This window comes from Penicillium canescens (genome assembly GCF_028828765.1).
Source record: "Penicillium canescens strain IBT 15451 chromosome Unknown utg000010l_segment0_segment0, whole genome shotgun sequence".
NCBI classification, from domain to species: Eukaryota; Fungi; Ascomycota; class Eurotiomycetes; order Eurotiales; family Aspergillaceae; genus Penicillium; species Penicillium canescens.
In genome coordinates, this window is record NW_026703972.1 from 4493020 (window position 1) to 4564714 (window position 71695).

At 49.4% G+C, this 71695-nt stretch overlaps 7 protein-coding genes across 7 annotated transcripts; 3 read left to right on the forward strand and 4 right to left on the reverse strand.

Annotated features, from left to right (window-relative positions):
• Positions 1–1795: 1795 nt before the first annotated feature.
• Positions 1796–2339, forward strand: N7446_012679 (uncharacterized protein; the record flags this gene model as incomplete). Its single annotated transcript, XM_058521421.1, has 2 exons — positions 1796–1967; positions 2020–2339. 2 exons carry the CDS (start codon positions 1796–1798, stop codon positions 2337–2339), a joined length of 492 nt encoding a protein of 163 aa, XP_058366787.1.
• Positions 2340–5596: 3257 nt separating this feature from the next.
• On the forward strand, positions 5597–6436 carry N7446_012680 (uncharacterized protein; the record flags this gene model as incomplete). The annotated part of the gene is made up of 1 exon (XM_058521422.1): positions 5597–6436. The coding sequence occupies one exon, from the start codon at positions 5597–5599 to the stop codon at positions 6434–6436; it is 840 nt and encodes a 279-aa protein (XP_058366788.1).
• Positions 6437–8655: 2219 nt separating this feature from the next.
• Positions 8656–9740, reverse strand: N7446_012681 (uncharacterized protein; the record flags this gene model as incomplete). The annotated part of the gene is made up of 2 exons (XM_058521423.1): positions 8656–8673; positions 8745–9740. 2 exons carry the CDS (start codon positions 9738–9740, stop codon positions 8656–8658), a joined length of 1014 nt encoding a protein of 337 aa, XP_058366789.1.
• Positions 9741–19912: 10172 nt separating this feature from the next.
• Positions 19913–20830, reverse strand: N7446_012682 (uncharacterized protein; the record flags this gene model as incomplete). Its single annotated transcript, XM_058521424.1, has 1 exon — positions 19913–20830. One exon carries the CDS (start codon positions 20828–20830, stop codon positions 19913–19915), a length of 918 nt encoding a protein of 305 aa, XP_058366790.1.
• Positions 20831–30124: 9294 nt separating this feature from the next.
• N7446_012683 (zinc finger protein) lies at positions 30125–31081 on the reverse strand (the record flags this gene model as incomplete). Its single annotated transcript, XM_058521425.1, has 4 exons — positions 30125–30566; positions 30637–30716; positions 30768–30959; positions 31028–31081. Coding segments are annotated over 4 exons (768 nt in total), but the record flags the coding sequence as incomplete, so codon positions are not given.
• Positions 31082–48806: 17725 nt separating this feature from the next.
• Positions 48807–50246, forward strand: N7446_012684 (uncharacterized protein; the record flags this gene model as incomplete). Its single annotated transcript, XM_058521426.1, has 3 exons — positions 48807–49368; positions 49425–49518; positions 49571–50246. The coding sequence occupies 3 exons, from the start codon at positions 48807–48809 to the stop codon at positions 50244–50246; spliced, it is 1332 nt and encodes a 443-aa protein (XP_058366792.1).
• Positions 50247–62076: 11830 nt separating this feature from the next.
• On the reverse strand, positions 62077–62973 carry N7446_012685 (uncharacterized protein; the record flags this gene model as incomplete). The annotated part of the gene is made up of 2 exons (XM_058521427.1): positions 62077–62719; positions 62771–62973. The coding sequence occupies 2 exons, from the start codon at positions 62971–62973 to the stop codon at positions 62077–62079; spliced, it is 846 nt and encodes a 281-aa protein (XP_058366793.1).
• Between the last annotated feature and the right edge of the window lie 8722 nt (positions 62974–71695).

Consider the following 71695-nt stretch of genomic DNA (forward strand, 5'->3'; position numbering starts at 1 on the left):
GTAAGAAAAAGGGATAAGAATGCATAGACTCCTTTAGTAACGAAGAATCACAGCCTTCAGAAACACAACAGGCAGACTATGGACGAAACCTAAGTTGGGAAGGTGCTGGAAGATTCCCCCGTAGACACAACACTCAGAGAAGCCCAAGCTTTTGCAAAATCCAGGCCCGTTTGGCACCTTTCATGGTTGCCCCATTCTTTTTGAGATATGCTTTGGTAAATGGGAGGCCTTTGCAATCAGGACGCCCGGCGTGTTCCAGCCACGACAATGGTGTCCCGTACATATCGTCGAGAGCATTGACTTGGGCTCCATTTTCCACCAGAATTCTCGTTGCGTTGTAAGAGCCATACTCAGCAGCCCAGGAAAGAGGGGTACGTTTGTTTTGATCGCGATCGTCAATTGGCGCACCAATATCCAGAAGTCGTAAAAGAAGCTCAGTACAGTCCCCCATAGCGGCGTAATGAATCAGAGACCTCTTGAAAGGGCCCCTTGGGTTGCATATGCCCCGGGATTGGACCGACCTCTGAGTTGCTTCGAGGAAAGCCATGATGTTCTCGTCCAGCGCATTCATCTGGATATTTTTGAGGCGCTTGAATTCACCATCCATGGTTGTGGTGGATTAAGAGGACATGGTCTTTAGACACTTCGAAAAAGCCAAAGGTCAGGGTTGCGAGAGCCCGTGACCAAGCTGGGGGATCATAGGCTATATAGTAATGGTGGGAGAGGATGTCCCATGTCTCCCAAAGTATAAAATATGAATATGCTTTCTGCTATCCATGTGCTTTTCGGCGGGTTCTATTTCATTTTAGTGATGCAGGATGCTACTTGGAAGCACAGGAGTAAAGTTCAAGGGCATTCTGTTGTATCAGTATGTGTTTCATGGCCTCGACAAAGTGCGGCTGCCGGCCGCAACATACAGTATGCAGCGGACTGTTGGGTTGAAGAGACGAAAAGGCTAACAAAAAGCCAGAGGCAACTCACCCGCACCGTGTTGTAGTGCCTCAGAAACATGAATTGGATCGTTCAACACAGCGTGTTGTGGGGACCAAGGCTGGGCCTACTTCCGGAACAAGACCGCCCACCACACACGCGGCCTGATACGCCTCGTAATTGGATACATGGGTCCTCGGTTATGAATAGCATAGCTCTATCAGAATGGACAAAGACCAAGGTCGAAATCTATGGTTGTGCATTTCGCGCCCCGCGTTATCGTAGACGTGGCACATCACTTCGAAAATGGCCTGCTACGCCACAAGTGTCCAAGTGCATATCCAGTCCTCACTTCTTCGGCCACGACGACACGCCATAAAGCTGTAACAAGCCATTTTCCTTCGGCCGGGTTGTGAGGTGTAATCTGATGAGATGTTGAAAGGAAGTACCTCAGAACTCCGGAGCTCATCAGTTCTGAAAAGGTCGCCCGCATGTTCTAGCCCTAGATACGTCAAGGGTTATTGGGCAAGCATCAAGTTGTCTTAGCTGGCCTAAACTGATCTAACCGATTCCTGACCGCATAGTGAGCCTCAATAACCGACCATACTTGCCAAAGTGTTAATCTCCTATGCACCTCAACTTTGGTCAGCCGACTGACATTTTTAATTCAATATGTGCCCCCTACAGGCTATCTGAAGGCTCTCAGAAATCTCGGTAATTCTATAAAAGCCTCTGTCATCCTTCCTCGTTTTGCTCGACTACACACAACGCCAAATCAATCGGTTAAGAAATACAGGACACGAGACGCAACACACAAAATATTTTCGAATTTTAAGCTCCTATAATTCCTCGGAAAACAAGGAAAATGCGTTTCTCCATCATCATGATCCTCGCTAGTGCCTATGCAAGCGGATCTCTCGCCGGCACCCTTGAGATCATTGATATTGATGGTCAATGCGCGATATGGTCCTATGACAACCATGGCTGCACGGGATCTTCGGAATTCTTTAGCAAACTTGACGGAGATGACTGTGCAAGTAAGCAAATACCGGGGATGGAAATCAGAAAAAGGTACTAACAAAGTTGTAGATTTGCGCGTCAAGACCGGCACCCCTCAAGGTTACCCTGTGAGTGGCGTGGGGGCTTGTGGCACGAAAAAAAATTCGTCAGTTGCATGGATTGAGGTGGAACATACTGGCCTGGTCAGCTTCTTCAATTACCAAGGCGACAAGTCGGCATGTACATTGGACAACGGACTCAAGCATGGCAGCCGATGTATTGCTACTGACACGATATCCTCCACCAAGGCGTCCTCCGCTTTGACGACACCGAGGTCTTCGTCATCAATCTCGGAGTCATCGTCGACTACCTCCCAGACCGCACCTTCTTCTGATTGTTTCGCGGATTGAGGAAACGTGAAGAACAAGTGGCAAAGTGACATCACTCTCGGGATGTACCAAGCATACCCTTCACTACTTTGTAGGTGCATGGAATTTTTGGCTTCCTGTTACTTATGTTTTCAGTGTCTGATGTAATTTCCTTTCTGAACATTATATGTACTGAGGGTAAATTAGACGGAGATGTGGACAGCAATGCATTGAGTTAAACTGGATGGGTGTTCTGATAGATTTATGCTGATTCATAGGTTGTGATTGTTGTGATTCGATTCTGCATTTTGTTCTTTAGGTTCAGTTGGGAGAGTAGTAATAGCTTGTACTCTGGCTATGCTTTGCTTTCCAATTTGGGCGCTTTTCTTGAAGACTTCCATCGATATGATAGTATTCGAGACGTTGTCCCAATCTGAGGAAAAGTAAATAAGGAAACTCCCATATTCGGAAGACTGGGCCATGGTGATTGAATACGCCCTTTGATGTTGCAGGTTAGTTTGTGCGTTATATTGTCGTCCCAGGGATTGAACATACATATAATATGACGCTTCTTGAGTTTTCTGACGGTCTTCGAGCTCGACGACAAACAGCTCGCCAATCACGGGAGCACGGGTAATGCAAATACCAATGACAGGCTCAAGAGGTATCTTGTTACCTTGAGAATCTGCCAGAATCAGTTCCGAATTCGCATGGTTTGCTTGGAGCGATTGCCTGCTTGTCCTAGCGCATTGTTTAGTCTTTCAATTTCCTTTCTTATCACTTGGACCGAGGAATCACATACAACAGATCGCCCTGTTGGGAGTAAGAAGCTATGTCGATGGAGAAACCGTGCCTGAGATTTGCAAGTTGGGGTTGGGTTGTATGCAACTCCCTGCAGTGGTATTCGACCTCTAGCACCCGCACGTAAAGTGGGTTTACGAGTGCAGCCTTGCTACTAACATCGACGGGCGTGGCGTAAGTTCTTGCTCCGGTATTTTTCCGGAAGCCAACATATCCCGGACACCGCTACGGAACGTGCTATGACTCGTGGATTGCTGATTCCGCAGTGCAAATATTTTTATCGGCAGGGACTCTCGCAGGCGGTCTTTGGGCCGATTGGTCGGTTTTGGGGCCCTAACAAGGAGTCATCAGCAAGCTGGTAACGATCTCTCTGTTCTGGACCGTACTCAAGATCCCTTGGGATTTGTTAGATTGAGATTTCCCAATTGCGAATAATCGGTCGACTATTGTGAAACAATTTTGTTGTATAAAGCTCCCCGCTAACTTTGTCGAGTATTCTCGCAAGGTCCTGGTGGTCGTAGTTTCTCATAACGCATGCTAGGACTTCGGATTTCTCTGGACATACATTAGCATTAACGTAGTTCACCAGTGAGCTGCGCACCACTAGTGAGCTGCGCAGTCCAGAACACATAGTAAATGCGATAAATTACAACTTAATATCTCAACAACCCTAGTCTACAGGAATCTTTCCTTGAGCCTAAATACTCTCTATGTAGTGTCTAGCAATTTACCTGAGCTTAAGGAGTTTCTCTGTCATAATTATCAAAATATATTAATATCGAGCTTTTGCGTTCGTAATTTTCGGTAAATTTGGAAATGATAATCACCTAGCCTTTCGATGTCCTTGAAATTGATATACAGTACTAATAAGTCTTATCGATTGTTATCGGTAGGTAACTAGATAGAACAAGTGTGCGGTTGTTAAGATATAAATGTAACATATATCGCATTTACTATGTGTTCCGGACTGCGCAGCTCACTAGTGGTGCGCAGCTCACTGGTGAATTACGTTAGTGTTAAAAATAGTGCATGACGTAAGACTGACCGGATTCTTGCATACCTGGGGCGTCTTTGAAGCCCCATTCAACGCTAGTGGGCCACCACCTAGGTTCCTCTTCCAGTCTCGATTTCACAGCAGCCAAAACCTCGTCATTAATAAAATTCCAATCAACGGCGCTTGGCCACCAATGTGGTTTGTTTTCCAATCTCAGTTTCGCAGTCGCCAGAAGTGGTTGTAGAGCACTTCTCTATCGTTAGGGCAGAGTGCTTGGAACTCTCCATAATATTGGTCGGCGTAAGTTGGAACCGAAAAGTCGACCTTTGCGTCCATTGTGTTATTCATGGATGGGTAAAGTTTGAACGTCCAAATAGTAGGAGGGCAAGGGATTGTTTTAAACACAAGAGCAACAGATCAATCGTAGGGAAAAGTCACTGCCCTGACCTAGCTGCCGAGCGAGCTTGGAGGGCATGAAAGCTGGACCATTCCTATTTGGAGAGCCGCTAGGGGCCTGAATCCCTGTTTGGGTTTCGCAGGCATAAGCAACCTATAATCAAATTGAAGGCTTCCGACTGCAATGCGGTGAATCCAACTTTTCTTGGTTTGGTTTATCGCACTTGGCTGCTAGTAATGGAGCCGTTTACCGGATTGAGAATTTTCCCCCTGCATCCTTCAACTCCTTCCTTACGAAGACTCCGGGTCCACGTATCATGGAGCCGATAATTCCATGAATTTTGATCTCAAATGCCTACTGTCAAGGCTGACTACGTTGTTTGAATCGCACCCACATGGCGCCTTGTTCACATTCCTCGTAATTATATTGAAGACTAACGCCTGGCGGGGCCCCTCACAAAAAGCGTGGCAGCTCCTAGGATCAGTTCGGCCGATTCCAACATAAATTACATTAATTGTGTCGTAAATGGAACAGGAGTGGCAGCTTCAGAACTAGATTGCAAGCAGGTCTCGCCAACCCATGGGTGTTGGAAGCCTTGGAAGGGCGGCGCCATCCTGGCCGATAGGCTGTAGCCCTCCTGAGCCAGGAAGTGTCGGTGTTCTATGTGTACGTCTAGCCCGAAACCTCGAAATTGTCTTAACCAATACACGTCCGGCAATTGTTTACTAGCCCCACCGCCAAGGCCTTAGCGCGACTCACTCGCGTCACGTCCAATGGAATAGCTCTTACGGGGCCAAAGAACAACATCAAGCGTGTATTGGTCAAGGCAACTACAAGATTGCGGGCTAGACGCCGTAATATAAGTAGCACGTACGCTCCTTTGTATATCCTATCAAAATTTCCTGCATATCATCTATCAACTGAAAGAACTGATGTTCATATCGGCTTGGCGCATGCGAACATCCCTCAAAAGCTACACCGCATGCTCTCTGCAAGCCGGCCACAATTGCCCCACCGCATCCAGACATGAAGCCAAAGGCATGGGTATACAGATTTCCAATACCCCAAAGATATCGTAACGTCATCGGGTCTATCTTCGAGTTGGTTATGACGGAGAGCGAGTATTACGAGCTAGCCGACCCCTTGTTGAGTGGACTCACCGCCACGGAAATCTCTTTAATAGCGCACCTGCTCGGAGTCACAGAACAATTCCTCTACGCCAGCAGATATCTGAATCCGCTCAGGGAGCAGGACCCTTTCATGGTCTACTTTGAGCCACTGATCAAGAAGGGACTGCAAGTCTTAATTCTTGGTAGCGATATTCTGGATTTAATGGAGAGAATCCAACGTCCGGCGACGTACTGGGGCAGTCGAATTGCGGAGGTAGAGACCAATGGCGGACTCATACATACGCCTGAAATTTGGATCGTGGCAATACGCCCCAACCAGCCCACGTACGAAGCGCCAACAGAGCTCGCGGCATCTGAAGAGCCATTTGACGCCTTAGTCCAGCCTGTGGAGAGCAAATACATGTACAGAGACCCCGATACGAGCATGCCGGTGATGTGGTTAAAGGGTACGGGCGTATACTTGAGACATCGACATCCTCAAATGGAGACTCAACGGTCGAAATACATGTGTACCGTGGAATCTTCCTCTTTTGCGATCGATTGGGATGATCTTTACCAAGACATACGGCCCGGCTCTACCCTACCCTACATCGACGCTTCAGGAGAACCCCACACGATCAAATTTTCAGAGCATGATACGGCGATGGAATTCAAGTCGGATACCCATAATGAAGATCGCTCGGTTGTTTTGTGGAAGAGAATGTACGGTCCGGAGGCGAACGCGGTATTCAATGGCAGGGTGCTAGACAGAAATGGGAGGAATATTTTGGGAGAGGTTGAGTTTGCTTTCAAGTTCCCTTTTCAGAGTAACATATAACTGGGGATGACATTGTAAGTTACAATCGAAAGTCAGGCATCGAATCCACTAAAGCCGAACTGCTTAAGTCAGTTCCTATGAATATGGTATTCAAGGTTGGAGAGTATCGTCATCATCAAAAAAGAGTGGTTATCATCCTCTCAAGGCAGAAGGTGGCACTGAGGAGCCTAATTGTGGAAAGAGTAGGATGGGAAGCATGTATTTATGAATTTCTTCACCCACGACGTCACGTCCGGGTCAAATGTTCTTCCACGAGGTGCACTAATATGGTATATGCAGCGACCAATCCAACCCCAGAATACCTGATGCAAGTTTTCAAAAAGGCAGCAGACCCTGGGAGCTCAGGGTGATTCCAGGAGCTGGGTTACTCCCAAGACATCGGACACATTTTCCGGGGCTGTCGAACAACGACTTGCTCTGTGTAAACATCGATCAAACTTGGTGTTCGTAAAGACTTCAAAACGGTGACTATGGAAATACCATAGCCCCAGCAAATCGTACGTAGCTTGTAAGGCTATCCACCATCACTATCACGAAACCGGTCACGCTCCTATTGACGATTCGATCAGTGCTAGGAGCTCATCTCTTGACCCTGGGAGTTATCTTACTCCCAGGGGCTCCTGAAACATATCTGGGAGCAAAGAAGCAGCTTCTAGGGGCCACGTAGCCCCCAGGAAACCCGATGTAGCTTCTGGGGTCTGGTATCCCCACCTCCGGGAATCAAAACCACGTTCCTGTTGACGATTTGTTTGATTCCTGGGGCTATAATTTGGCCCTCTAGGAGTGACTGAATGACGCAGAATTGTGCGCAGGTTTGGTGAAGGTGTTTTGTGAGGGCTTTCGGTGATCTCGGAAGGCAAGAGAGTGACTCTAGGGCCCTAAAGTAAGCTCCCAGGGGCTCCACAGCTCCCAGATCTGGTCAATGTATTCCCAGAGCCAGTTTCGTATTCAGTCAGGAACGTAAAGTGTAGATCCCAGGGCTAGATCTCATTTTCCTAGAAACTAAGAATAGCCCCAGGAGCTAAATTGAGGTTCCTAAGGGATAAACAGCTCCTAGAAATGCTTTTGAGGTTCCCAGGGCCAACATATTGGTTCCCAGAGTTAGTTAACAGGCACGAGAGTTTGTCAATCTCTTGCCTGTGGCTTTTCTGCCAACAATCTCCGCCTTCACGCGACACGGCTCCACTGAGATGAATCCTCTGTTTCTTTGGTCACCGCCGTTAGGTATCATGAAAACAGAACTTTTATCTACCACTACAGTTTCGAGCTCAGACATTTTCGGAATCACCGAAGCAGTCAATAGCTACTGGCTATGGTGTATTGGTGTCCAGCACTTACGAGATGAAACGGTCGCGTTGTCCTTCTGAGTTTAACCATCGGTATTTCATTTCTTGCTAATTTGCTTCAAATTTGTATATCACGGCTATAACGGCTGTAACCTGTGATCATCTACGCTGAGTGGAATTGAGTCGTGCCGATCGGCGAAGCGGTGCAGCGGTGGAAGGTTGTCGCGGTAGATGAGTTCCTGCTAGTCTGGCTGAGCGACGGGGCCCACCAGTGGGAGATGGATCGCTTGCCGTGTGGACGGAATATGTCTCGGCATCCGACGAGGGGATTCGTAAGGGGCGAATGATGGCATCTAGGGCTCCTTCGTTTCGGCTGCGGTCATCAGTATCTTGGTCGTCTCAGAAATAAGGTCATCCACACTTACCACACACAGCATGACGTGCCAAACCCTGTATCTCGCTTTTCCAACCATTCTTCGGCGCACGACAGATGACAGAGCGATGTGCACTGACCGCAGTGCAAGATCACGCTCTCGTCCGCATGGTCTTCATCCTCGGTCTGGCAGAACACACAGTAGATGCTGTCGACGTGGATGCTGTCGACCGCTTGGCTCAGCCTGAGACTCTGCAGCGTCAAGTCTTGCACACCCGCCCGGATATTAGTTGCCGATGAGAGGATGGCTGGTCGGGTCGGCGAAACGCGCCATGGAACATTGTTCGTCCGCAGCGTTGCAGAAGTCACAAATGGATAGAATGGCTGCACTGGCTCGGGGTTGGTTGACAGGGGCACCGGTGGTGGTGATGACCGGGTGCTGTCTGATGCAGGGCGTCGCCTGGAGGCTGACGATGTCTCGACGGGGTTGGCTTCAGCTGTGGGTGCGAGGTCGCTTCCTAGGGTTGCTAAACTTCTTGTCTAGTGGTCCGGCACGTTTATCAATAGAATCCTCGACCCTTTGCAGGTAGATTACGAAATCGTAATAATGGATGAATTCCAGGTAGGTCTTGTCAGCCTCGTCGCGGACCCTATTCGACAGATGCTCAAAGAGATGGCGCATGCGATCACGCTCAGAGAAATCATTGTCGAAATGCGGCTCCCATTGCTGCAACCAGTTGGAAAAATCAGTCACGGACTGGGATGGGCGCTGGTAGCTACTTATGTAGCGCGCTTTGGCCACTTTCGGACAGACTCCATTCTGGAGCTGGTGAATAAGGAAAGTGCAAAATCCACCAAATGTAACTTGTTCACTGGGCCTTTCGCGTATCTGTCGCTTCCACTTATCTTCCAAATTAAGGGCAACGTGCTTTAGGGCCCGGGTGACTTTGCGCTCGTCGGTATTGTACCAATCTAGATATCTGTTGAAATGACACTCCAGTCTCATAGCGTAGTTCTTGAATTCCCCGAGGGCTCGACCATGGTAGACTGGCACGTTTGGGACTGGAGGAGCTTGGGAAGGTGACGAGGCCGATCTAGTAGCTGCTGCAAGTTCCCGTAATCGTTCCAAATTCGGGTCTGCGGCGCCATTTGAGTCTGTATTTTCGTTTTTAACAAGTGATAGGTTCAGCTGGGGCGCACGGAAAGAGGGGCTGACAGCTTGCTCAGATGGTGCAGGGAGAGTATTGTTTGGAGCTTGGATAATACCAGCCTTGCTGTCCCCGTTTTGCATCGGTGCTGCAAGCCCCCTGTATTGTGCATTGATCGAGTCCTTCGCAACAGGGTCGATAGTGGGCGAGTAATCTTTGCTGGTGGTAGCCGCGAGCCGGTTCCAAGCCACCTCAAGCGCTATCTGCTCATCAGCAACTTGTTGTTGGATCTCAAGGAGCCGTCGCTGCCGCTTCAAATTTGCGAGCTGCGCCTGGGCCTCTCTGATCTCCGTGTCGAGCTCATCCGTGGGCTGGGACTGCGTAGGGTTAGGCTCGAGCATTTCGGTCAGCCGCGACCCATGCTCTCGGATTGGCGGATTAGCCTCGGCGGAGGAGTCGGATTTTTTGAGCTCTTTCCCTTCCAGTAACATCACCATACTGCGAGGGATTGGTATGGTTTGGGGGTTTTCTTATTTTTATTCTCTCTTCTCGTTGGCTGTGGCTTGATTCATAATGATCACGTGGTGATAAGATACACCAAAAATGGATCACGTGGTATTGTTTCGTTGGTAACTCGGCCTGCTAAGTAACAGTTAACAGTGTCGGGTATATGTAGTCCGAGATCCAAAAGATGAGCCAAGGTTGCAAAATCATGCACAACAACCTTCAGATCGTAAAACGGTCCAATTGACTATAATCGGTTAATATTTTCAGTGGGCTGTTGGCAGTTTTGTCTCCATTGGATAATAGTAATAGTGATCAACGCGTTAGTCGGGGAGTTGATCAAGCCTCACGGCGTTGAGGTTTAGATCCCAAGTATTCATGTCCATGACCTTTGCAGACTTGAGCAAATTTGGCCAGCCACCAACGGTCGTTGTAAGCCCGTGTGACCGTGGTAAAAGGGTGGGTACAATTTAGAATTATTATACCAACCCAAAAAAAAAAAAAAAAAAAAAAATTAATGATCGTTGCGAGTTCAACATATTTAGTTCATGTACGGCTAAATCAACAATGTCCGCGGGTCAGCACACGCGACCGTGACCTAATGCTCCCACTCCAGTCTAGACGGACAGACGCACAGCTCACACAGCCAACTGTAAAGCGAGGCTGGGAAGACCAGTCCATGTCTCCTAGTGAAGAAATTGAAGGCGCTCTTTGACGATTCAACGTTGGGTCATTAACAGATGAGATGGTCAAACATGAATCATCGAAGATTGAATAGCTCCCAGTGTCTCAATATAGAAGACCGTGGAGGATTTGATCGTTAGCCAACGTTTCCTTAACCGATTCAGCATCACTTTTTCTCAACATAACCCCAACTCGTCTCTCTCTGTGGGCATATAAAATGGCATCAAGAATGTCGCTGCAAAAGTCGCGGTAAAAACGAAGGCATGGGTTGCAACAGGCCTCACATAGGATAGGCATCGTGTCCTTCAACGTTTGCTACCTAGCAGAGCACGTACGCAACAGGGGCCGAGAAGCCTATAAATACGTCCTCTACCCCCAGCAATTTGTTCTACAATTCTATCACTTGGCTACCCAAAGTCGAGCAGGCCTTGTGTCTTGAGGCACTCGATAAGTTCACCCCCTTCGACCCAGTACTGATTTTTCCACTGTACTGACATCTTTAGATACATCGTGGACCGGCAAGCTAGAAAGTGCCTGTGAGAGAGAGACGTGATTCCCACCAGGTCCACTATGCCACCCATGCCAGCCGATCAAAGAACAAGATTTGGGTTAGCTGGTCAAAGTGTCTATGCGAACATCTCTCTCCACCATAGCAGCCGACTCACTGTCTCGCCCTGGACCTCCCCCGATGCAAAAGAGCGACTTTTCATAAAGGTATGTAAATTTCAGCACGATACTGTCCAAATTCAACTGACTTCAAAGATGATGCGAAACAACCAGATCCATGCATTCCGTCCAATATACACCAGCGCAAAGCCACGGAGCCCTTTCCCGTGTCTTCTTCCAGAACATGTGAGTCATGCATTGTCTCGCCGATCAACAAGCTAATGATGGACAGGAAACCGTTGACAGTGCACCAGAGTGAGTCCGAACCAGCACCTCGTCAGTGCTCCGCGCAAAGCCACGGCTTACACACCATTTCTGGTCCTGCCGCTTCAAACCATGCAGCATGTCCTATGTGGAATATTGTAAACCAAGGGCGCGGGCCAACAACAGCACGCATAAGCTCCAGACGTTGGTTATCCACGATGAGGTGAGTGGAATTATCGCGCCTCCTGCTGCGCCGGGTCCGATTATTTGTGCCAAGTCTGTGTCTCAAACACAAAACACCACTGACATCTCCATGCCGTTGTAGGAGCAGCCCATCGCCAGCATGTTGTGCCAAGCAACCTATTCCCGCCGAGTCAGATAAGACCTAGGGCACTACGGCGCGCTCCATCGTGTCTTCCGCCCCTCTCCTTACCGCCTTCACGCACCAAACGGCGGAGCCTCAACCTCTTGGCATCTACACGAAGTAGTCTCCTAGTACGACTGTACAATTCCTTGTCATAGGTGAGTTCGTCGCGCGCCTTTGCCGTCTAGGAAACTTGCCCGGTGCATCCAGCGCGGCTTCTCGAAGCGACAGCCGGAGAGTGCAACGAACATGAATACAACATGGCGTGAATGGTGACCGCATTGCTGAAGAGAATTGGAAGTGATCTAGTTGGTAAGCTGGTATGATCACGATCCTAATTGATCATCGGTCTCAAGCGTACTCTCGGCGGATTCTTCATGAACAACGTAAAGCACATTACCTCGTCCAGCTGGATCAAAACTTGCTGACTCCTGACTCGGATCCCCCAACAGGAAGACACCCTCAGATTCCCACCACTCGAATGCGAAGCGAGCAAATCTCTTATCTGCTCAAGCTCCCCTACACAATACGATCGCATGCTGTCTATAGCTTCCACATGACTACTGGTGGCATCGATGAGTCGCTGGTGGGTACCAAATCGGCTACCTCGACCCTTTCTCCCAGTCGATTTTGTGCATCAGATCATGCGTTGATATGCCTACCTCGCGCAAGACCCGAAATCTAAGGAGCGCATACCACTCTCTATCTCTCGGCATTGAACACTCACAGGGGATAGCCTTCTCGTGGCTTGGGATCCGGGTGCTGAATGGGTGACTATCGTTGTCTTCGGATGGTGTCTAGCGTCTTTAAAGCCTGGATCTCTGAAAGATGCCGAGAGGTTCCGGTGTTTCTGTCTTGCTTCATAGCGGACGAACCGTACCTTCGCAGAGGGCCAGGTTGTTATTCCAAGTCTGCATGCAAGGAGAATGTGAGGCAACAGCCCCGTCATTTCTAGCCGAATAAGTTGACATGACCATCCCAGCTTCAAATCGAGCGGACAAGACCGAGGACAGCTAAATCAATGAGAGAGCCCACGACCCAAGAATCACCGTCCGGTACAATCCCACTTGATTCCGACCCGCGTTGCTGAGCAAAAAAGGATCAGCAAGGAACCTGTGTTACAGTCCTAGGTATCCAGATCGACTCTATTGCAGTGGAAGCTCGTCTGCCGCCAGAAAAGTTGTGCCGCGCCACATTGGACGCCGCAGCTGCCCTGAACGCAGCGAGTCTCTCCGTCAAGCAAGCAGAGCGCCTCACAGGCTTATTAGCCTTTTGTTCAAGAGTTGTCCGACTTGGAAGAACAAGATTACAGTCTCTATACACCTTCCAAGCCGCTTTCCCACATGGGAGTAGTGCGCCCCGCCGTATCCCTTACGAGGTACGTGACGATTTGGAATGGTGGAGGGACTCCTTGCTCTTCAACGGCGTACTCCTAATTGACCCCTGCCGCCGCCCCATCACGCATCTCTACACAGATGCCTCTAGTATAGGCCAGGGGCTCTTCTTCTTCTCATCCCAGTCTACATTAGACTGCTGGCTGGCCCATTGTCACCAGCTTCATCCAAGCAATGCTGCCACATTGGCCCTTGCTGAAGACGCACATGCGCACATCAATACCAACGAAGTAGACGCTATTCTACAAGGCTTCCTACTCTTCAGCCACCATTGGCTCCATCATACTCGTTATCCACACGGATAGCTCCACAGCGCACACGGGACTCAAGAAAGGCTTTCTTCATGGTCCGCCTAACGCACCTCTGAAGAGCCTGCTTATCCTAGCGGCGGCGAGAGACATCCACGTCGTGCCACACTGGCTCCCCTCCGGGGAAAATACATTAGCAGACGCGCTCTCACGTAACAATCTTGAAGACATTGCTAACATTTGTCCCCATTGGCAGGACCTCTCGGTATTGAACCGCCCGCGTGGTTCTCTTCACGAGCTCCTCAGCTCAATGCCGGCCACCTAAAACTGCTCTGGAACGGACTCAGCGCCAACACCCGTTCCGTTTACCTCTCCGTTCAGCGCAGCTACGAAAAGCACTGCGCGCTACAAAATTTCTCCGCATGGCCAGTGTCAAGACATTCATTAACCTCATGGCTAAGCTCACGACTCCTTGGTAACGCCAGCCAAAAGGCTGTCAAGCCTGACACCGCACTCGCCGACCTAGCCGCTCTCCGAGCCTACCATATCGATAATTTCCTTGACGATAAACTCTTCGATAACAAGCATTTTCGACGTCTCATAGACGGTGCGAGAAGACTCAACCCCATCACAAAAGTACGGGTCAGAAAACCTATTTCGCGTGACACTATTACGAAACTATCCGCGGGCCTCGCCGCACTCCCGTCACGGCCCTTGGAGATGTCTGCGAACCTTCTAGACGACTTGAACTTCGCAACCGCGTGCCGGGTAGCATTTGCTGGATTCCTCCGCCTCGGCGAATTCACCTACAAGACTGAAGACCTTAGCACACATTCTATCTTCTCAGCCACAAAGTTAACTCGCTCCGACGTCAGATTCTCGTCCTCGTTAGACCACGCACAACTCACACTCAAGCGCAGTAAGACGGACCGCCGCCACGAAGGGGTGCAAATTGTTCTTGCAAAGACGGGAGACGGCGCTTGCCCTGTTGATGCCCTTCAGAAGCTGCTACTTCTCGATCCTAGAGGGCCCGACGCCCCATTGTTCTCCTTCCACAGAAGACCATTCAGTCGCAACAACTTCCTCTCGACCTTATCTACTAAGCTAAGAGCGCTTGGACTACGGACAGAGGGCTACTCGGGTCACAGTTTTCGGAAGGGCGCAGCTCAGCATGCGCACGATAGTGGGATACTCGACGACCAGATTCAGATGCTAGGGAGATGGGCCTCAGAGTCTTTCAGGGTGTATTTTACGGCGAACGCGTCAGTTTTGTACAAGCTCAATCACCAGTTCCAGACAGGCTCGCCGGCCCCGCTGTCTCTGCTGCTTCCACCACCGTCCCCTCCACCATCCTAGTTTGGCCGGGTCATTTGGGCCCTATCTGACGCTACGGTCTACGACCGCAGCGACAGGTGACCCGGTATGGCCATAGTACACTCTTCTTGCTCCTCTTGACTGCGTGAGGTCACCAATAAAGTGCTATTATTAACTTAGTCTAAAAAATAACTAATAAAGACACGTGACAAATAACAGAGTCACATAATATTTCCCTGACACGGCCCGTGTTTTGTCATTTTCAGAATAACTATCATTTACGCACTCCTAGGTTACTCTCGTCCAGTAAGAATCACTAGGCCGGTTAGTATGCGAATTATAGGGTCACTTAAAAAAACTTACACAGCAAAACTAACCGCAGAAAGAGTAAGCCAAGAGCATCCAAGTACACGAAATAATATTGAAATAAGGGGAGAAACGTACCATCCCCTGAGAGCAATCACGGGAATAATCAGCGCAGCAGCATTCACCAGACGCGCATGCATCATCAGATGAGCAAGATTCCTAGATCACCGATACCCAGACTACGTCAGCTAACTCCTCGAAGAAGATAACACTACTTCGTGAAGTACACCGAACGACCACTCACACCGATAGATTTAGTACCAGGACCAGGAGTGGCAGATTGGGCTGCAAAGGCACTGTGAAACAATCACTAGATCAGCATAACATCGCATACGTACTTAGAGACATCAGATGACTTACAACAGAAGCAGACCGAAAACCGCAGTAACGAGCTTCATATTGAACGATGCGATTAGGGAAGATTATTTTGATTGCTGAGTTCAGTACGCAGATCGGATTACTTATAAATGTTAGTGTGGTACTTATATCTCTTGAAAGCGGTGAGAACTACCATAAAGCTTAACCTAATATAGTATTAGTTAAATGGCATGAGCTTTTAAAACCGGCAGAAAATTATCTAATAGCTGAGTGGGTCTAAGGAGGGTGTCCAAACTTATGGCCAGTCACTGTATGTACTAAAATCTTGGCGTGAGGGAAAAATAAGGAGTTTGAATGTTGGTGTGCTGTATTCCACTAGTTAAAAAAGAGGGAAAGAGTGGGCTTTTGTAAACTAATAGTGGCAGCTGGCTTCGCGTAGAAGGTCTACTACCTCGGCCTTAGACCCACTTTTCTATTACTGCGTGGCAGAAACTTCTCAGTTCAATTCAATTAATAGCTAGTATGCCACCCTCCATACTTAATAAGACCAGCTACCCCGTGAAGCCATGCCTTCTGATAGATGTTTAAATATTTCAATATCTAGGCCTTCCCATGCTTCCTGTGCAGCTTTTAGCGATAGTTCAAACTTCCTAATTCAGTAGGCGGTATGGGAGACGGTCAGGTCAAAAGTGAATCCCGAAGTACCAGCGGTCAAATACTTTTGTTACACCACTGTACATTAGCCAAATCAAACAATCTAAGTTTGCTCCTTTTTTTATCTTTGGCTTTGCTTTTTCCCTGTGAGACCGTGTCAGCATGTTATTATTCGTCCTTGGATATATGAAAGGCCCCCTCACCACATGAGCGATCACATCTACCCATCTTTGACTCTACATGATTGGATGAAGAGGCACCACTTATTTGCTCCTGGGAGCCAGTCAGATGTTTATCTTATCTTCCCAAAGATTGGGGGTATTACTGGCGGCAACAACATAATTTTGAGATGGTCATTGAGGAAGTTCAGTAATTTTAGAAGAGTGAAAAGTGCGCATCGATGGCCTTGTGATAGGTTCGCGAAAGAAACTTTGCAGGAGCTTTGCATTTTTTCGGGGAGTCAAGTGAATAATACCACGAATCGGCCTGTTGGCGCTAGAGAGATGCTGCTGTACGATAAATATTCCTGAGTTTATAGAGACTCCAAAAAAAAGTCAAAATAGCTTTCTTCGAAGTCGCTGTTTTAAACCGCGAAAGGGGCGCTCCACCGATGGACGCACAGTGTAAAGTCGGTAGAAATACTAGCTAGCTGGTTGCACCCTTTCGGTAGCTGATACCACGTGTACGTCCTTTAGGTTAAAGTCCGACTTCACATTCCTGTTCATCTCTGTCCTTTCGATGCAGCTAATTGTAAAATACCAGAAACACTGCTTCCGTCCTTGGGGAAGTTACCGCCCTTCTCGGACGATGGAAACTCCTAGAAGGAGATCGTATGGTTTGGTACAAACAGGAATCGCGGCTGCACAGGTTCTTCCAGAGTCGCGATTCTGAACCGCCAACACGGTGTGCGACCAATGGACACACAGTATTTACCTCGAATCGCCAAATTCAATCGGTGGTTTCGTACCGTATCAAAGCTCCTTTCCCCTGTGCTTCTCGTTGGTATATACAATAGTTTCAACTCCACTCTTGGTGGTGCATACGAAGTTGAGGCATAGTCCCAGAAAAAAATTATTTCCGTGAAGACTACCAGGTTCGTTATGCGTGGACTAATAAGCAAGCAGCGAGGATAGCCACAAGACCTGTGGACGAGAACAAGCATCATTATTCGTTTTCGTTTGTAATCTCTATTCCTAACGTCACCGTCGCTGACGCCTTTCCCTTCCTTGTCTATGGTTTTTGGAATGAGACCAGGTCTGTAACTCCCGATATATATCCTAATATAGAGGTGACTACGCCAGAGCTTTGAAATCCGAAGGCCTGAGGCAATGGAGGATCATCACGGAGGGTTGATATCGAAGCGGTAGATATTTAGGTATAAAATGATGCTGTCACAACTTCTGTATCGGCCTCGGGCCCTCCGTACTTCATCCATGGAAGAAAAATTGACATCTACCGCCCATCTGCATCGCGTGGATCCTTCCTGAGTGTAGGGGCTGAAGCAGAACTTACATTCAACTTGACCACACCAGAAACTGAGTACAAAAAGCTTAAGAGAAAGAGGGAGGCAAACACTGGTAGAAAATACGGGCAAGCAGCAAGGCAGGAGAGCAACAGTGGCAAAGCCGCCATAATCAGCAAGGTCCACTCTGTTTTGATGAGAGTTGCCGATGTTAAGCCTGACAGATTAAGAACGCAACCATATCACTAGGAACAGTTCGCAAGGTAGGGTCCTTGAGGAATACATCCATTTCCCCTGGTTTTGCAAGGATGGGTCTAATTTGTTAGTTAGTATTCTATCTCTCTCCTCTGTGTGTTCAAGACGCTGCCATAGGGTGTTCAAGGTGGATCTCTCTGGGAAAGCGACGCGAGGATGCTGAGATGGAACTGTACCGAAACACAGGCGAAATCTCCACGATCACCGTTATTTCCAACGCAAGTTCCATAATCTCCGCCTGTAGGCAATTCACAATTCTATGAAGTATTCAATGCTTAGCTGGGGATTCTCTTGTAATGGTTGCGGCAATAAATCAGATAGAGTGGCATACAAACCAGCCGAAAGCGACAGATATAATTGAAAAGAAGGTAATAGAAGTAGACAACCTCATCGCGGATATCGAACGAATGAAGGAAACAAGAACGGCTCTGTCGTAGAGAAAAGGGATCTGTCACGGCAAGCTGATACTCTATGGTATTGGATGCAAGAATGGGGTCTACCAAGTGAAATCAATCCAAAAAGACAAGATGAGTTGAATTAAAGAAAAGAGAAAAGAGTGGATGATGCGAAGATATGCTAGGGTTGTCTGGCTTACAGGAGTAGGGAAAAAGGGGTTGAGAGTCCCGGTTCTCGGAGCGTCGAAAATCCTCTAATACAAACAAGGAAATCACGACGCCATTCCGGGTGTATTTTACTATCCCACTTTCCTCGACAGGATCTTAAAATTGGAATAACATCAGATTTCAGAGAAGTATCATCCGTGTCTATGTGGCTCTTCGCAATTACAGCAGACTGTACCACCGACGTCGCTTTTCCATTAAGTGGTACCCATATTCCCACGGCAGCTCGGGATCACCTATGTCATAGGTATCAGACGGTAGCGCTTGAAGATGAACTAGTTCCCAACGCCATCGGACCTCCAATTGGCGAGATATTTTAAGGAAACCTTTTTGCCAAGAAAGAGCTGTTCCAACCTTGGACTTCCCCATTTGGAGGGATTTTTGCCCTCTAAAATCCGGCTTCACATAAAACTCTACAACTTAAACTAGGCTTACCAACGTCGGTAGTCGTTTCCTTGTAATATTACAGAGCGAAATTTTGACACGCAGCTCCATTCGGCAGTGCCAATACGTCAAATTTGATATTGTTTCTAAGCACGTTGACTTAGTACCATAGTGCTTGAACAGAACCTGCTTGAGAGGGCATTCTAATTACAAGATAGGAGCAGGCTTAAAGGGGTTGGGGCGGGGATTACTCCGTATAGTCTGTATAATAAATGTTAAATTGATTGACTCTTAATACTGGAATAGAGTTTCCTTCCACCCCTCTAGTCTCGTTCGACAGGAGTCACGCATTTCCGTCCTTGAATGGTGCCAGTGGTCACCCGACTCCTATAGGGCGGATAGGACGAATCCTATGGTCCAAGGCGTTAAGAATCCGTAAATTCGGTCTCCATCCACGGCCGCGCCCCGAGTAAATATTTCGCATAGTCGGCTACATCTAATTCTCGATGCAAAACAAGCATAATGTACCGTACCAAATGCGGAAGGGATCAATCCTCGCGGGTCTAGGCGCTGCTCCACGCGAATCCATAGAGAAGATCCATTCAATAAGCGAATCCTCTTCTAATTGGGTCAATCTATGATTATTAGCGCGTATATCAACCCGTGAAGTCATCCCCTCCGTGCGCTGTGTCAATGTTGAATAGGATATATCGATATATCATATAGCTTTGCAGCCGCGCGAATCGATTGAACTCTGCCCTTTTCAAGACTTTTAAGGGCTAATAAGACCGTACCCTGTTGTTCAACTGAATTCTGAGATGATCGAGAACGTTTTGGTGGCTTGGTGGGCAGTTGATTAGAGGGGGTATACAGAGAAACGCGATTTTTGGTGTGGTGACCCACCCACTCACTTGTGGATTACCTTACTCCGCCCCTAAGTTATATGGACTCTGATTCGATTAAGGGATCAGAAATCTGTGATCGCTATCACTTTTCGGCGGCATCTCGTAAGCCGAAAAAAGCTTTCCACAAGTAAGATTAGTCGGGCGCTACCATATTAGCCAATAAAATTGCACCATTTCTCCAAACAGTCCTCCAATATGGTATAGTACAGTTTTATTGTAGGTACTCGAGGTCAAATACTTTTATTACACCACTGTAGATTTAAAATACAGCCAGTAAAGTGAATTCCCAACGCTCCAACCTGCATCAACCCGCTATTGGACAACTTCCTATCTCCGCCCCCACCAGGGCGGACTCGTCATAAACCAAGACCGAAAGGGCGCTAGAAGTCTGGATCGCTGAGCTTCTTTGCGCTCCCGCTCGGTTTGTTGCATGTCCATCCACACAGTAGGGGTGATAATTCGCGGTGGTGGTTGTGGATAGTTGGGGTTGGGGTTGTGAGGGATTTGGAAACCTGATCCGTATCTGTTGTGGTCGGGCTCGAATTTTGATGGGGCTAGTTCTGGCCATCGGAGAGGTGGCTCTCTAGTAGTTGCTGACTGAGGCGTTTGCATGTACATGTCCTGATGCATAGATGTACATGATACTGGGTATGCGACAGAATTCGGTCTGGGTCTGGGTTGTGACCCTGTAATATTCATTCTATGATCAGAAAGGTCATGCGGCAAATCCAATCCAGATCTGTCGTTGCTGTGCGTCGAGTTTGCACGCGGCTGCTGGTGCACTTCTGAAACCTCTTCCATTCTCATGTTCAAGTCGAATTTTCGGTTCACTGTTGGTTTCCCTGACATTGTGAAGTCGCGACAGAAGGCAGCGTAGGACTCTTGAAGGCGCATTTCTCTTGCTGCTTCCACATCTACACTATGGATTTCCTCCTCGATGTCTTCGTGGATAGGCTCGTAGACCATTGGCTCGTGTGATTGATCTGGTAGGTATGAGCCAGGCGAGCCCAGCGCGCCCACATGTGTTGCTTCGTTGAGATCCTTAAGGTTCTTTTCGCTGAGTTGATGTTCCTGTACCCCGGCCCTGAGGATTGATTGCGATATCCTCTTAAAAACGCGCCTCGTCAGCTGCGTCACTGTGTTTCTTCGACGGAGTGGACGTGGCGATTGCTCCGAGTCTTGTGTAGAGAAAGTAGTGCTCGAGGTGAATGAAGCATTGTCGTTTACGATTATAACGTCTGGCATGTTGAACAATATATTCCGATTTCACGGTAGATTGTTGCGACTGAGAACGATGGAGAGGGAAATCAAGTAGGGTTGCCGGGGAATAAATAATACCCCAGCCATCCGAGAAGTGCTACTCAGTCTGAGCTGAAAGAAGTGAAGTTGAAACAACTGCAATCTACAAATACAACGAGCAAGAGATAGCGGTGAATACCCTGGTACTTTGCGCAGTACTCTAGGATACATTGGATGGCACATACCTGCAACAAGGAGATAATGATCTGGATGATCAAACGGCTGGGAGATTCTTTGTTCAACCGACAAGTTTGCACAGGACTTCAAACTATGGCTTGGATCTGCAGGGTCGGGCAGATCTACAATTTGTATAAAACCCCAGGGGCGCTCGGAGTTCCATATATGATTGACAAAGCAAAGAACATGTGCCCTGCCTAGGCTATCACAGGAACGTTCGCGCTTTGCCTTTTTGTATAATCGGGGGGTACCGTGGGTACCGCTACAGCAAGCCACCATGTGAGGCGCTCCTCGAGGTACGTCAGAGGCACTTGAGGTCGAGTGGGCGCGGTTTTGCGATAGGCTTGGGTAGGTTCCGGGGGGAGTCAGAGAGGCGTAGAAAGGCCCATCTATGCTCACAATAATCATGTAAACTGCCTGGTAGCTTTTGTCTCATTTAGTTCTCATACATCTCTGCTGTGTTATTGACTCCCGAGACAAGGACAAAGGGGCAGTGAGACATTCTAGTCACACCCTGCCATCGTTCACCGTGGCGCTGCTTAACAGCCACTAGTCTCAGACATTATTACGGCCAATAATCCAGTAAGCATAAGGAAATTTTGCGGTATTATAGCGAACTCCCAATCTATCCCGAATGAAACTGGAGTTGTAGGCCCTATAGTTGAAGCATCATCCTCTTATGGTCTCTCAGGACCATACGAAGAAGAATCTCCTGGAAGAAAACAACACATCACCGACGGAATCCTACAGTCCGAAACCTGCAAGATATCGGAGAGAAACACAACAGAGCATGAGAGGGTGTTACATCACAGATGACTCATGAGGATTCGCGAAGGCCTCAGGAGTTAAGACTATTAGAAGAGACAGGACCGAGGATTTCGAATGTGGTTATTCTGAACTGCGAACTTGAAATTATGCTTGCCGTCTGCGAAAGTACGGCTCAAGCAAGGCGAAACATCGGCTCCTCGGGCTCGAGAGACGCAGACGCCATCTGAGGACAACGATGGTCACCAACTGGACGCCGGGGATCCGAGCCGCAAGCAAGCTATCCTATGAGGTTGTTCGAATGCCGAGAGGCAGACACTGCTATACGCTCCATTGGGTCTTCCATCAGGTAGGCATACCAGCGCATGATCTGATGAACAAAATCCACTGCGAGAAGGTCGAGGTTGCGATCATCGATGCCATCGGTATTCATGTGGAAGAAACAGAGCATGCGATGGTGTTGGTGCAGGGGAGGTTGAGCAGCCCAGACATTTGCTCGCTTCGCATACGAGTGTGAGAATCTGAGAGTGTCTTTCCTGTGGTGAGATCCGAGTCAGCAAGTGTTGATCCAGTTGGACGAGGTGTTGTGCTTTACGTTGTTCATGGAGAATTCCCCGAGTGTACGGTTGAGACAGATGATCAATTAGGATCGTCATCATACCAGCTTACCAACTAGTTCACTGCCAATTCTGTTCTGCAATGCAGTCGCCAATATGCCATGTTGTATCCAGGCTCGTCGCACTCTCCGGCTGTCGCTTCGAGAAGTTGCGCTGGATGCACCGGGCAAGTTCACAGGACGGCAAAGGCGCGTGACGAGCCCACTTGTGACAAGAAATTGCAGAGTCCCCTATTGGGAGACTGCTCCGTGTAGAGGCACTCTGTTGTTGAGGATGTGAAGGCGGTGAGGTGGAGGGGGTAAGACGCGATGGGAGCGCGTCGGCCCCTTGGTCTTATCTGACTCGGCGGGAATAGGTTACTCGCCACAGCACTTTTCGAGGTTGGTGATGGGCTGCTCCTACAACAGCATGAAGATGTCAGTGGGGTTCGTGTCTGGGGCACAGACTTGGCGCAAAATCAAAACCGGCGCAGCAGGATGCGCGATATTCCACTCACCTCATCGTGCACAACGAACGCCTGGGGCTTATGCGTCCTGTCGTTGACCCACAGCCCTGGTTTGCGGAATTTCAGGACATGCTGCATGATTTGAAGTGACAGGGCCAGAAATGGTGTGTAAGCCATGACTGCGTGGAGCACTGACGGAGTGCTGGTTCGGGCTCACTTTGGCGCGCTGTCAACGGTTTCCTGTCCATCATTAGCTTTTCGGTCGGCGAAACAATAAGTGACTTACATGTTCTGAAAGAAGACACCGGAAAGGGTTCCGTGGCTTTGCGCGTGCATTGGACGGATGGATCTTTGTTTCGCATCGTCTTTGAAGTCAGTCTAGTCTCGGATAGGGTCGCGCTGAGACAGACTTACCTCGACCGCTCTTTTGCATCGATATATTCAGGAGCGGACAGTGGTCGGTTGCTATGGTGGACAGATGTTCGCATAGATACTTTGACCAGCTAACCCCGATCTGCTTCCCGACCGGCTGGCATGGGTGGCATAGTGGACCTGGTGGGAATCTCATTCTCACAAGCACTTTCTAGCTTGTCAGTCCACAACGTAATTACAGTATAGATGTCAGTACATTGGAAATCCAGTAGGTGAAAGGGAAGAACTTATCAGGTGCCTCGAACCGAAGGCCTGCTCGACTTTGCGCAGCAAGTGACAGTGTTGTAGAACAAATTGCTGGGGGGAGAGGGCGAATTTATAGGTTTCTCGGCTCCCATCGCGTACGTGCTCTATTGTAGAGCAAACGTTCAAGGACACGACGCTATCCTAAGTGAGGTCTGTTGCAATTCATGCCTTCGTTCTACCGCAACTATTTGCAGCCGAATTTTTGGTGTCATGTTAGATGCCCACCGAGAAAAAAAATGCTATAGTCTTGTTGAGAATGAGTCAAAGTGAGTCGGTTAAGAAACGTTGGCTCACCGTTGAATCTACGGTCTTAATATTGAGGCAATGGAAGCTGTTCTTTGATTTTACCAACGGCACTCACATTTTCATCTAAGGAACATGGAAATCTTCTGGCCTCGCTTGAGTGTTGGTTGTCTGAGCTGTGTGTGGTTCTGTCCGTCTAGGCTGCAGAAAGCGTCAGACCACGGTCGTGCGCGGGCGCGGGTACGTACTCGACCCGTCAACCCGTTGAAGCTTGGCCGTCCTTGTTGACGAGAGTCAACTTTTGAACTTGTGATCATGGTTGAGATGGATACCTTGTTTTTTCGATTTTCTTTTTCAATCCTCTAAGTTTTACTCTATTTACTTTTGGAATTTCTGAGCTCTCAAACGAATGTGGAAAATGCGTTGTGATTGAATATATATCTCCTGGACCGTTCATCACCAGTAAGCCACTAATATGAGGCACATTCACCAATCATCAACACCACGAGACTGATCACCAGCACCATCATTGAACAGACTGCAAACAGAGTGCTGAGATTTAAAAGCTGACTACGCTGGTTAACTTTCCTGGTGAAAATGAGACCGAGTACCTGGCCACCGATGTCCTCTAGTCTATAAAAGCCTCCAAGAATTAGTGGACATGCTATTGCCCAGATACTCGTTCCCCTGAGATCAAGATGGATGCCCCTAACAGCACGCCAGACCAGGAAAAAGAAGGAGGACAACAGCCCAGTGCATTGCAAATCGTTTTTGAAAAAGAGAATTCGCAGGAGGCTTCTGATCATGTCCCTCCACTGGTAAGTAAAGCGGCTCAGCTTCCAATGCTCTTGCTGACCATCGCAGCTCTCTTTCGCCACAGGAAGCAGAAACAAGACATACCTTGGCGACCGAGCCATTCCAACCTATTCTGAAGGTACTAGCAGACCTCGAACGCAACGATCCCAAGTCCGCCTTTCCCGCGGCTCGACTTGTCGGGCTGTATCGACGCCTATGGGAGTCGTGCGTGTCCAAACACATCGATGGCCAGAACCTAGAGCAGAGCAATCGGATCTTGAAGGAGGCTAGCAGTCACCTGACTAAAGAGAGGGACGGACTTCAGCTTCGCCACGACAAGCAGCTGTCTCGGCTGCGCTTTTTTGACCAGGCACTGGAATCATCTCGGGGTCGATTGACTAGGATCCTCGATGACTGGGATCACCCTTGCAGACTCAACCTGGCAGGGCTGCCAGGCATAGGAAGAGAAGGTTGAAGGGTTCTATATTCTTGATTGTCCTAAGTCTTTTACCATGTGGAGAGTATCCAATGATGTACAGTATCCAACGATGTTGCAATGAAGAGTTACCGCAGGAAAAGAAGCTTATATCTTTTCGAGAACTCATATTACAGCTTTTGTGGAATGTGTCTGCGAATAATCTCGCATGTTCTGGTGTCGCTTTTATTACCCTAATATATTATAAACGAAAAACTACGGATCCAGTGACAATGTGGCCAGTGTAGCTAGCGGAGAAAGTGTCGATTAACTCGGCCGTCCCGCAAATCATCACGACAGCTACCGGAAGTAGATGTCGCCAGCTCGTACAGACCACCAAACCTTCTCCCCGGAGACCTCTTCAACAATCTTTGTGGAGTGTTGGCGTCTTCCATTCTGCTTCGAATGGCCCTCTGAATGTAATCGTTCCTGGTTAGATCCAGAGACTTTGTCAAACTGAAGTAGTTCAGTCTGGGATTGACCACAAGTGCATCAACAATCGAGGAATGCCCGCCTTTGACCGCCAACATCAATGGATCCTCAGAACATTGATTCCTGAGGTTCACATCAATCCGATTATGGCTTAGTAGTGCCTGAACCATCTCCAATTCACCACAAGCGGCGGCAATGCAGAGAGCAGTGTCGTGAGTTGCGATCGTGCTTTCATTGATGTTCAGACGTGCGTCTTGCTGCACCAAGAGTCTTACCACATCGAGATGGCCATGTGCAACCGCTCGACAAATGGGCGGATCTATTACATCCATTCCATTGATCTCCACGCCCTGCACACTTAACAGACAAGCAACCGTGTTCATGCGTCCGTGATATGCGGCCACGGAGAATGGAGAGTGGCCTCCAACACAGAGATTCAGACTGATCCCTGGCACCGCCAGCAGCCGTCGTAGGAGCACGGTATCCAACCTGGCCGCGGCGTGGTGGAGAGATGTAGACAGCGTCTCGAAACTCCCGCGGCCTCCAACAAAATTGACGTTGATGTCTTTCTCGGCCAACAGCCTTTCGGTTATCTCGTCGCATGACGAGTAAGTCGACAGCCAAAGTGGCGTATTGCCATCTTTGTCTTTGCAGTTTACGTTGGCACGGGAGTGACTTAGGAGCAAATTGACCACTTCCAAGCGTTTGTTTTGTACCGTGAGATGGAGCGCCGTAGAGCCTTTTCGGTTCTGGATGTCCAAATCCAGATTTTTTGCCTGAGAAGTCTTTTGACAGCTTCTACTGACCCATAGGCCACTGCTTGGTGAAGAGGTAGCTCAGCCTCTTGTGATGATTTGGTACCAAGAAACACCTTGGCCATCGGATCGTTTGAAAAAATCATTTCCATGGGTCTATTGAAGCGACATGCCCAGTCCCATGGCGAGTGGCCCGAATCGTCCTGTAGATCAGGGTCGCTGCCACTAGAAAGTAGCAGATGCACGAACCCTATTCTGCCTGCGAAGACTGCTAGGTGGAGCGCCGTTCGGCCGTGTTTGTTCTTGACGTCCACCTGGACGTTGGGTTGTTCTAGAACGCGCTTGACGGTGGAAAAAGTTTCGTAGTGGATGGCATACCACAGGGCGCTCTCCCGCGCTTGATTTTGAACGTTGACGCCTAGGTCTCCACGACTGAGCAAGAGGTCCCGCACAGCAGCGGAAGAGTATTTGAGCGCCCTCATTAAAGGAGTTTTGCCTCGGTAAAATGCATTGATGTTGGCGTTGCGCTGGAGCAAAGCCTCCGCAAGACCAATGTTGTCGTATTTGACGGCCTAGTGCAAAAGATTGCTGTTCTGAAATTTGATGTTGTATTTCCAGATGCTGGGCTGCAGTCTAAAATTAAAGTCTTTGCATGATTTTGCGAGGGCAAATAATGCACTACCGTCCAAATACGACACAATCCACAGCAAAAGCTCGTTGGGCAGGTCTCTGATGTTTGGCTGTAACGTATTAGCTTATCAGTAAACTCAGTAATAACGAATTGAAACAGACCATGATTGGACAGCGGATGGAGCAAACGAAATGTAGATAGGGGTGAGGTGAGAGATGTGAGAGTAGGATATGGGAGGCCTTTATATACTCACCTCAGCCAAATTCGTGGTCAGCTAGGAGTCTAGTCTGTCACTTGGCTGAAAGGTGCGTAGCAATCACACGGCAGCATCATAGCCTTGACAACAATGTTCAGGCGCGGAGTTGGAGAATCTGTGGGGTCTAGCTCCTGGGAACGCCAAAACTATTCCTGGTAGTGTGTCGATGGCATGAGAACTGAATCTATCTCTACGTACCCGCATCTTGCATCTAGCGCCATAAGAACAAATCACAACCTATCACGCACTTCGAAATTCATAAGCAACCCAGAACCTAACGTAGCATTTGTCGACTTTGCTGCTCACCGCAGTAGCCAATCTGTTTGCCAATGTATGGTCCCCGCGATGGATAGTCAAATGTGCAGCTGATTGCAGCAGTGGTCTGGAATGATATCCCTTCATGCAGGCCACTGATCGGCTGTATACGGCGCATACTGCGTGTGAATGCATTCTTCCACGTACCGACTGTTTCAAGGAAGTGTTCCATGCCAGCCACGCAGCTATGTAGGTAAGGAGCCCACGCGATGGCATATAAAGCTGGCGAAGGAACGCCGCAGTGATTGCCCAACACCACCACAATCCGAAGCATTCTGCCTTTGATGACCACCTCAATGACTACCATGCTGCCTTGGAATCCGTTTCTTGTTTGTGAGATAGAGGTCATCCCCAATGGCGGTCCTGGCTCTTGTTGCGGGACGACGAAAAAAGGCGAGCCGTGCAAAAACTCGATCAAAGTTGAAGACACCAAGATCGGCCATCAAAAGTTGACCTCTCTCGCCAGAGAGCCATTTGACCTGTCATCGTTGCAGTCGAAGCTCTGTGATGTCGCCAGAGACTTCCTCTGCGCGAGATGGCACCGACAACGGCAGGCCGACCAAGTTGGCCAGCAGTGGTATGAAGCCGCCGTCCGCAACCAGGCGCGAGTACCACATGGCTCCAGAATGGCTTCTCCGTCAGTCATTGTACATCGGGGCCAGCGTCAGACATCGTCAGCCTCCAGGCAACGCCCTGCATCAGACAACACCCGGTCATCACCACCACCGGTGCCCCTGTCAACCAACCCCGAGCCAGTGCAGCCATTCAATCCATTTGTGACTTCTGCAATGCTGCGGACGAACAGTGTTCCATGGGGCGTTTCGCCGACCCGACCAGCCATCCTCTCATCGGCAACTAATATCCGGGCTGGTTTCCAAGAATTGACGCTCCAGAGTCTCACCTCGAGTGAAGAGGTCGACAGCGTCCACGTCGACAGCATCTACTGTGTGTTCTGCCAGACCGAGGATGAAGACCATGCGGACGAGAGCGTGATCTTGCACTGCGGTCAGTGCACATCGCTCTGTCATCTGTCGTGCGCCGAAGAATGGTTGGAAAAGCGAGATACAGGGTTTGGCACGTCATGCTGCGTGTGGTAAGTGTGAACGACCTTATTTCTGAGACGACCAAGACACTGATGACCGCAGCCGAAACGAAGGAGCCCTAGATGCCATCATTCGCCCCTTACGAATCCCCTCGTCGGATGCCGAGACATATTCCGTCCACACGGCAAGCGATCCATCTCCCACTGGTGGGCCCCGTCGCTCAGCCAGACTAGCAGGAACTCATCTACCGGGAGACCCATCCACCCCTGCACCGCTTCGTCGGTCGGCACGACTCAATTCCACTCAGCGTAGGTGATCACAGATTACAGCCGTTATAGCCGTGATATACAATTTTGAGGGAAATTAGCAAGAAATGAAATACCGATGGTTAAACTCCGAAGTACAACGCGACCGTTTCATCTCGTAAGTGCTGGACACCAATACACCATAGCCAGTAGCTATTGACTGCTTTGGTGATTCCGAAAATGTCTGAGCTCGAAACTGTAGTGGTAGATAAAAGTTCTGTTTTCATGATACCTAACGGCGGTGACCAAAGAAACAGAGAAGGATTCGTCTCAGTGGAGCCGTGTCGCGTGAAGATGGGGATTGTTGGCAGAAAATCGCAACTAGCGTGCTGGCGTGAGACTGACAAACTCTCGTGCTTGTTAACTTACTCTGGGAATCAATACGTTGGCCCTGGGAACCTCAAAAGCATTTCTAGGAGTGTGAGGGTCTCACGTATACATAGAGGTGGATAGTGTTTCAAGATGAACAATCAATATTAAGAACAACTATAGTTGACTCTAGATACAAGACGTAGCGCGAGGAAGCAAAAGAAAGGTAGCTTCCTCGCGTTCAGGGGGAACCCATGTACACCATGTGGGTCCCGCGCGGATCATATCTCCATCCGTTCCGCATGCTTCATCGATATCCCTGACAAGGAGCTGTTTATCTCCTAGGAAATACTCTTAAGATCCTGGGGCTATTCCCATTTCTTGTCAGAGATCGAGCATATATAGTAGCTTGGGTGTTTGGTCGCTGACCATACATTGTGCCTTTTTGGCCAGATGGCGTAGTGGTAAAACCCAAGCATCCATGAACCGTCACATTTCTAGAAAAATGAGATCTATCCCTGGGATCTTCACTCTACGTTCCTGACTCCAAACGAAACTGGCTCTGGGAATACATTGACCAGATCTGGGAGCTGTGGAGCCCCTGGGAGCTTACTTTAGGGTCCTAGAGTCAATAACCTGCCTTCCGAGACCGCGGAAAGCTCTCACAAAACACCTTCACCAACCCTGCTCACAAATTTGCGTCTGTCAAGGATATAGAGGAAGCATGCGGAACGGATGGAGATATGATCCGCGCGGGACCCACATGGTGTACATGGGTTCCCCTGAACGCGAGGAAGCAAAAGAAAGGTAGCTTCCTCGCGCTACGTCTTGTATCTAGAGTCAACTAAAGTTGTTCTTCATATTGATTGTTCATCGTGAAACACTATCCACCTCTATGTATACGTGAGACCCTCACAAATCCGCAGGAAATACCTGGGAGCTGCATTGGCTTTGGGATCCGTGCAAAGAATCCCAGCCGTGATCCCTTTCCCTCAATACGTGGTCCGCACGATAGTGCTGTGGTATCATGGCCATGGACTGGTTTAGCTGCTGCTGTTGCAGTTGATACTGTAGATGGCGCGTAAGATAGTGCTGAGGGGCGTGATGTTGCGGAGGTGCAAGTTCCTTGGCGGACTGTAGTCTCATCGTCCAAGACGGTACACTCTGCGCTACCCTTGAAAGATAACCATCGTAAACAAGCACTGAGTTCGTCTGAGCGCCCTGTGAGGAGTAAGGTCCCAGACTGTGCGATGCGGTTTGCGGGAAGAAATGCTGCGGTGTGAAAGGGTTCTGGTCTTGCGAATTAAAGATTGCCATGGCCGCGGTAGTCTCGTGCTGGTCGGGATGTTCCAACGTCGAGCCCACCGAGCGTACTTGATCCAAAGATCCTAGAGAGTGCAAGCTGAATTGGTGCTTCGCGAGGGCAGCTTTGCGACGGAAACTACAACCAAGAACGCGGCAATGTGAGTCGGTAGACACTTCTGCATGGGAGGGTTATAGAAACGCTTTACCTTCGTCCGCAAGTCCGCTCTTGGCAGATGTACGGTCGCTCCCCCGTGTGAATCCTTCGATGGCGGGCCCGAGTGGAGGACTGTGGTAGTTAATAGATTTACCGGGTCGAAGGACCGTTGCGAGAGCTCACATCTGCGAAGGCTTTCTGGCACCCCTCATGGTCACAGCTATATGGTTTTTCGCCGGTATGAGTCCTGGAATGTACAGTCAAAGTGCTGCGCTGTATGAATCTCTTATCGCAATTTTTCACATCGCAATGATAGGGCCGGTCATTGGTGTGTATCCGATAATGGCGGCTCAGATCTGATCTGTGATGGAAAGACTGACGGAGTGATCGTATTAGTGTGCAAGCTGCAAGCTGATGCATGATTAGAAAGGAAAGACACGCACCTTGCCACAGTGCTCCCAGGAGCAGGTAAAATCGCGCTTACTACCGGGGTCCATGACTGCAAATTGAGTGGTCCCCGACGCAGCATATGTACCATAATGAAGATCACCGCTTGTGAACTAGAACGTAAAATGAAGGGTGGCGGTGTGCGGATAAGAATATCGGAAGAAAAGGACGCCGAAGGTAGCAAGACAGCGGAAAGTATGTCATTGACTGTCAGCCGCGCAAGCTGAGGGAAATCCGTCGAGGATCGTCTTCAGTCCTCGTCCGGGCCGTTCCGCGTCCTTGCCAACGCCCCACCGAAAACATGTAGATGAATTTGAGCTTAAGTTAGGGGCTGTAATAAACCTTGAATGGGAGAGTATGCTAGAGTACCCCTAAAGGAAATACGGCGATATTCCTAAGTTTGACACCTTTTGGCTGCTGCCAACCGAAAAGCTTCCTTCCGTGACTCTGCCATTGTCAAAAAGCCAAAGAACCATTCCAGTGGAGGCCTGCGGAAGGCTCTGGGTGCTCTTTCCCCCTGTTTCTCCCACGGTACTCTACTTGAGCTGAAGATCCTTCTTCCGGGGTGCACGTCAGCCTTGAAGACGTTAGCATAGTTTTTAGTAATTTTCAGATGCATGAAGACACTGACTGTATATCTTAACGGGGTGAAAGACGGGGCCGATTATTTACTATAGTATCATCATTAGAACACCATAACATCCTTGAATCTTCCGCTCTTTTCATCTCTTCTTCAACTGATTCAATTCAATTCAACTCATCTTTTTGGATGGGTTCCCCTTGGTAGATCGGCCAATTCTTGCATACGATGCCGTACTGTATCAGCTTGCTTGACAGTAGGAGTTCAGCTCGTGAAGCAAGAAAATTGCCTCCTGATAAAACTGTTGTCGCTCCTACAGCGTCGTCCCGCCATACAGCTGCCACCTACAGTATTGAGGCCTGTCACAGATAAAGATATGGGGCCCACTTCGTCTCTAATAAGCTTTTGTTGAGACGTAGCGCGGTAACTTACCGCCTAGACAGCGGTTATGCTGAGTTGACATCGAAGTCCAGCCACACTGGCTTCCTTCATCGGAGAACCTACTAGCTGACGCACTGTCCCGTTCCGATTATAGGATCATCGCTGATATTTGCCCACAGTGGACGAGCTCCTTTCCCTTGCTCCCCCAGCCTGGTTCTCTCGACAGCCTATTTTCGTGAATGCTGGCTATGCAAAACTGGTCTGGAATGGCCTTGCAGAGGGAACCAGAAGAGGCTATCGCTCTGCGCAGCGCTCGTACACCCGTAGCTGCGCTATTATTGGAGTGCAGCCCTGACCAGCCACTGCCCCGTCGATCTGCACTTGGCTTACGGAACGCCTGCTGGGCGCGGGTAGCTCCCCACCTGTGAAGCCCGATTCAGCTATGTCTGAGCTCTCGGCTCTCCGCGCGTATCACATCGATAACGGTCTACCTGACACAATTTTTGACCTCCACGCAAAGCATTTTCGTCGCATGATCAATGGCGCTCGCCGGCTGCAACCGCCCCGCCAAAAGCGGATTCGCAACCCAATCTCACGCGCCTCAGTCATAACCCTTTCAGGGAATATCTCACATATCCCTGCCCAACCGCTGGGGCTCTCAGCGGCCCAGAAAAATGACCTTAATCTTGCCGTGGCCGCCCGCGTTGCCTTCGCTGGATTCCTTCGGGTCGGGGAATTTACATACTCAGCTGCCGGCCTTAGAAACACTCAAGTCTTCGCTGCTACTAAGTTAACCCGGGCGGATATCAGGTTCTCCCCGCCATGGACCACGTCCTCCTTACCTTGAAGAGAAGCAAGACCGACCGAAACCACGAAGGTGTCAATGTTGTCCTTCAGCGACAAACGACGCAGCCTGCCCCGTCGAAGGCCTTTCTAAGCTATTCCTCCGCGACTCACAACCTATGTCTGCTCCCTTATTTACGCTCTCCTCTGGCCCCTTCACCTCATCCGCCTTCCAATGTGCGATTATCTCTAAGCTCAACCGCGCCGGGGAAGATACCACGGGACTTAAGGGTCGCATTTTCAGAAGAAGCAGCACAACACGCCCACAACGCAGACTTAAGAAATGACCACATCCAAGCCCTCTGGAGATGGTCATCCGAAGCCTTCCGCCCCCACTTCACAACACCTACGACAACACTGTACGCCTGGAACCGTCAATTCCAGACCGGTCATCCAACTCCGATTTCACTTTCATTCCACCAGCCCCTCCACCATCCTCTTTTGGTCCACCGGGTCATTTGGACCCGGCTGCAGCCCTCACGGCGCTGTAGCCCCCCGTCAACGAGGCCTACATCGCCAGTGTTCAGACCGCAGGTGCCCCGTGCGGGCCAAAATATCTCATCCGTCTCCATTTGTGCCAGTGTAGCAATGGTTAGAATAGATGACGGTAACAATTAGAAATTTTGCCCATGGTGCATTTTCAGTCTACCGGTCTTATTGCCCCGCACTGGTCTCGATAGGATACTATGCTGATACTAGACCAGTATAGTATGGTATGCAGCAAAAAACTAAATATTCTCAGGCCTGATCCCGGTCGCCACCTTGGGGGTTAGATTAAAGCAGGTAAGAATAAAGTACTTTATGGTTGTAGGCCAGGTGCGTTAGACTCTTATCTTTCCGCTAGTAACAGCTGCCAACCCTAATTTACAATTAAAGTACGGAGTACCTTATCCTCCACTGCAATAATCCGAAATAAGAAATGGTATAACCCGTTGATCGCAGTGAAGGGCTAACAGGGAAATCCCCAGAAGCAGCCTGGTGGTTAGCAAGGTGTCCCAGAAGCACAGTATCACCGCCCGCGTTGATCATTCCTCGAGAACCCTGTTGAGTTTGCGAGAACCTGGATTAATGCGGGTAACTGTTGAGTCTCATCTCCGTCAGTAAAGACCCTCTCGCCACTCTCAAGGTAGATTAATTCACAGAAAGCCCAGGCCAGACCAAGCTGTGCAAGGGCTCAAAAGTATGCAGTGCGATTCTGGTCGTGGTGCCCGAGCTAGCCGTTTCGAAGCCTGTTCGGTATCTGATTATGACCTACTAATAAAACTTATTGAGTTATGCACTTAATACCAGGCTGGAGTTATAAGGGAAGGATGGGGCACAGTGGGGATATAGTTGCCAGATGGCAGCCAATACATGTGTGCGGCAGTGCGTATTGGCTTACTCCTGCTGCACTGATTTGGAAACACATTTTGCCCCCCTAAACCGCTTCACCGGACTTAACTTATCCAGAATCGACTTCACTTGGCACATTTCAGAACCGAAAAACTGCTTAAAAAAGAGTTCCCTGATCTTAAGGGCCTGTAAATCGACTGTTTAGCGTAATTTTCTGCGAGATAGGTAGCGGAGAAACGATTAAGAAGCTCTGTCGGCTTGATAACTAATAGGAACTGTAATATCAAAATGCCTCATCGGAAAATCAGGTGAAGCATTTGTTTTGAATCTTGCTCTAGCTACACGGTAGCACTGCAACAGGCTCTTCTTGGATTCTGTCACCGACCAAGCGTATCCATCCCCAGCCGATGGCTGTAGCCGGACTTGGCTGGGAGCGACGACAAGGCCAAGTCAGTCATCTGACGCGAGTTACTGTAGTTTCGCCCATCAGGCGGAGTGAAGACCATAACATACTAAAATGGGCTGCCAATGCCTCACAGCACTGTTGTCTGAAGAGGCGCGCTTCTCATTGCTTGTGAGAACCGTGATTGTATTGATCCTTCAGACAAGGCTCAAACCCTTGATATATGTTCAAGCTAGGCGGTAGAGATCGTATGCCTCGACGACTTATCGGCTGAAGACGATCTGATTGTCGTTCAAGCATGAACACCCCCGTAGGGCCCACCGGTTACCGATGACCACAGTTGACCGTTGGGAATTGTCGCTTTTTGCAGCGTTGATTTAACCACGACAATCATAAGCAATATTCGGCAGATTTGTAACTATAACCTAGAGAATTAACTCTTTCGATCATCAGTCCTCATCCATTGCAGTCCATCCTCGCTCTCGGCTGATTTATCTAAGTTCGCTTCTGCCGTTTGTTAGACCAGTCATGCAGCCCTTCCATCCGAACCACGGGTAATGCGGCCGCAGGATTCGGATGCTCTCGCGCGGGCTGATCTTTCCACGAGGTTCCAGCCCTAAAAAGGCTCCGAGAAAGCTTGTCAACTTTGCATTAGGAAAAGGCAAGGTCCGCTGCTGACGTTTCACCTCCACTCTCGCTCTGCTTTGGGGGGCTCTGACAAGGCTGACAAGTTCAAGCAGATCCCGCCCCTAAGTACGTTATCACCTCCAAGTTTCTCCGTATTTATGATCCTGAGAAAGTGGAATGGAGGAGATATCTGGGATGAGCAGGAATACAACCATATAACAAAATGGAATGCCCCGAGCCTCTGCTAACAACCACATTCTTCCCCAAACAGCGCTCAAGGTTAACGACGTCTCTAAGCCTGGCAAGAAGAAGACCAGACTGCTGTGGGTTTTTATATTCTTTCTGTATCTCTCGCTAGACGATGAGAACGCCAAAAGATCGTGCTTATCTCCCGAGAGAGATCATTCTCCTCACGGCGGAGAGTCTCAACCCTCGTGACCAATTATCACTATTACGAGCCGTTCCTGACCTCGCCCGAGTCTTGACGTTCCGACACACTTCTGTTCAGGATGAAGAAGGAAATACAATCTTGCACCTTCTCGCAGAAGAAGCTGAGGGCAGACTGAAAGAGCTGCTATTAGCGAAAAGTAGTACTCAAGTGGACCCGAAGAACAAGAACGGTCAAACTCCACTGTCTCTCGCAGCTCTGTATGGACGTGAAGCGGTGGTGAAGCTGCTTCTGGAACGAGACGATGTGGAGGCGGACTCGAAGAACAAGAATGGTCAAACGCCACTTTTTCACGCAGCTGAGTGTGGACATAAGGAAGTGGTGAAGATGCTACTAGAGCGAGACGATGTGGAGGCGGACTCGAAGGATAAGTACGGTCGGACACCACTGTCATGTGCTGCTTTGAATGGATATGAAGCGGTGGTGAAGCTACTTCTGGAGCGAGATGATGTGGAGGCGGACTCGAAGGATAATGGTGGTTTGACACCGTTGTGGTACGCAGCTCTGTGTGGACATGAAGAATTGGTGAAGCTACTGGTTGAACGAGATGATGTGGAGGCGGACTCGAAGGATAATAATGGCCGGACGCTACTATTACGGGCAGCTCGGTATGGAAATGAAGCAGTGGTGAAGCTGCTTCTGGAGCGAGACGATATTGACGCGGACTCGAAGGATAATGAGGGTCGAACACCGCTATCGTACGCAGCTTGGGATGGACGTGAAGTGGTGGTGAAACTGCTTCTCGAGCGAGACGATGTGGAGGCGGACTCGAAGAATATTGATGGCCGGACACCACTATCATTTGCAGCCGGGGGTGGACATGAAGCGGTGGTGAAGCTACTGGTTGAGCGACATGATGTGGAGGCAGACTCAAAGAATAAGTACGGTCGGACACCACTGTCTTATGCGGCTGGGTCGCTGTCTTTTGCAACCGAGTATAAACGTGAAGCGGTGGTGAAGCTACTGGTTGAGCGAGATGATGTGAAGGTGGACTCGATGGACAATAATGATCGGACACCGCTATTATGGGCAGCTGAGTGTGGAAATGAAGAAGTGGTGAAGCTACTGGTTGAGCGAGATGATGTGGAGGCGGACTCCAAGGATAAGTGCGGTCAGACACCACTGTCGTGTGCTGCTTTGAATGGATATGAAGCGGTGGTGAAACTGCTACTGTGGCGAGATGATGTGGAGGCGGACTGGAAGGATAATGAGGGTCGGACACCGCTATCGTACGCAGCTTGGGGTGGACATGAAGCGGTGGTGAAGCTACTGGTTGAGCGAGATGATGTGGAGGCAGACTCGAAGAATAATGATGGCCGGACACCACTATCATTTGCAGCTGGGGGTGGACATGAAGTGGTGGTGAAGCTACTGGTTGAGCGAGATGATGTGGAGGCAGACTCGAAGAATAAGTACGGTCGAACACCACTGTCTTATGCGGCTGGGTCACTTTCTTTTGCAGCTGAGTATGGACTTGAAGCGGTGGTGAAGCTACTGGTTGAGCGAGATGATGTGGAGGTGGACTCGATGGACAATAATGGTCGGACACCACTATTATGGGCAGCTCGGTATGGAAATGAAGCGATGGTGGAGCTTTTCAACTCCCTGTCATAAATATTCAGCAGAAATCCAAGCAAATATGCGAAAGGAGGATCAGGCTCCAGGATAGCAGGAGATGATACCTGACGTAACGTTCCAAGTGAGAAGCGATGTAGGCTCATGGCTAATGGAGAGACACAGCCACTGCGAGAATGTTGCTAATCTGCTGAGGTCTCTTACCTTTATACCGCGTTTGAGGCAATATTGACATCCACAGTGCTCCTAGGAGCCGGTGCCAATAAGGCTGACTCACGAAAAAGATAATTGTAAATATGCATTCAAACGCTGACATGACCGCTTCAGCCCACAACAAAAAAAAAAAAGAAAAAAAAAAAAAAGGTTCATAATTGTCTTGCGATCGATTCTCTCAATTTTTCTTTCCCCTACAAGATCTTGTCATTACAATACTAATTAGGAGAGCCAAGCAACCATGGACTAAAAGCGGCCACGGATATCAAACAGGCCCCTTACCCCAGACACAGAAGTTCAAAACGGACATACATGGCAAGCTGGTACCATCCTTCCGGATCCCTTTCTGGAGGAATCCATAGGCTAACAAGCCTGTTTCATGGAGGCAAAGAATCGGGTGAAAACTTCCGTCAGGCCGTCGGCCAATTCATCCCCGGAGATCGCAGCAACGCAAACCAGATTTCGCAACCGTCCGTTGATCGGTCCCTGCCTGACTCTGTAGCTACGACTGTAGCCACCTCTATTGATACCTTTCTTGCTAGCTCAAGAGACTCTAAATCGCCTCAAAGCGGCATGGAGGCAGGAAACCAAGATCTACCCTCACTGGAAGGGGAAAAGAGAGCAGCCGAATCCTCAACCCTCTAACGAAAACTGGTGACAAGAGACATGCAGCAATAGAGACCTCGAAGTGTTACAGCAATCAGTACGACCATGATAAACGATACGATTGAATACTTACAAGCGGTATCTGACCACATCTCAGCTTCCGACGCCATTTTCTCCAGGAATGGGCCAAGATGTACCTCGCCGCGCATTTGCTACTGAGCAGTTACGAAGACATCATTGCGAGGGAAAGGATACAGACAAATGGTGCATTGGATTGTTTTTCTTCGAAGACTGAACCAGAAGACAAGTGCCCGAGGGTGTTGCTGCGGATGAGGAGCGGTTATATGATTGAGAAGCTCCTCGTTCTTAGTAGCTACTGTAAGAACCAACGGCTAATAACAACCGGTTAGGAACTGAGCAAGGAGCAGCAAGCGGCAGATTGCCCAATAACATTGAAAATTCCCGAACATACTGCTTCGACCTTAAGTGAGTAGCACTCCGCCTCATCCTCAGCTTATTATTCATTTATCTGGATATATTGAACAAGAGTACGAATAACTACCCTCACTACAAAGCCAACCTTCAGACGGTCTCTTAGCTTCACGGCCTTTCCGAAGATGCGTTCACTGACACTGAATATTTTTAGAGAGAACGAAATATTAGACGGATGAGCTGTGGGCAAAATGCCATTCGCTGGTCTGCGGCAGGTTTCCGCATCCGAGCAAGTGAGAGAAGAAGGCTCCAGGATTATTTAATCAGGGAATCCTAAAACTTCTAGATCTTTTAACGTTAATTACCTCTTCCACGAGAATGGAAGTGCGGACACAAAGAAGATACAAGATATCTAGGCAATGATAAGGTGTACATGGACCATGTTATGGAATCAAAAGAGTAAGCAATCGCACGTCCTAACTCAACTTTACAGAGATTACTCTGAGAACCAAATTCGTTCTTGTCAATACCCCAGTGGGGGACCCAATCTTGTCTTGTAGCAGCCCTCACATTTCTAGACCCTATAGCTACCTTCGCCGTTCTTGCCAGAACAGTGAGTGACAAGGAGTGACAGCATTGCTTGAGCTCTGTCTGTATGGTACGACAATTTCTTGCGTGTGGATTTCAGTATCCGGTTTCGTGCCAAAACCTGGAGCGTCCTCTCGCCAGGGCTCTTTTCTTTGTGAGGGCTTGGCAAATTTTGATGAAATTTAGGAGTCTAAGACTTCAAATGAAGCAAGATTGTTTTGTTTGCTGGATCTCTGTGAGGCTATTGATGTCCACGTGGTCTACAGTACATCTGCATCCCAATGGACAACCCCAAAATTCGCCTTTACTTCCTGCCGATATGGCGCATCGTATAGTGCGGATGGTACGAGCTTCTCAATGCCTTTGGCTAGTTTCCACAAATCCTGAAACTGTTGTACGAATATGGCCGTGCTGCGGCAGATCCAGACCATGTCGATCACCGTCAGCGCCTAAAGATTGGCCGGGCCTGGCTAACTTTGGCCCCCACGTTGGAGCCATGGATCGTCGATCATATTACAGAAATTTGAAAGTAAAAAGCTCGGGGAACAACACTTTCTTGGCAAAAACGTTTTCTTGAAATATCTAACCAATCAGAGGTCCCAAGGCCTCGTGAATTAGTTCATCGTAATCGTAACCTCAAGCGCTACGGCCTGATACCCTTTTCATAGGGGAGATGGCAGCGATGGTTGGGACGGGTGCGAACGCACAGATTTTGCCCCCTGACAGGAGAGGAACACCAAAAACCACGGCCCTCGCGGATCCGCCCCGATCCATGGACGACATCGCGGAAGGGGCCCGCAGGGTGCTCAACCACATCGAAAACAATGGCACGGAGGACCGATATGTCACTGGGTATATTCGCGCCGTCCGCCAGTACGCACTCAACGCCCAACGGGGAGACGGCCAGGGGATGGCCAAGGTGCTCGAGGCGTTGACCAAAATCAACATCGACACCGAACGTCTGAACCAGCGAATGGATACCATTGAAAAGACAACGAGCACATTATCGACGGCACTATCTACCCCCGCGGCGAACTCTGCGGCAGCGTGGCGCAACTTCCGGGCCAAAGAATGGCAGCGCGACTTGGCTACGGCTGCGGCTCCTATCACCCGGAGCGGCGGCACATCGTCACCAGGAGTACCGGAAATGGAACTTCGCGAGGACCGAGAGGTCATCGTCAAGGTCGGAATGAACCGCGAGCAAATCCGTGGATTGACACCAAAAGATTTGGTCGAGAGGGCTGAACGACAGAGGGTATCAAATGCCCGTCAGAAGAATTCAGGGGTACTGGCCGGACAGGCTTTCTTTGTCGCTGCTCGAAAATTGCCGTCGGGGGATGTGGCAATGATCGCCAACAGTGCGGCAGGGGCAGAGGTCCTCCGCAAACATGCTGCGTGGCTGAGAGCCTTTGGACCAGGCTCGGTGGTCCAAGAACCGTCATGGGGAGTGGTGGCGTACCATATTCCCGTGAGGTCCATGAAGGTTACTCCGGAGACGATGGCTGACGTTGCGGCTGAGCTGCTCAGGCAGAACAACTGGGGCGAAGGCGCCAAGATTCAGTATCTAGGATGGATGACCCGTCCGGGTGAGAGGGCGGAGGGCTCCATCCTGATCGAGTTCACCAGCCCAGTCGTGGCTAATCGCGCGATCATCTCGGGAGTCGTGTGGGGGAAGCAAATTCACAATGCATCACGATTCTGTCGTGAGGGGCGGATAAAGCTATGCAGAAAATGCCAAAAGCCGGGGCATATCCAGTCACACTGTTCCAACTTATTCAAATGCGGTCACTGCGCCAACGGACACCCGACCTGGGAGTGTCCGTCGACGAAGGGGCAAGCGATACCAGTCAAGTGCGCCAACTGTGGTGAAGGGCATCGCCCTACAAGTCGGGAATGTCCGGTGAAGGTTGCAGCGATGAACGAAGCCAAGCAAGCGCTGGCCAACTGCCCTGCATATCACCGCGTTCCTCTGCACCTCCGAGTGACGGCAAGCACTGGCAAAGAAGCAACTTCGACCAGGGCAGACCCCATGGCCACGAATGGACTCGAAGCGTCGATACACGCTCCAGAGGAGCAACGGGGGGAAGAGCCCCGGCGGAACCCCCAGGATGCTGTAATCGACGTGGAGGCTGCAGCAATAGAAGTAGAAACATCACCAGAGGAAAACACTGAGCCTATTCAGCCTACTCAGCTCAAAAGAGGTCCTGGTCGCCCAAAAGGCTCAAGAACGAGGCCAAAGAATCCGAAACCAGCAATGATACCACTAGCATGCCAAGGGTCAACAAGGCTCCAAGCGGCCTCGAAAAGGCGCCGCACAGGCGAGCCGGACGACACCATGGACGAGCAACCAGACGACAATGAATGGCTCAGCATTCAACCCACTCCGGCCGATCTCCCTCAACCTGACACTCCGCAGGATAGCCGGGAACACCGACTTACCCAATTCATTAACGAGTTCACCTCTGTCAACATGGCCGGTAACACGTCCGAGCCTGATGACGAGGACGAACTGGACCCGGAGAGCCCCGAATACCGCAAATTGGTGGTTCTGAAATACAAGCAGCGACAAGCGATACCAATCGGATCTTCTCCGCCGATTTTTACGACGGATGCACCAACAATCGAAGACCCAAATGATGAAGTATGGCACGAGGCCAGCGAACGAAGCGATGACGAACAAACTCATCAATGAAATCGTTTGAGATTCTTCAATACAACGTACACAAATCGTGGCCAGTGATGGCAACGTTCCTCAGAGACAGAAATGTCCTCGCGGCGGACGTCGTCGCGGTGCAGGAGCCATGGAAGAACGAAATGCAACACACAACACACCAACCAGCGACGGCAACATTCCAGCTAATTTACCCACCAAAAGCAGCTGCCGACGGAACAACCCAAGGCCAGGACAATCAAGTCCAAGCCTCGGATCTCTCCCAACCGGGCGTATGCCTGTTTGTGTCTAAAAGGCTTGACCCGAGCACTTGGTCGTGTCAACTCGTCTCACAGGACTACCAGTTACTGAAACTTAGAAAGGCTCATCAGGGCAGAGACTGGACAGATCTCTTCATACACAACATATACAATAGGCCGGGCAGCAATACTCTTAGACATCTGAGAAATGAGCTGTCAAAACGACCTCATGGAGAACACATCATCCTTGGAGATATGAACGCGCATCACCCGAGATGGGGAGGAACAGGGACCAGGCTCGATCAGGAGGCCGAGCAACTCCTAGAAATCGCTAATGAATGGGGACTCGAGTTGACGACCCAACAAGGCAGACCTACCTGGTCTCGAAACGATCAGTCGTCGGTGATTGACCTCACCTTCATCACATCCAACCTTGTCAACAGGCTTATCAATTGCGAGAGGGCGGATGACATCGAACACGCATCCGACCATTTCCCGATCAGGACTGTGCTTGATATTATTACACCCATTGCAGTACAACAGAAGAGAAGAAACTGGAACGCAACCGATGATCAGAAACTCATCCAGAAGATCGAAGGAGGTCTACGGACAGGAGGCCTATACCGGGCAAATCCGCAAAGGATAGAAGCCAAATGCCAGGAGCTGATGGGAGCGATCCAAACAGCAATCGAGGAATCAACCCCATGGGCAAAACCATCCGCGTGGTCGAACCCCGACTTTGACGACGAGTGTAAAGTTGCGGTCAAAGAGGTTCGTCGCCTCCGTCGCAAACATACGAGAACTCAAGACCCCTACGACTGGATGTGCTACTCTGAAGCACGCAACAGAAAAACACGACTCGTCAAGAAAACCTTGTCAAGGGCGCACCGGCGCCGAGTCCAGCAGGTCGTTGAAGATGGCCCACAGGGTATGTGGCGATTGGCTAAATGGGCAAGAAACCGAGACGGAGCATATGAGAAGGGTATCACCCCTTCGCTGAAAATACAAGATCCCCAAATACCTGGGACTCTCGCGGAAACAGTTGAGCAAAAGGCAGAGGCATTCCGCACTGCCTTCTTCCCAAAACCACCACCAGCCGATCTATCCGACACAGATTCATTCCTGTACCCACAGCAAATTGAGTTTCCAGCAGTCACCGCTCAAGAGATACAGGAGGCGGTGCGAGGAGCGAAAGCAGGGAAAGCACCCGGAGAAGACGGTATACCAAACTCTCTCTGGCACAAGCTTATCGAGATACCGGTGATCCTAGAAACAGTGGTCCAGTTATTCAACGCATGCATAAACACGGGGTACAACCCGTCACATTTCCAGCGCTCAATCACGGTGGTGCTCCGGAAGCAAGGCAAAAGTGACTACCAGCTCGCAAAATCCTACAGACCCGTGGCGTTGCTGAACACGCTCGGAAAGTTTCTGGAGGCAGTTGTCGCGCGACGGATCAGCTACGCAGCAGAAACCAACGGTTTACTCCCACGAACCCATCTAGGCGGACGAAAGGGTATATCCACCGATCATGCTATCCACATTATCATCGACCGAATCAAAACTGCATGGGGAAAGGGCAAGCCAGTGGTATCTCTGCTGATGCTGGACGTGTCCGGAGCGTACGACAATGTCTCCCATGAACGTCTACTACACAACGCCAAGAAACGACGTCTGGGACACTTCGTTCCCTGGGTGAGGGCCTTCTTGACCAACCGAAGCACACGGATCCGCATGCCCGAGGGCACATCTGATCGAATCCCGACACCTACAGGCATCCCTCAAGGATCACCGATCTCACCCATTCTATATCTCATCTACAACGCAGACCTCGTTGAGAACTGCGGTAACGGTGTGACTAGCAACGGGTGGGTCGACGATGTTTGCTTCATGACAAAGGGAGACAGCGAACGCGAAACCATCAAGAAACTCAGAGCGGCATGCCGCAAAGCCGACCAATGGGCCGAGAAACATGCATCAGTTTTTGACCCGAAGAAGTATGCACTCGTGCATTTTGTAAACACCAGGGAAGTCGACCCACAATACACATCGCTTTCTCTACGAGGACACACGGTGACAGCGACGAGGACGGCTGAGCGGTACCTAGGCTATTGGCTGGATCCGGGTCTGGAATTCCACCATCACCGCGAGAAAGCGGTGGCCAAGGCCGGTGTCTCTCTCCACGCACTACGAAGCCTGGCAGGATCAACGTGGGGAGCCTCACTCTATGCAATGCGAAAGATCTACCAAGCGGTGATAATCCCGCAGATGCTCTTTGGGGTTTCCGCGTGGTATCAACCTATGCTCATCAGTCATTCCAAGGCACGCATAATCAGTCGGCCTTTCGTGGCAATCCAGAAGCAGGCAGCATGTCTCATCAGTGGAGCTTTCAGAACTACGGCAGCAGAGGCACTGAATGCAGAGCTTCACCTACCGCCTATTTCTGTTCACATGAATCGACTGGTGAAAGAAACGGCCCTTCGACTACGGACAGGACCAAAGTTCGCTGTCCCGCCAACGATGTTACGTCGACGACCGGCAGATGAGAGAGACTGGGCTGGATGGTCACCGATGGAGGCGCAAGCTTGGAAGGCGGGCGGATGTCTTATGGCTCCCCCGGATACTTTGACGAGGAAATGGGAGAGTCGAAAGGCATTCGTCCTGGCACCATGGCAAGCGCCACCAGAGGTAATCATCGAGGACAGAGAAGCTGCGGTGAACAATCACAACCAGATCCTGATGAAAGACCCAAGAGAAAGACCCTTGATTCTGTACACCGACGGGAGCGGAATTGATGGAAGGATCGGAGCGGCAGCGGTCGTGGACCTTGAGGATCAACATGCTCATAGCCAGATGGGAGATGATAATACGTCCACCGTATATGCGGCAGAGCTTCGAGCCATTGAGATGGCACTTGAAATGGTTCTGGAAAGCACAGAGCCATGGGCTAAGCAGGCGAAAAACGGGGTAGTCATCTTTGTAGACAGCCAAGCAGCGCTGAAGGCGCTGAGACGACCGCGGATGCCGTCAGGACAGGTCTATCTAGCAGGATGCCTCAACCTGATCCGACAACTTGCGGGCAGAAGCATTCGGACAGAACTCAGATGGATTCCTGCGCACCAAGGAGTCATTGGCAACGAGATCGTGGACCAACACGCAAAAGAAGCGGCGCAGGAACAGGACGGGCTGCATAACCCCCTCAACCGAGACATATGTCTCGCAGCCGCAGCGAGACGACGAATTCGCAGAGAAGCGAAGCTGGAGTGGGACAGAACGTGGGCCAAGGAAGCGACCAGTCGTCCGACGAAACGCTTGATTGAAGCACCAACAAAGAAGACGCTGGAATACTGGACGGGCTTGCGCAAAGCGACGACATCGATTCTGATGCAGCTTAGAACTGGGCGAATTGGCCTAGGGGCTTACCTGAATCGTATCAACCGACGCGAGACAGCGCGGTGTGATTGCGATCTTGGCAGCCAAACAGTAACACACGTCCTACTGGAATGCCCCTTGCACCAGGACGAGCGAGACTGGATGAGAAGCGCTCTCTCATACCAGGGAGTCGCTCTCCACCGGGACGAACTCCTCACACGACCGGAGGCCCGCACAGTTGTGGCCGAATTCATGGTCAAGACCGGCCTCCTAGGCCAATTTCAGACAGTCGACCCTACGGCTCTGGGCGAGGAAGGGGACGACAAAGGAGCGGAGACAATGATCCCTTAGACAGTGTGACGGAAGAAGAAGGATGGCGCCCATTAGGAGTGCAGTGCCAGGTCCACTGTACTCCCTTGATCCAAGCGAGCGCGCAAGCGGCAGCCGACAAGACTGGACAGTTGGAGAGAAGAGGGCGTGGGAATGGTGTGTTGAAGCGGGGCCCTGGTCCTACCCGCGACCAGGGGTAAATGACGTTCATTTTGGCTTTGTGTTTATCATGTTTGCATCCGTGCATTTCTTTTGTTTAGTTTACGTCTTTCGATTCGAGGGCGATTGATCAGAAATTCGCAAGGCGAGTTCCCTGACGGTCGCCCAGTGGGCTGGCGACCACCTTCCAGCTGTCGGCAGGCCTGACAGCACTCCCGCATAGCAGCATATATATAGAGCGAGCTACATCGGGCAAATGAATACAGTCAACTCTCGCTTATACCACAGCATACTATCCAAGCCAAATTACGTGGTATAATTGAGTTGTGTTTTGGTGAGAGGATGACATAATATTTGACAAGCTAACTCTAAGCCCTAATACCTATTTAGTCTTCCATCCCATCATCTGATCCAAAGTCACCTGACGTTTCTCATCAATCTGAATCCTGCCAAAGTCGCTGATTAAGCTCTCAATTTGTCTAATATGGTCCGAGGTACCCTTTTCTTTGCTACAAACCCATAGTAGGATATCCTGGAGGCTGTCCAATATAGCAGAATTAGACAGAAGCTCAGGTGGGGGCCCATCAATGTCAATATCCTGAATTTCTGAGGTTGTTGGGGCAATATATATATCTTGCTCATTGGTCTCATCTCGCCCTTCAGTCCCATCTTCTAACATGTCTTCGTCCGAAGGGTTCAAAAACTCGTCAAATGGCACAATATCTTTATCACCAAGCTTATCAATTGCTTGATTATATAGACTTTCAATCTCATCACTCAATCCGGGCTCGGAAAATAGTGCAGACTCAGGTGCGGACTCGGGCGCGGACTCAGGTATAGGTATAGACTTTGGACTAATCAAAGTACTTTGTTTAAAGCAATTGATAATCGTTTGGTCTGATACACTTGTTCTCCAAACTTGCGTTACCCAGGTAACAGTATAATAAATGCTCATTCTTTGTTTTGGGTCTATCCCACGATCAAGAAAAGCAATCATATAGCGCATCCATTTCTTCCGATAATGGTGCTTCAAGTTTTGGATAATACCTTGGTCCAAGGGTTGATAAATTGAAGTTGCGTTTGCTGGCAAAAAAACAACCGTAATCCGGGGTGGTGGTGGCGCTCGCTGGAGTCCAATAACATGTGGTGAAGCATTGTCTAAAAGGAGCAAAGCTTTCTTATCTAAGGGAATACGCCCATAGAAAGATCGCAACCAGTCCTCCATAATGTCATGACGCATCCATGCTGCCTTGTTGTGACGCCAAACACATCCCAGAGCTCGGAAATTAACCCCCGGAGTGCGCGAGGGGTTTTTGCTGTGCCAATCAACCATAAAGGGACTCGATCGGAACCATCCGCATTTGATGCAACAACAATAGTGATTCGTGTTTTATCAAGCTTTTTGCCAGCAATTTTTCCCTTTGAAAGACCACCATTTGGCATACGTCGCCAAAATAGGCCAGTTTCATCCATATTGTAGATTTCGGACGGTTTGAATTGATTGCAAATCGATTTGGTGCTTTTGATCTGATCATGTACCGAGGATGGGACTGAGGCAGCTTCTCCGTGGAAAGTATGATATTGAAGAGAGTGGCGTTGTTTGAAGCGAGTTAACCAACCCTCAGAGAATTGAGGTTTGGTCCGATCTTTGTATTCCGGTATTTGTCTCCAAAGCTCAGCTGCTTTAGTTTGGATCAAAGGGCCATTTATTGGTATTCCATTGCCAATTTGGTTATCTGCCCAGTCATATAGCTTTTGGTCCAATAATGGCCAATGAGAGGATGAAGATCGTTTGTTTGCCCCTGCAGGGCCCGTATCAAGATAATTGTATTTGGATGAAAGGATCCTTGATATGGTTGACCGGTCAATCACTTGTTTGAATTGGTCCTCAAACCACTTAGCACATGCAGTCTGCGTGGGCTTTGGGCTAGTATTAGACCAAAATGCCCGTAGTGCCTGGTTCTGCGCGTCTGATATACCCAATTTGGTACGCTTTGGTCCCATTCTGACGCGCTTGGGTGGGGTCGGGAGGGTAGGAGAGCTTGTAGATTGAGGCATTCTGATTGGTTGATTGCGCTGACTAAGCAGATTTGAGAGGAAGAAAGTGTGGTAAAACAAAATGTGTTATATTCTGTCAATTTATATGGAAAAAACTGGAATGAAGGGGCCATCCAAGCAAGGGATGTGTTATTATCAAGAATGTGCAATATCCCACCGTGGTATAAGCGAGAGTTGACTGTACATCATCATCATCATCATCATCATCAAGTAAAAAGCTCCCTGCTCATAGCCTTGAGCAGCTCCCTATGCTCGTAGAAAGTATCTCCAAAATGGTTCACCTTCTTGATTTCCCACCTAGATACTTGCGTAGTCAAGCTACTCGGCCCATACCCATGGCATGCTTCCATCTGCGCGGTGTTGCCTTCAACGTCCCCAACTCAATGAAGGCAAATGGGGCCGAAAACAGAGCCACTGAAACTCAGGGGTAAACATCAAGGGCGTTCCACCGTGCACGGACCAAGGCCCGGCCAATCTGGATCAACGTCAATACCCATGCCCCATCGTCATTCGCACTTCTGTTAGTCTTGGCTCCTTCGGGTCTCTGAGGCAAAGAAGATTGCCGATACTTCCGATGCGGCTAGCCGCGTCACATTTCCCGAGCCGGAAGTCTCGCATCAAACTAGCTTCAATGTGCTTGCATTAGTGGAAGAGCTAACCAAGCCTCTTGCGCGCTAATCAAATCCATCACCAACGGCGCTCCCTACAACCAACAAACACCACATATCATTGGCTTTGCTCCCTCGCAACCCGCAAGCGAACGTCGTTCCAACCCGACAACCCGGTCTAGGACAAATTAAGATGACAATGAAGATTTGCCCTCGTTCTCCACGAGGTCAATCTGGACATCTGTTCAGCAATATTTATCGGGCGTTTTGAACCTTTTGATGCCAAACGTAGGATTCTGACCGTCGAAACATGGAAGAAAGCCCCGACGCCCCGGAACCTCCTCTATCGGTTCAAGACCAACGTGGTTCCGAATTGGACTTGTTTGTCCGTCATAACCCCGGTCAATTGCAAAAAATTCCTGATTTACGCGCCAAAATCGAGTCAATTCTTGCGTCCTTGGACTCATACTCAACCGCTATCGATGAAGGAAAGGGTATCGCGAGGCACCTGAACGTACCTCTACTCGGCAGCAGATTGGAAGACATCATTGGCGGCTCCTTCAGCAGCTCTTGCCCACGTATCGTTGAGACAAATGGTCCGATGAATGACTATGGAGTTACTCCGGGCTGGGTAGATCTCATTCGGGACGCAAGACCTGGCCAGTTCGAACCCCATGGCAATGAGATGTTTCATTACCGTACGCAAGGTCTGACAATAGAAATGAACAAACATGACCGGGAAGCAGTTTGCTCTCCTGTTTTTCGGAAGATATTCTGCTCGGGGCCCCTCCCTGAGGATCTGAAAGCAGAGCAGGAGACTATTACTGCCCTGCTAGGCGACATGTCTGAGCTGGGTAAAGATATGATACAAGGTGAGATGCCACAGCTATCGTGAAAGATTATGTACCAAGCGGCTAAATCCCATTAGCATTTGCGAAGATCCAACACGTCGTGAAACAACTCAAAGATTATAGCAGCAATCTCTCGGATTCGACCGGAATCGCACCCTCCCCCCTGAGCCTGTTGGCCAGGGGCCGATCATGTCTTCACGGCTTTCATCTCTCGGATCTTCAGTTGGGAATTCGGGGGTGAAGAGAATTGCACCTTGCCAATTGATGGACCACAAACTCCCCCACCTGATACCCGACTAGTGCAAACTCAGCAAATCACGCCGCACGGAGCCCCTGCTGCATCTGAAAGAGTAACCATTTGCACAAACACCGGGGGGCCAGGCGTGCTTCCCTCACAGCCTCGCCACCGCTGGACCAGGGCAGAGAAAACAGCATATGCGGACTTTATGCGTGGCCGATGTCATATGTCCTGGCCAAGGATAGCAGACGATTACTGGAAGACCACGGGGAATCGGCTTAGTGTTAATTCTCTAAGGCAGCAGGCTAAGCGAATGGGAATCCAAGTAGAGTGTGGAATGCCGGAAAAACCTTCGAAATTGAGCCGATCGAGCCGATCGAGCCCCTTGGTGCTGAAGGTCAACTTCCCTCCGCACTCAGGGAAGCCGGCCAAGAATGATCAACAACCAAATTCCATCGGGATTATGCAATATGGAGACGATGGGGTAGGCGACAGACCAGAAGCCTCCCAAACGCATGGGCATAACACTGAGCCCAAATACTCGGCGCCGAATTCACCTTACTCACCCCAAGATATACCCATTTCCAACGACATGCGCAACCTTCAAAGTCAAGGCTCCGGCCAAGATTCTGCCGGCCAGCTGAACTGGATATTAAACTGACTTTATGAATCCAAATTTTGTGCGTGATGTCCACTTGGCTATCTTTGTGTAATATAAGTTGAATTCGTCCCGTCAACATTGGAATAGCTTCCATCCCCTTCAAAATATAGTTCAAATAGTCCAATGAGTTTACCATTTGCTCCATAGGTATTATATGTAAGCTGCTGCTCCGGATAAAATCCCTGTCCGAAGGGAAATTGAAGGTCCCGAGAGTCCGACGTAAGCTCCTAGAGGTCAACTACAGGTCGATAGGAACTCGTGCCACGATCCTGGGAACCCGTCGCACGATACAGTACGTACAAAAGCAATGTATTGACTCATGCCAATTTACTTTGTTCTTTTTACGCATGAATGGAAGATAGTTCCCAATCGCCATCCGGCTTGCGTCACATGGTTCCGTTCTGATGTCGTCTAAGACCTAGGCTGTCATCATCTTGTCATCCAGCAGTTCGATACTTCAGCAGTGGATATTCAAGAGGCTCACCTGCACATGTGTTCGGTATTGCTGTCTGAAACGCAAGACCGAGGAGATACTGCTGGTTATAGCAACGAAAATATCCATCAAAATATTCCGATATAATTCTGACTCCCTGATGGCTGGCATATCTCGTGTCTCCATATCAAGTCTCTTGATGGAAACCCTGTCGTAATCAATCCCACATAACAGATGCTGCAAAAGCTTCACAAGAGCTTCTCTTGATTAACTTAAAACCATCTCACTCGATTGCAGATACATACCAGATTTAGGTAGATTGAATGGTCTTCTATATTGGATTTCTGGCGGCCACCAGTACGGCAATTCACCACTCAAACTTTCTAGTGGGGCAATCAGATCAATCCATCTTTCCAACAGGCATTGGCAGACAGAATGTGGGAGCATATTGAGCTTTACTCCACAATATTGCAATAGAAAGCCAATGTGGTTCGGGCTTGGGGACTGTGTATGAACGAGAGAGTCCATGCCTGTCTATAGCCTTTGATCATTGGTTCACATGGGGAATTGCTCTTTTAGAAGTAGCTTGATCGCTCGGCGTAATATGTCGGAGGTCCGTGCCCAAAATGACGAGGCCTGAGAGTTTTTTTAAGTTTCCTAGCAAATAGATCGTCGTTATTTTCGCAACTTCCGATTCAAACGTAGAAGGGGCTGCCAGCAGTTGTGTCCTAATAATATCAAACAGACTAACGTATTTCACATGCGAGCGGCGCACACAAGCGAGCGGCGCACCCCACCTAAAACGCGTCAATTAATTAGACTCTCTTTATTCAACCACCCACCATGCCACCAATTCGCTCTCAAAGCTCTCGAAATCGTACAGAGCAAGAGGGTAGGATCTTATTAGCTATCCAGGCTATTAAGAATAAAGAAATAAGCGCTGTTCGTCAAGCAGCACGTCTATTTGATGTACCGGAGACCTCTTTACGCCGCCGTCTCAAGGGCCATAAAACGCGTAGCGAAACACGCGCAAATAGCCATAAATTGACAGAAATCGAGGAGGAATCTCTTCAAAAATGGATTATCTCTATGGATTTTCGCGGAGCAGCCCCTCGGCCTTCTTCTGTACGAGAAATGGCAGATTTACTACTCGCGGCGCGTGGATCTACCCCCGTTATTTCGGTCGGCGAGAATTGGGTTACAAACTTTGTAAAAAGGCATCCAAACCTATCATCTCGGTTCTCAAAACGATACAATTTCAAGCGTGCGCAATGCGAAGACCCGAAGATTATTAGAGATTGGTTTTCTCTCGTCCAAACAACGATCCTTTCCTACGGTATCGATCCCGACGATATCTATAACTTCGACGAGACTGGTTTTGCAATGGGCTTAATTACAACCGCGAAGGTTATTACGAGAAGGGAATACTACGGTCGGCGAGCACTTTTACAACCCGGAAATCGCGCGTGGGTGACTACAATTGAGTGTATAAACGCGTCGGGGTGGGCGCTTCCTCCGTGTGTGATTTTTAAAGGCAAAGTCTTTATCGAATCTTGGTTCGACGGCCTCCCGGACGATTGGCGCCTTGAGGTTAGTCCGAACGGATGGACTTCTGATGAAATTGGTCTTCGGTGGCTCGAAAAGCTCTTTATTCCGTCTACTTCTTCGCGTGCGAAGGGGAAGTATAGACTTTTAATACTCGACGGCCACGGAAGTCATTTAACCCCGAAATTCGACGAAATTTGCGAGAAAAACGATATTATCGCAATTTGTATGCCTCCGCACTCGTCTCACCTTTTACAGCCTCTCGATATCGGCTGTTTTGCGGTGTTAAAGCGCGCGTACGGTCGGCTTATCGAGTCAAAAATGCGTGCTAGAATCAACCATATTGATAAGCTAGACTTCCTCGAAGCCTACCCGTCCGCGCGAATCGAGGCATTTAAATCGGAGACTATTAAGAATAGCTTCGCCGCCGCCGGTTTAATGCCTTATAACCCCGATCGAGTAATCTCAAAGCTCGATATTTGCCTTCGAACCCCGACACCCCCTCGAGCCGAGGAAGCGAGTGGGAGCTAAAAACGCCGTCGAACTACGTCCAATTACAAAAACAAGCTTCCTCAATTAAAGCTTTGCTAAAACAGCGCTCAAAAAGCCCACCGAGCCCGCTTAATTGCGCGATAAATCAGGTTTTAAAGGCCTGTCAAATCACAATGCAATCGGCAGCTATTCTCGAGAAAGAAGTAAGCGATTTACGCGCTGAAAACGAGAAGAAGAAGCGAAAAAAGACTAGATCTACAAGGCAGATAACTTCCGAAGAAGGTCTCTCAGTTTTAGAGGCCTCTTCATTAATAGCGCAGCCAGAGCAAGCAGTTTTAGCACAAGGATCCCGTGAGGCAGGATTAGCTCCGGCACCTTCTCAGCCGCGTACGAGGGCAAAAACGAAGTGCAGTATATGTGGAATTCAGGGTCATAGAATGACTACATGTCCTAATAGACCTCGAGTTTAGCTGATTGAATTTAATGGCGTTTTGGTTAAGATAAATGCATTTGAAATTAATAGGCTTGGTGGGGTGCGCCGCTCGCTTGTGTGCGCCGCTCGCATGTGAAATACGTTAATCCCACACCAAAACCGAGACTCGGACCGAATAAACCAAGGGGCAAAACGACCAGCCGTGGTTAATTCACAATATCCGTTCTTCAAGTCAACCCCGTTGGGGTTAGAGGAGAAAACCCAAAAAATGGATTCTGCTAATTGGAAAAAAATAAACCTTTGGACACTTCTTGAGCTCTCTAGTTTTCGGTCGAGAGCTTCCCCCAATGTCGTCCACGGCGGATAATGCCAAATTGCCGCACACACCGTGTATGCAAAATATCCGCTCTCCCCAACGTGGCCAAAACTCTTTGCAAAATCCCAACTGCAGAAACAGCAGATTTGGCGCTTGGCGGCTTACTTCACCTAATTCTCTATAAACGGACGAATCAATTGACCGAAATTTTGCCCGCATTCCGCCTTTGTGGTGGCCGCTATGGGCGGTCATCCGTGTGGGTCAACCCAAACTCCGACCACATGGAACTAGAAATACGAGCGCATGCAAAGAAACTCCTGAAGGCCACCCAGCAGTGAAAAGCTGCCGCTGATGAAGGCGGGATTCCTCATATTGATCGGTTCGCGGAATTCCTGAAAGCAGCGTCCTCCCTGACGACCAGATGCGCGACAGCGAGTTGCTCCAGGAGCTAGGGCGCCTCCGCGCCCTGCTGAGTGAGCACGACAGAAAGCACTCCGGTATGATCTCCACAATGCAGCACACTATCGACGCCCAAGCTACAAAGACCCCAGCAACCGCCAAATCCGTCAATACCTCACGACTGTCGGTTCTTTGACGGCAGTCACCGCCTCCAGTAATGCTACCGCTGCCGTACGGACAAATAGCCTGGAATTGCAAGCGAGACATTCACTGCGCCTACTGCGCAGTGGATCATGATTCCAAGGGATGCCCACATGCGCATGACCGCCGCAAGGCCAAGTGTGCTGAATGTGCCAAGCACAAGAGACGAGGTTCTCCATAGCCTGCTTTGTGGTCCCCGGGAGCTTGAAGCTCGTAAGGTAGCGGATACTGTATCAACTCGCTATTGTAGTAATATGAATGAGTAGGAGCAGGATTTAATTTTAGCTTGGACGTAACTAGAGTCAGTATTTCTGCTTCGCTGTGCTCGGTAATTCTCTACAGATACCAGGGGTTTCATCCCGGTGGTTCGCCGTTCGCCCTCCAATTTTTGCCCAGACAGACGTCGTCCCATTACTGCCTCCAAAAGTAAGCGGGAATATATACTTACTAGGCCCGATTTGGTCTGACATCATTTTTACTTCGCCTTGATATTTCTCACGACTAAAGTCTAGGAAAATGTGAACTTTTACTTGTTTTATGCGCATTTCTATCTCTGTCCGTATAAACAGCAGATAGATATCCATAGCAGTATCCAGAGACAAACATGCACATCTCCATCATCACTATCAAGAAACCGGTCACGCTCCTGTTGACGGTTCTATCAGTGCTAGGAGCACAAGCCTTGGCCCTGGGAGTTCTCTTGCTCCCAGGGACCTCTGAAACGTTTCTGGGAGCAAAGAAGCAGCTTCTAGGAGCCACATATCCCCCAGGAAACCCGATGTAGCTTCTGGGGTCTGGTATCCCCACCTCGGGGAATCAAAGCCGCGTTCCTGTTGACGATTTGCTTGATTCCTGGAGCGATGATTTGGCCTTCTAGGAGTGACGAATGACGCAGGATTTTGCGCAGGTCCGGTGAAGGTGTTTTGTGAGGACTTTCGACGATCTCGGAAGGCAAGAGAGTGACTCTAGGGCCCTAAAGTAAGCTCCCAGGGGCTCCACAGCTCCCAGATATGGTCGATGTATTCCCAGAGCTAGTTTCGTGTTCAGTCAGGTACGTAAAGTGAAGATCCCAGGGCTAGATCTCATTTTCCTGGAAATAGAAATAGCACCAGGATCTCAAGAGTATTTCCTAGGGGATAGACAGCTCCTAGAAATGCTTTTGAGGTTCCCAGGGCCAACATATTGGTTCCCAGAGTAACTTAACAAGCACGAGAGTTTGTCAGTCTCTTGCCTTTGGCTTTTCTGCCAACAATCCCCGCCTTCACGCGACACGGCTCCACTGAGATGAATCCTTCTCTGTTTCTTTGGTCACCGCCGTTAGGTATCATGAAAACAGAACTTTTATCTACCACTATAGTTTCGAGCTCAGACATTTTCGGAATCATCGAAGCAGTCAATAGCTACTGGCTATGGTGTATTGGTGTCCAGCACTTACGAGATGAAACGGTCGCGTTGTACTTCGGAGTTTAACCATCGGTATTTCATTTCTTGCTAATTTGCTTCAAAATTGTATATCACGGCTATAACGGCTGTAACCTGTGATCACCTACGCTGAGTGAAATTCAGTCGTGCCGACCGGCGAAGCGGTGCAGCGGTGGAAGGTTGTCGCGGTAGATAAATTCCTGCTAGTCTGGCTGAGCGACGGGGCCCACCAGTGGGAGATGGATCGCTTGCCGCATTGACGGAATATGTCTCGGCATCCGACGAGGGGATTCGTAAGGGGCGAATGATGGCATCTAGGGCTCCTTCGTTTCGGCTGCGGTCATCAGTATCTTGGTCGTCTCAGAAATAAGGTCATCCACACTTACCACACACAGCACGATGTGCCAAACCCTGTATCTCGCTTTTCCAACCATTCTTCGGCGCACGACAGATGACAGAGCGATGTGCACTGACCGCAGTGCAAGATCACGCTCTCGTCCGCATGGTCTTCATCCTCTGTCTGGCAGAACACACAGTAGATGCTGTCGACGTGGACGCTGTCGACCTCTTCACTCGAGGTGAGACTCTGGAGCGTCAATTCTTGGAAACCAGCCCGGATATTAGTTGCCGATGAGAGGATGGCTGGTCGGGTCGGCGAAACGCGCCATGGAACACTGTTCGTCCGCAGCATTGCAGAAGTCACAAATGGATTGAATGGCTGCATTGGCTCGGGGTTGGTTGACAGGGGCACCGGTGGTGGGGATGACCGGGTGTTGTCTGATGCAGGGCGTCGCCTGGAGGCTGACGATGTCTGACGCTGGCCCCGATGTACAATGACTGACGGAGAAGCCATTCTGGAGCCATGTGGTACTCGCGCCTGGTTGCGGACGGCGGCTTCATACCACTGCTGGCCAACTTGGTCGGCCTGCCGTTGTCGGTGCCATCTCGCGCAGAGGAAGTCTCTGGCGACATCACAGAGCTTGGATTGCAACGTTGACAAGTCAAACGGCTCTCTGGCGAGAGAGGTCAACTTTTGATGGCCGATCTTGGTGTCTTCAACTTTGATCGAGTTTTTGCACGGCTCGCCTTTTTTCGTCGTCCCGCAACAAGAGCCAGGACCGCCATTGGGGCTGACCTCTATCTCACAAACAAGAAACGGATTCCAAGGCAGCATGGTAGTTATTTAGGTTGTCGTCAAAGGCAGAAAATGCTTCGGATTGTGGTGGTGTTGGGCAATCCACTGCGGCGTTCCCTCGCCAGCTTTATATGCCATCGCCGTGGGCTCCTTACCTACATGGCTGCGTGGCTGGCATGGAACACTTCCTTGAAACAGTCGGTACGTGGAAGAATGCATTCACACGCAGTATGCGCCGTATACAGCTGATCAGTGGCCTGCATGAAGGGATATCATTCCAGACCACTGCTGCAATCAGCTGCACTTGTGGCTGTCCATCGCGGTGACCATACATTGGCGAACGGATTGGCTACTGCGGTAGGCAGCGAACTCGACAAATGCTGCGTTAGATTCTGGGTTGCCTATGAATTTCGAAGTGCGTGATAGGTTGTGATTTGTTCTTATGGCGCTAGATGCAAGATGTGGGTACGTAGAGATAGATTCGGTTCCCAGGCCATCGACACACTACCAGGAACAGTTTCGGGGTTCCCAGGAGCTAGACTCCAGAGATCCTCCAACTCCGTCTTAACATTGTTGTCAAGGCTTTGATGCTGCCGTGTGATTGCTACGCACCTTTCAGCCAAGTGACAGACTAGACTCCTAGCTGACCACGGAATTTAGCTGAGGTGAGTATATAAAGGCCTCCTATATCCTACTTTCACAACTCTCACCTCACCCCCATCTACATTTCGTTAGCTCAATCCGCTGTCCCATCATGGTCTGTTCAATTCGTTTTTACGGAGTTTACCGATGAGCTAATACATTACAGCCAAACATCAGAGACCTGCCCAACGAGCTTTTGCTGTGGATTGTGTCGTTTTTGGACGGTAGTGCATTATTTGCCCTCGCAAAATCATGCAAAGACCTTGATTTAGACTGCAGCCCAGCATCTGGAAATACAATATCAAATTTCAGAACAGCAATCTTTTGCACCTGGCCATCAAATACGACAACGTTGGTCTTGCGGAGGTTTTGCTCCGGCACAACGCCAACATCAATGCATTTTACCGAGGCAAAACTCCTTTAATGAGGGCGCTCAAATACTCTTCCGCTGCTGTGCGGGACCTCTTGCTCAGTCGTGGAGACCTACACATCAACATTCAAAATCAAGCGCGGGAGAGCGCCCTGTGGTATGCTATCCACTACGGAACCTTTTCCGCCGTCAAAAGCGTCTTAAATGAACCCAACGTCCAGGTGGACATCAAGCACACACACGGCCGAACGGCGCTCCACCTAGCAGCCTTCGCAGGCAGAATAGGGCTCGTGCATCTGCTACTTTCTAGAGGCAGCGACCCTGATCTACAGGATGATTCGGGCCACTCGCCATGGGACTGGGCATGTCGCTTCAATAGACCCGTGATGGAAACGATTTTTTCAAACGATCCGATGGCCAAGGTGTTTCTTGGTACCCAATCATCACAGGAGGCTGAGCTACCTCTTCACCATGCGGTATCCTATGGGTCGGTAGATGCTGTCAAGCGGCTTCTTGGACAAAAGGGTCTGAACTTGGACGCCCACGACCCAAATGGTGATACGCCCCTCCATCTCGCCGTCCATAGCAGACGCCTCGAAGTGGTCAATATGCTCCTGAGTTACCCTCGTGCCAATGTGGACTGCAAAGACAAAGAAGGCAATACGCCTCTATGGCTGTCAACATACTTGTCATACGATGAGATAACCGAAAGGCTACTGGCCGAGATCGGCATCGATGTTAACTTCATCGGAGGCTACGGGAGGCGCGAGGGGCCTTCTACATCGCTTCATCACGCGGCAGCCAGATTGGACACTGCAGTTTTACGCCAGCTGCTTGCGGTGCCAGGAATAGATCTCAATCACTGTGTTGCAGGCCACTCTCCAATGTCTGCTGCCGCATCGCACGGAAGTGTGGACACGGTTGCTTGTCTACTGAGTATGGCGGGCATGGAGATTAATGGAATGGATTTAATAGATCCGCCTATTTGTCGAGCGGTTGCACATGGCCATCTCGATGTGGTACGACTTCTAGTGCAACAAGACGCACGTCTGAACATCAATGAAAGCACGATCGCAACTCACGACACTGCTCTCTGCATGGCTGCCCGTGGCGGTGACTTGGAGATGGTCCAGGCGCTGCTACGCCATGATCGAATTGATGTAAGCGTCAGAAATCGATATTCTGAGGATCCATTGATGTTGGCAGTCAAGGGTGGACATTTCCCGATTGTTGATGCGCTTGTGGTCAATCCCGGACTGAATTACTTCAGCCTGAAGAGATCGCTGGATCTAGCAAGGAACGGTTGCATCCTGAGGGCCATTCAAAGCAGAATGGAAGACGTCAATACTCCACAAAGATTGTTGAAGCGGTCTCCAAGGGGAAGGTTGGGTGGTCTGTTAGGGCTGGCGACGTCTACCCCAAGTAGCTCTTTCGATGCAATGCGAGACGGCCGATTCATTCGACCCTTCCTCCGCTAGCTATACTGCCCACATTGTCACTGGATCCGTATTTTGTCTATAATATATTGAACTAATAGAAGTGACCTAGAACAGGCCGGACTATCCACTGACACACTCCGCAAAGGCTATCATATGTCTTCTTAATGTGAACAACTAAAAAGACATAAGCTGGCATGCGCTAATCCTCTTCATTGTGAAATTGTTGGTTATTTTCCACGTTGTAAAAGACATAAGACAAATATGAGCATGCAATGCTTCACTCTTCTCTTGCGTTGTCCAAGAACCCTGGTAGATTGAGTCTGGAAGGGTGATCCCAGTCATCGAGTACGCGAGTCAATCGACCCCGAGATGATTCCAGTGCCTGCTCAAAGAAGCGCAGCCGAGAGAGCTGCTTGTCGTGGCGCAGCTGAAGTCCATCCCTCTCTTTAGTCAGGTGTCTGCTAGCTTCCTTCAAGGTCTGATTGCTCTGCTCTAGCTTCTGGCCATCGATGTGTTTGGACACGCACGACTCCCATAGGCGTCGATAGAGTCCGACAATTCGACCTGCTGGAAAGACGAACTTGGGATTGTCGCGTTCGAGGTCTCTTAGCACCTTCAAAATAGGTTGAAAGGGCTCTGTCGCCAAGGTATGTCTTGTTTCTGCTTCCTGTTGCGAGGGAGAGAGCTGCGACGGTCAGCAAGAGCATTGGAAGCTGAGCCGCTTTACTTACCAGTGGAGGGACATGATCAGAAGCCTCCTGCGAATTCACTTTTTCAGAACGATTGGCAATGCACTTGGCTGTTGTTATCCCTCCTTTTCCTGGTCTGGCGTGCTGTTAGGGGCTTCCGTCTTGATTGCAGGGGAAAGTCGAGTATCTGGGCAATAACATGCCCACTAATTCTTGGATGCTTTATAGACTAGGAGACACCGGTGGTAGGTACTCCGTCCCATTCTCACCATGAAAGTCAATCAGCGTAGTCAGCTTTCCAATCTCAGCACTTTGTTAGCAGTCCGTTTAATGATGGTGCTGGTGATCAGTCTCGTGGTGTTGATGGTTGGTGAATGTGCCTCATATTAGTGGCTTCCGGTGATGAACGGTCCAGGAGATATATATTCAATCACAACGCATTTCCCACAATCGTTTGAGTGCTCAGAAATCCCAAACGTAAATAGAGTAAAATCTAGAGGACAGAAAAAGGAAATCGAAAAAAGGATATCTATCTCAACCATGATCACCGGTTCAAAAGCTGACTCCTCGTCAACAAGGACGGCCAAGCTTCAACGGGTTGACGGGTTGAGTACGGTGCTCGCGCGACCGCGGCCTGACGCTTTCCGCAGCCTAGACGGACAGAACCACACACAGCTCAGACAATCAACACTCAAGCAAGGCCAGAAAATTTCCATGTTCCTTGGATGAAAAATGTGAGCGCTCTTGGTGAAATCAAAGAACAAACAGCTTCCATTGCCTCAGTATTAGGACCGTAGATTCAACAGTGAGCCAACGTTTCTTAACCGACTCACTTTGACTCATTCTCAACAAGACTCTAGCATTTTTTTTCTCGGTGGGCATCTAACATGACACCAAAAATTCGGCTGCAAATAGTTGCGGTAGAACGAAGGCATAGGTTGCAACAGACCTCACTTAAAATAGGCATCGTGTCCAGCGTTTGCTACCTAGCAGAGCACGTACGCGACAGGAGCCAAGAAATCTATAAATACGTCTTCTCCCTCCAGCAATTTGTTCTATAATTCTATCGCTTGCTGCGCAAAGTCGAGCAGGCCTTCGGTTCGAGGCACCTGATAAGTTCTTCCCTTTGACCTACTGGAATTTCCACTGTACTGACATCTATACTGTAATTACGTTGTGGACTGATAAGCTAGAAAGTGCATATGAGAATGAGATTCCCATCAGCCCCATGCCAGCCGATCAAAAAAGGAGATTTGGGTTAGCTGGTCAAAGTATGCGAACATCTGTCCACCATAACAGCGGACCACTGTCCCGCCCCTGAATATATCGACGCAAAAGGAGAATTCCTATACAGGTATGTAGATTTCAGCGCGACCCTTTCCGAGACTGGACTGACTTCAGAGACGATATGAAACAACCGGATCCTTGCATTCCATCCAATGCACGACGCGCAAAGCCACGGAGCCCTTTCCCGTGTCTCCTTTCAGAACATGTGAGTCCTGCATTGTCTCGCCGATCGACAAGCTAATGGTGGACAGGAAACCGTTGACAGCGCCCTAATGTGAGTCCGAACCAGCGGCGCCGTCAGTGCTCCGGGCAAGGTCATGGCTTACACACCATTTCTAGCCCTGCCACATCAAACCATGCAGCATGTCCTATGTGAAATACTGCAAATCAAAGGCGCGCGCCAACAACAGGACGCATAAGCTCGAGAACCTTGTTCTCTATGGTAAGGTGAGTGGATATCGCGGCTCTTGATGCGCCGGGTCCGATGATTTGTGCCAAGTCTGTGCCCCAGACACGAACACTACTGACATCTTCATGCCGTTGCAGGAGCAGCCCATCGCCAACCGCGCAAGGTCTCGTGGCGAGTTAACTATTCCGGCCGAGTTAGACAAGACCAAGGGGCCGACGCGCCGTCGCGTCTTCCCCTCCTCACCGCCTTCTCACTGAACGGCGGAGTGCCTCAACCTCTCGCCGCCTACGAGCAGCAGTTTCCCGATACGACAGTACAGTTTATTGTCAAACTTGAGTTCGTCATGCACCTTTACCGTCCTGTGAACTTGTCGGTTCATCCATCGCGGCTTCTCGAAGCGACAGGCGACCAGGTCGGGGAGAAATGCTCACTAACCGCTAACTGCAATGCTCTGCCCGTCGCATCGCGAAGTGGACGCGCCAAGGCTGGGCTGCAAGCAAGTAGTCTGGTGAGCAGTCTCATCCGAAACACCGGACGACTGGACGCCTTCGAGGACGACAGACTTGGGGTCGAAATCAACCATAAAATCAAAGGGAAATGCTGATAGATCTCCACCGTCTAGAACATCAAAGGCAAACCCGTCTTCAGGGAAAGAAGAATTTGGCTCAGCGGGTGAATCATCGTTGAACAGGCGGCGGAAGTCATCGTCAGAAAGAGGAGCTGCAACGTCATTTGCAGTTGAAGGTTCTTCGGAAAAGTCGAAGAGAGGGAGGGCGCTTCCATCTCCTTCGAGACCTCCGACGGACACTGCAGGTCACACAACACCGCTGCAGGATGTTGTGTCGCGTCGGAGGCTTCAGCCAGAGTGGAATTCTTGAGGGTGAGGGAGTAGTCGGTCACAGAGGGGGTGGGAAATGGGATTCGTTCCACGGAGAGTTCGTCGCCTTCCTGCTTGAAGAGGGTGGGCGTGACGGTGAGAGATTCAATGGCGGGAGAGCTGGCTTTGGGAGTGGCGCTGCGAGATCCGCGGACCTCAGCGGAGAGTTGAGCCACCTTTTGACTGAGGCGGTTGTTCTCGGTCTCCATCTGTGATAGCCGCTGTATAAGGAACTGGTTCTGTTGTTCCATGCGGATCTTCTCGGTCTCAAGCTTCTCCATCTCCAGTATCTTGCGTTCGCGTGATGATTGAGCGGCCGCGCGGTTTCGGAGGATCCGTTCTATCCGACGCTGCTCTTTCTCATCATCTGTCTTAGCGCGTTTGCTATCTCTGTTAGTGATGATTCGCGAGTGGGCGAATGGAGGGCACACATACTGAGGAGGTAGATTTGTCTTTGGGGTTGGGAGTTCTTGTCCCCAAGACTTTCTCTTCTTTGCTGGCTTCTTCTCGTCCTCTTCCTCATTGATGTCATCCTCTGGCTCTGGCGAGTCCAGTGATGTATCTGCGGGGGAGATTGTGTACATTTCGGGATCAGGAGATGTTGGCGAAGTGTCCAACGGGTTGATAGTGTCGGCCATGATATTGCATACCGGTGCCGGATGCAAGGTTCTGTTCAGATGAAGACACTTGAGGGGTAAGATGAGATTAACCTAGTGAAGGCCACGCTGTCATCATGGCACCGGAGATCCAGACTCCGGGGAAATTGAGTCAGAGGTGAGTCAGCAAGAAGAGAGAAAATGGAAAGGACAACTGTCTGTTTGCTGGAGGTGGAAGAGTGGCAGAGTGGCAGACTTAAGTAGAGGCCAGTGTGGTTTAAGGGGAGGAACGCAGGGGACTGTAGGTACAAGGTGGCGCATACATTACACTATGATAGGGGAAGTACCCATTTGGTGTAAATTACGTATCATTTCCCCCCTGCGCAGACGAGGCACCGGTGCGGACGCTGGTAGGTTCGATGATATGCCGCACATATCGATCGCCTAAGCAACCACAGATTGATGCGCTTGTATTTGTAGTTGATGGTGTAGTAAGTTGATAGGTTGAGTAAAATGCTTGCCACCTGGACGCCGCTGACTTCCCGATCATGTGAGAGGGTATGAAAGCAACTAAGCGCAAAATTGTCTAAAACCCGGAAGGCTTCTAACGTAACTGTGACCGGTTTGCAGTGCTTAACAGTTGGGCGGAAATCTAGCCCCAGTTTTGCTGAGATGATTTGGGGGGACAATTCGCCCCCTTATTTAATGCCGATCTGAAAGGGTATCTATCTACCCACTAAACGGCCCCTTAGAAAAGCTATCTTTTTGTTCCAGACCCTAGCGTACCACAGGCTGATTCAGTGCCTATACACTCCATCATATGTTTTTGTATGGTAAAAGGGGCCACTTCGGGATACCCAAGTCGAAGCATGCCAATATCTGTCCTCAAGGCTATGAGACTCTCTCAACAGCGACCTCCTGAACAGTCCTTGAACCAATAATCTCAATTGATTTTCGCCGGTATTAGTGCGTACAGATATTCTGTGGTTCCTGGAAACATTTAGCTTTAAAAGAGCTGTCACGGTACGCCGGAACATACAGTGACAGCAAATGTTTTAACACACCCTTGGACGGACCGCTTTTGAGACCGCCTATTGTAAACCGAAGAGCAAGTTTATGATATCTTACTTTTCAAACATTCTTGTTTCAGTTGGTGCTTTTCATAGAAGGTGTAATTCAATTCAATACACAAAGGCCAAGTGTTTCATTAAGAAACAAGTTAAAGGGTGTTGAAAAATCCGAATTTTTGACCGGCAGAATCTAAAAATTCAGAGGGGTGTTAAAACATTTGCTGCGTCACTGTATCTACCCTGCTGAATTACACGGGGATTCCGTGATTCTCTGTCACGGCCATTTTTTAGGCTTTCAGATATCACGCAAGACTTCAGGGCTTGCGTTCTTAAGACGCTGATAGATGAGACTTGAAGGCCTTAACCAATGAGGAGTATCACCGCCGTCACGGCCATATCTTGTAAGGTCCACAGATCACGCAAGACTTTAGGGCCGATATTTTCTAAGGAAATTCCACGCTTCTAGCCACACCTTCCGAGCCGCAAAGTCATTGATAGCTATAGAGTACTCTAAATACGGTTTATCATTGGCACTTAGAGTATCTCTTACTAAGACCAATTAAAGCTGAGAAGGGCCATCAGTTCCTATTAGGCGTTATGCTTCGAGAGACGACTCAAACCGAATCAAATCGAGAGACGTAATACGAATAGAGGCATATTCTAAGATTCAACCGAATCGAACTTCGAACAATTATTCCGCCCTGACGTTGACCTTTGGCAGGCCAGACTACCACTCTTCTATCGTTATAGCCCCTCATTGTAAACCGCGACGTCTGCTAAAAAGAGTATCCACTCGGATAGCGCCCCTTAGTTGGAGGCTAAGCTCGGCACATTCGCCCAATGGCTGCGTGCTTCCATTTAGGGCTCCGAAAGGAATAAATGAATGCGAATATAGGGCATATTCATATTCGCACCCCGCGAATATGAATAAATGAATATCGTATTCGCGCGAATAAGCGCATTATTCATATTCGCATTCATATTATTCATATCATGCATTTTGCGCGCATTAATGGATCTTCCGTTTCCCCGGTTTTTGTATTACAGAAAAACACGTTTCCACTAGCCAACTTGTATTTCAAGTGCGATCACGGCCTCGGTCAAGCATAGTAGAAAATATTTCCCATGCAATCCATGTTCTGAAGTATATACCCTATATTGTAGGGCTCGGTAAGCTCTATATATTCTGCGTCATTATTTTTCGTGATTTTTTATAGGTAAATGTCTAGTTTTGGTGATCAACGGTTGCTACAGAAAGTCGAGCGAAATTATATATATCTACAAGTCGTCTTTCCACATATTTGCTGCTCTAGTTAAATCGACTACCATAACTTCTCTTGTTCCCACTCGATCTACTCCAAAGTTTAGATTTATTATAACCATGACTATTGGCACGTAAAAACGCGTTTATCATGCCACCTTAACTCACTTCTCATGCAGGTTACAGATTGTTTACCATGAGAGTCGCGAGTGAGAAACCGCCGCGTGTAAAGAAAAGACCTATCAACTTTCCACTTTACTGGGATTCGCATCAGGCGAAAGCATAGCTAGTGTTTCCCCATCATTGTTTCATTCTCACCGTTCATTTCCGACCCGCCATGCTATCAAGTATTGTCGAGTGATACTAAAGGTGTGCCCCGCCTCGCTCCCAGGTACCACTTGGACTACTAACACTGAGCAAATACAGAATGGCATCCTCACCTAACCCATTTGTGCGAAAGACGCGTGGTCTTCCGCGTCGCGACTACAATGCTCTGAACAATGGCACACCCTCCCTACTCCCTGAGCCATGGGAAGGAAATATTCGTGAAATAGAGAGCCCCTGCTCACCAGCACCATCCGAGTTTACAGAAGGCGAAGAGACGTCCCCATCCGTGCTGTCCTTACCCATTCCCAGGTCTTCGCCCGCACCGCTAGATCCCACGCTATCAGGGTTGACTAGCAGTCAGAGTAGCCCACCGCCTTACAAGAGACGAAAAGCCAAGTCATATTCTAGCTGGACCCTCGAGCATTTCTGGATCACAGAGCTAGACAACACCTGGCGTCGAAAGGGTGGGCCACCAAAGAAGGATCGGCTCTTAGTCTGTAGGCAGTGCAGTTGGTCATCCAGGGATTCGGCACGCTATGGCTCCACTTCGAATTTGTTGGCCCATCTCCAGGCTAAGCACCGCATCAGTTCCGGATCAGACATCACGTCATCGTCAACTATCGGAACGACCCTGGACAGTTTTTTGACACCTGCAAAAGAAAGGGCGGGCCTTGAACAAATGCTGATACAATGGGTTGTCCAAACGAGACAGCCGTTTACGGTAGTGGAGCATCCGGCATTTAGGGCACTTTTTGAAGCGACAGGGGCTATATTACCCATCAAGACGGCCGACACTCTCTTCAACAGGATCAAGGAGGAATTTCGCAAAAACCGGACTTGCGTGAAAGAAGAATTAGCCAGTAGTAGTCGCACGCTTGCGCTGTCTCTTGATGTTTGGACATCGGAGAATCAGATAGCGATCATGGGCATCATTGGCCATTGGATCTCACCCGAGTTTGAGAAGCGGGAAGAGCTTCTGGAGTTTACTGACATATGTGGACCGCACTCTGGGGAGAACCTTGCGGAAATTGTGATTAGAATGCTCGAGGAACTAGACGTCGCGCCAAAGCTCCTCACAATTACGGGGGATAATGCTGCCAACAATGGAACTCTCTGCGACAGTCTTCACGCCGAGCTTCTCAAGAACTATGACGATAAAGACGACCAATTTCGCATCAGACCTCTTATGCGGTTTCGTGGACGGCAGAGCTTCATTCCTTGCCTTGCCCACGTCATAAATCTCATTTGCAGGGACGTACTTGCTTCCCTGAGGGCCGGCTCAGCTCGAGAGGCGAAGGTTATACTGGACGACATGGCCACACAAAGTAGCCCAACATTCACCTCTGCCCACAGCACGAAGGGAGCAATCATGAAGATCCGGCTGCTGACCCTATGGGTTGCCCGCAGTCCACAGCGCCGCCAAAATTGGAAAGATGTGTCACCAGCCAAGCAAGTGGGCTACGATGTTGACACTCGATGGAACTCAACCTATATCATGATAGCGGACGCCCTTCGGCTACAGAAGGAACTTGGACAATTTGTTCGGATGCATCCAGAAGTTCACGCCCTTCAACTAAACGAGAACGAATGGTCGATTCTTCAACAAGTAGCGAAGGTTCTTAAGCCATTCTGGGATCACACCAACTCCGTATCAAAATCTTGTCCCACGATTGTTGAGAGCTTGCCTATCTATTGGAGTCTAGACGACCTCCTTGACGAGGTTCAAAAAGCCGAAGGTGATTTTGAAGGTGTGGATACTGAGATCCGGGATGCGGTGGAAAGAGGAATCCAAAAGATGAACAAGTTTGCGAGGAAGATGGACACCAATCTTCTTTACTACGTGGCTTCCGTCCTAGACCCGCGTATTAAATCGTCTTTGATTGGATCGCAGATGAGCGAGCAAGATGCGGGACTGATCATCTCTCAAGTGCGGGAGTTCCTAAAGAGGGAGTATCCGCAGGAGTTGTCCATGTCGTGTGTAGTGGATCGCCCGCCGGGAATGTCCGAGACTATGTGGAGGACGCTGCGAAAAGTACAGCCATCACAGCGGACGCTTCTTTCAGACATTGATAGATATCTAGACGCGCCACCGGTGAGTTGGTCCCACCATATGATTGACGATGCAGACGAGGAATGGGTTCTCAAATGGTGGAAGGCAAATGTATTTAGCTTTCCACTCATGGCAAAGGCAGCCCGAGATTACCTGCCAATTCCATCAGCGGAGGTAGGGATTGAACGCGAGTTCAGCAATGCCAGGGATGTATTGGGGCTCAGGAGACACTGTCTAAATGCGGAGACTATGCGGTGGCTTATGCTACTGAAGGGACAGTATCAAAAATAGCGTTCCAAAAAAGTGATTGTGATAATATTAAGATTTATGGGAATGTAATATCTTAGAGATGGTGAACGCATTTGTTATAGAGTCTTGGGCACATGAAAATGGGTTCCTGTATTGAGACGTAACAACATGAACGGTAATGTATGCTCTCTCAGTATATGAATAAATATGATCATTCATGAATATTCATGAATAATGCAATATGAATAAGTCTCTTATTCATATTCATATTATGCAATTCATATTATTCATATTCGCAAATATTCATGAATATTCATGAATGATCATATTCCTTTCGGAGCCCTACTGGTCACCGTCTCACAGAGGCAACGTAGTCTCTTGCCATGTCCCCCACATCATAGAAACTTCAATTGCTTTTTTTTTTTCCCTTTTGGCCCTGCAAAGCAATTTTGATCACGCAACATACTGTACACTTAAGATCAGAACTACGAAGTGTAGAGCCATGTGATGTATCTCAAAAATCCAAATCATGGATTCAATTCAAGATGATTATGCGATAGGGTCAGTTTCTTGCGTCGCCAAAGAAATTGCTTGAGATGACTATTGCTACTCACTCGAACCTATTCTACACTAGAATGCCTACATAATAGAGCGATTGCGAGAGTGAGAGTTTCTTTCTCGAGGTTAACATGTCATTGGTAGCTTTGGCTCGGGAATATCTGACCCGCTCCTTCTACATGTAGGAGCCGTCGCAACTTTGTGAATAATACCCCGCCAGTAAATCCAACCAATCTCTCGTAGAAGTCCACTACAGCGATGAAGAAACGGTCATTACCTTCTGTGAGGCTTATTCCCCACTACATGCGATAAATCATGCTCCGCTGCTGATATAGCATGATTGATTTTCGATCAGGCCCCAACAAGCCATCTGAAATCAGAACTGGTAAAGACACTCTCCACGATCACCGCTCGGGACCTGGTAATTTGTACAGGGATGTTCTCACCCACGTGTGACCCTAGCAGGCATCCACTCAAATCCTCCCCAAGCAAATGTAACATGAGCGCTTATTGGGGTAGATAATTCGTATAGGCTGTACGGGACATTCAGAGGTCCAACAACCCGAGGGCTCTTGTGGTGCTGTTACAGATATCAAACCCACCGTCACGATGAATTGCTTAAACAGTGATATGCCAGATATCGTCCGGACGCGATCGTTTGCGGAAACATCATCAATGCTCAAAGGACAGTGAACTCGGGAGCTAGAGAAGTCGGTGATATGCTGGCAAGAGCGCTTTCGCCGCCAATTGCGATATGTTAGACGACGTCCTCAATGGACGAAGGATACTGGATGGCTTGACTGCAGCTGCAGTGACCTTCAACGTATATGGGCTTTGCACATAGTGCTCGGGCTTGGATAGAAAAACACAGGCTTAGGAATCAAATCACCAAGCTTCTGTCTAACGGGGAGAAGACAAACAATCCTGATAGCATGCAGCTTCGTGTATGTCCGAGTGGTTCCCGCTCGCTCGAATATGTCGATAAGCTGAGCAACAAGGAGAGGAAGAGGAATCAAGGGGACTCTATCAGGCGTGGTTCTTGGGTCATGGGTCCTCTCAATCGTTTGGCCATCCTCGGTCTTGTCCATCGATTTGAAGCTGACTGGCTATTGTTAGTTGATTCGGGTAGAAATGACGGGACTTTTGCCTCACCTTCTCCATGCAAGCAGTCCCGACTAACAACCTCGCCAGTACGAAAATATGGCTCTAGCTAGACAAAGCATTGGCTTCTCCCGGTTTCTTAGGGGTTTCAGGCTCGAAAGACGCTAGATGCCATCTGAGGACAACGATGGTCACCCACTGGACGCCAGGGATCCAAGCCGCAAGTAGGCCATTCTATGAGAGGGTTCAAATGCCGGGAGACAGACACTGCTATGCGCGCTCCATTGAGTCTGCATCAGGTAGGCATACCAACGCATGATCTGATGAACCAAATCGACTGGGAGAAGGTCGAGGTAGCGACTCGTCGATGCCACCAGTAGTCATGTGGAAGAAACAAAGCATAGATGGTATTGGTGTAGGGGAGGTCGAGCAGATAAGAGATTTGCTCGCTTTGCATTAGGGTGATGGGAATCTGACGGCGTCTTCCTGTGGTGAGACCCGAGTCAGCAAGTGTTGATTCAGTTGGACAAGGTGCTGTACTTTACGCCGTTCATGAAAAATCCGAGTGTATGCTTGAGACAGATAATCAACAAGATTCGTGATCATACCTGCTTACCAACTAGATCACTACCAACTCAGTTCTGCGATGCAGTCACCAATATACCATGTTGTATCCAGGTTCGTCACACTCTCCGGCTGTCGCTTCGAGAAGTCGCGCTGGATGAACCGACAAGTTCACAACACGGCAAAGGCGCATGACGAACTCACGTGTGACAAAAATTTGTACAGTTGTATTAGGAGACAGCTTCGTGCAAACAGCGAGAGGTTGAGGCACTCCACTGTTCATGGTGTGAAGGCGGTGAGGAAGGGGAAGACGCGATGGCGCGTCGGGCCCTGGGTCTTATCTGACTCGGCGGGAATAGGTTACTCGCCACAAGAATTGTCGCGGTTGGCGATGGGCTGCTCCTGCAACGGCATGAAGATGTCAGTAGTGTTCGTGTCTGGGGCACAGACTTGGCACAAATCATCGGACCCGGCGCAGCAGGAGGCGTGATATTGCACTCACCTCGTCGTGCACAACGAACGTCTGGGGCTTATGCATCCTGCTGTTTGCCCGCGGCCTTAGTTTGCAGTATTTCACATAGGACATGTTGCATGCTTTGAAGTGATAGGGCCAGAAATGGCGTGTAAGCCATGACCCTGCGCGGAGCACTGACGGAGAGCTGGTTCGGACTCACATTAGGGCGCTGTCAACGGTTTCCTGTCCACCATTAGCTTGTCGATCGGCGAAGCAATGCTTGACTCACATGTTCTGAAAGACGACACGGGAAAGGGCACCGTGGCTGGTATATATTGGATGGAATGCATGGATCTTTGTTTCGCACCGTCTTTGAAGTCAGTCCAGTTTCGGATAGGGTCGCGCTGAAATCTACATACCTGTATGGAAATCGCTCTTTTGCATCGATATTCAGGGACCGGACAGTGGTCGGTTGCTATGGTGGACAGATGTTCGCATAGATACATCGACCATCTAACATTAATCTGCTTTTTTGATCGGCTGCCATGGGTGGCATAGTGGACCTGGTGGGAATCTCGTTCTCACAAGTACTTTCTAGATTGTCGGCCCACGATGTATCCATAGATGTCAGTACAGTGGAAATTCCAGTAGGTTGAGGGAAGAACTCATCAGGTGCCTCAAACCGAGGGCCTGCTCGACTTTGCACGGCAAGTGACAGTATTGTGGAACGAATCGCTGAGGGGAGAGGACGTATTTATACGCTTCTCGGCTCCTGTCGCGTACGTGCTCTATTTAGGGAGCAAACGTCGAAGGACACAATGCCTATCTTAAGTGAGGAATGATATAACATATACCGCAAGTATTTGCAGCGAATTTCTTAGTGTGCTTTTAGATGCTCACCGAGAAAACATGCTAAAGTCAAGTAGAGAATGAGTCAAAGTGAGTCGGTTAAGAAACGTTGGCTCACCGTTGAACCTACGGTCCTAATATTGAGGCAATGGAAGCTGTTCTTTCTTTGATTTTACCAACGGCACTCACATTTTCATCCAAGGAACATGGAAATTTTCTGGCCTCGCTCGAGTGTTGATTGTCTGAGCTGTGTGTGGTTCTGTCCGTTTAGGCTGCGGAAA